The 60,180-nt window shown below is 40.3% G+C and overlaps 1 protein-coding gene across 1 annotated transcript; it reads left to right on the forward strand.

Annotated features, from left to right (window-relative positions):
- Nucleotides 1-14,736: 14,736 nt before the first annotated feature.
- Nucleotides 14,737-50,262, forward strand: CFH (complement factor H). Its single transcript, XM_065656067.1, has 24 exons — nucleotides 14,737-14,797; nucleotides 18,806-18,991; nucleotides 23,573-23,678; nucleotides 24,638-24,714; nucleotides 27,074-27,268; nucleotides 29,527-29,697; nucleotides 32,869-33,048; nucleotides 33,933-34,133; nucleotides 35,352-35,531; nucleotides 37,138-37,314; nucleotides 38,414-38,593; nucleotides 38,748-38,921; nucleotides 40,273-40,455; nucleotides 41,240-41,422; nucleotides 42,785-42,967; nucleotides 43,982-44,161; nucleotides 45,644-45,850; nucleotides 46,462-46,638; nucleotides 47,295-47,471; nucleotides 47,606-47,782; nucleotides 48,304-48,486; nucleotides 49,202-49,402; nucleotides 49,636-49,833; nucleotides 49,974-50,262. Exons 1-24 carry the CDS (start codon nucleotides 14,737-14,739, stop codon nucleotides 49,985-49,987), a joined length of 3,951 nt encoding a protein of 1,316 aa, XP_065512139.1. The 3' UTR covers nucleotides 49,988-50,262.
- Nucleotides 50,263-60,180: the final 9,918 nt, after the last annotated feature.

The following is a 60,180-nucleotide window of genomic DNA, read 5'->3' on the forward strand; positions in this document are numbered from 1 at the left end:
CCGTTATAGTTAGGTTAGGGTAAAGGTTTGGGGGTCAGTTAGGGTTAAGGCTCGGGTTAGTGTTAGGGTTTATGGCTAGGGTTAGGGGTAGGGTTCGGGTTAGCATTATTGCTACGGTCAGGGTTAGGTTTCGTTTACAGGTAGGGTTTGGTTAAGGTCAGGGTTAGGGTTAGGGCTAGGGTTAGGTTAGCGTTAGGGTAGGATTAGGGTAAGGGTTAGTGTTAGGGTTGGGCCTTTAGGGTTAGGGTGAGGGTTAAGGTTAGGCCCTTAGAGTTAATGTTAGGGATAGGGTTAGGGTTATGTTTAGGGTTAGGGTTAGGTTAGGGTTAGGCCATTAGCGTTAGGGTGAGGCTTAGAATTAGGATTAGGGTTAGGGTTAGGGTTAGGGTTAGGTTTAGGGTTTAGGGTTAGGCTTAGGGTTAGGGTTAGGGTTAGGGTTAAGCCATTAGGGTTAGTTTTAGAGTTTCGTATTAGGTTTAGGTTTAGAGTTTGGTTAAGGTTACGGTTAGGGTTAGGTTAAGGGTTAGGTTTATGCCATTAGGATTAGGATTAGGTTTAGGTTTAGGGTTAGGTTTATGCCATTAGGATTAGGGTTAGGGTTAGGGTTAGGGTTAGGCTTAGGCTTAGGCTTAGGCTTAGGGTTAGGGTTAGGTTTAGGGTTAGGGTTAGGGTAAGGGTTAGGGTTATGGTTAGGGTTATAGTTTAGTGTTAGGGTTAGGTTTAGGGTTAGGGTTAGGGTTATGGTTAGGGTTAGGGATAGGTTTAGGTTTATGTTTAGGGTTAGGGTTAGGGTTAGGGTTAGGGTTAGGGTTAGGGATAGTTTTAGCTTTAGGGTTCGGGTTAGGGTTAGGGTTAGGGTTTCTTATTAGGTTTAGGTTTAGGGTTTGGTTAAGGTAATGGTTAGGGTTAGGGTTAGGGTTAGGGTTAGGGTTAGGGTTAGGGTTAGGGTTAGGGATAGGTTTGGGTTTAGGTTTAGGTTTAGGGTTAGGGTTAGGGTTAGGGTTAGGGTTAGGGTTAGGCTTTCGTATTAGGTTTAGGTTTAGGGTTTGGTTAAGGTAATGGTTAGGGTTAGGGTTAGGGTAAGGGTTAGGGTTAGGGTTAGGTTTAGGGTTACCGTTACAGTTAGGTTAGGGTAAAGGGTTGGGGTTCAGTTATGCTTAAGGCCAGGGTTAGGGTTAGGGTTTAGGGCTAGGGTTAGGGGTAGGGTTCGGGTTAGCATTATGGTTACGGTTAGGGTTAGGTTTGGGTTACAGTTAGGGTTTGATAATGTTAGGGTTAGGGTTAGGGCTTGGGCTGGGATTAGGGCTAGGGTTAGGTTAGCATTAGGGTAGGATTAGGGTTATGGTTAGGGTTAGGTTTAGGATTAGGGTTAGGGATAGGGATAGGGTTACGTTTAGGGTTGGGTTTAGGGTTAGGCCAGTAGTGTTAGGGTTAGGGTTTCGTATTAGGTTTAGGTTTAGGGTGTGTTTAAGGTTACGGTTAGGGTTAGGGTTAGGTTAGGGTTAGGGTTAGGATTAGGGTTATGGATAGGTTTAGCATTACTTTTAGGGTTGGGGTTAGGGAAGGCCAGTAGTGTTAGGGTTAGGGTTTCGTATTAGGTTTAGGTTTAGGGTGTGTTTAAGGTTACGGTTAGGGTTAGGGTTAAGGTTAGGCCATTAGGGTTAGGGTTAGGGTTTCATATTAGGTTTAGGTTTAGATTTTGGTTAAGGTTACGGTTAGGATTAGTGTTAGATTTAGGGTAAGGTTTATGCCATTAGGATTAGGGTTAGGGTTAGGGTTAGGGTTAAGGTTAGGGTTAGGATTTAGAGTTAGGGTTTTTAGGGTTAGGGTTAGGGTTAGGGTTAGGGTTAGGGTTAGGATTAGGGTTAGGGTTAGGGTTAGGTTTAGCGTTAGGGTTAGAGTTATGGTTACGGTTAGGGTTAGGTTAAGGGTTAGGTTTATGCCATTAGGATTAAGGTTAGGTTTGGGTTTAGGGTTAGGTTTATGCCATTAGGATTAGGGTTTTGTTAGGGTTAGGGTTCGGGTTAGGGTTAGGCGTAGGCTTAGGCTTAGTCTTAGGGTTAGGTTTAGGGTTAGGGTTAGGGTTAGGGTAAGGGTTAGGGTTAGGTTTAAGGTTCTAGTTTAGTGTTAGGTTTAGGTTTAGGGTTAGGGTTAGGGTTATGGTTAGGGTTACGGATAGGTTTAGGTTTATGTTTAGGGTTAGGGTTAGGGTTAGGGTTAGGGTTAGGGTTAGGGATAGGTTTAGCTTTAGGGTTAGGGTTAGGGTTAGGGTTAGGGTTAGGGTTAGGGTTAGGGTTAGGGTTAGGGTTAGGGTTAGGGTTAGGGTTAGGTTAGGGTTAGGGTTAGGGTTAGGGTTAGGGTTAGGGTTAGGGTTAGGGTTAGGGTTAGGGTTAGGGTTACGTTAGGGTTAGGGTTAGGGTTAGGGTTAGGGTTAGGGTTAGGGTTAGGGTTAGGGTTAGGCCAGTAGTTAGGGTTAGGGTTAGGGTTAGGGTTAGGGATAGGGATAGGTTTACGTTTAGGGTTGGGGTTAGGGTTAGGCCAGTAGTGTTAGGGTTAGGGTTTCGTATTAGGTTTAGGTTTAGGGTGTGTTTAAGGTTACGGTTAGGGTTAGGGTTAGGGTTAGGGTTAGGGTTAGGATTAGGGTTATGGATAGGGTTAGGGTTACGTTTAGGGTTGAGGTTAGGGTAAGGCCAGTAGTGTTAGGGTTAGGGTTTCGTATTAGGTTTAGGTTTAGGGTGTGTTTAACGTTACGGTTAGGGTTAAGGTTAGGGTTAGGGTTAGGCCATTAGGGTTAGGGTTAGGGTTTCGTATTAGGTTTAGGTTTAGAGTTTGGTTAAGGTTACGGTTAGGATTAGTGTTAGATTTAGGGTAAGGTTTATGCCATTAGGATTAGGGTTAGGGTTAGGGTTAGGGTTAAGGTTAGGGTTAGGATTTAGAGTTAGGGTTTTTAGGGTTAGGGTTAGGGTTAGGGTTAGGGTTAGGGTTAGGATTAGGGTTAGGGTTAGTGTTAGGTTTAGCGTTAGGGTTAGAGTTATGGTTAGGGTTAGGGTTAGGGTTAGGTTTAGGGTTAGGGTTAGGGTTAGGGTTAGGGTTAGGTTTAGGATTAGGGTTAGGGATAGGGTCAGGGTTAGGGAAATGGTTAGGTTTAGTTTTAGGGTTAGGATTAGGGTTAGGGTTAGGGTTAGGGTTAGGTTATAGGGTTAGGGTTAGGATTACGGTTAGGGTTAGGGTTAGGGTTAGGTTTAGGATTAGGGTTACGGATAGGGTTAGTGTTACGGTTAGGGTTGGTGTTAGGGTTAGGCCATTAGGGTTAGGGTTAGGGTTTTGTATTAGATTTAGGTTTAGGGTTTGGTTAAGGTTACTGTTAGGGTTAGGGTTAGGGTTAGGGTTAGTGTTAACGTTATTGTTTAGGGTTAAGTTTAGGGTTACGATTAGGGTAGGGTTAGGGTTAGGATTAGGGTTAGGGTTAGGGTTAGGGCTAGGATTAGGCTTATAAGGGTACGCTTTAGGGTTAGGGTTTGAGCTGGGACATTAGGGTTAGGATTAGGGTTGGCTTTAGGGTTAGGATTAGGGTTAGGGTTAGGGTTAAGATTTAGGTTTAGGGTTAAGATTTAGGGTTGGGGTTATAAGATGTAGGGTTAGGGTTAGGGTTAAGATTTAGGGTTAGGGTTATTAGATTTAGGGTTAGGGTTAGGGTTAAGTTAGGATTAGGTTTAGCGTTACGATTTAGGGTTACGGTTATTTGGGTTAGGGTTAGGGTTAAGGTTAGGGGTAGGGCTCAGGTTAGCATTATGGTTACGGTTAGGGTTAGGGTTAAGGTTATAGTTTAGGGTTAGGGTTAGGTTTAGGGTTAAGGTTAGGGTTAGGGTTAGGGCTACGGTTAAGGTTAGGGTTCGGCTTAGGCTTAGGCTTAGGTTTAGGCTTAGGGTTAGGGTTAGAGTTAGGGTTAGGGTAAGGGTTAGGGTTAGGGTTAAGATTATACTTTAGGGTTAGGGTTAGGTTTAGGGTTAGGGATATGGTTAGGGTTTAGGGTTAGGGTTAGGGTTAGGGTTAGGGTTAGGGTTAGGGTTAGGGTTAGGGTTAGGTTTAGGATTACCGTTACAGTTAGGTTAGTGTAAGGGTTAGGTTTAGGTTTAGGGTTAGGGTTAGGGTTAGGGTTACCTTTACAGTTAGGTTAGGGTAAATCGATGGGGTTCAGTTAGGGTTAAGGCTAGGGTTAGGGTTAGGGTTTAGGGCTAGGGTTAGGGGTAGGGCTCGGGTTAGCATTATGGTTACGTTTAGGGTTAGGTTTGGGTTACAGTCAGGGTTTGATAATGTTAGGGTTAGGGTTAGGGCTTGGGCTAGGATTAGGGCTAGGGTTAGGTTAGCATTAGGGTAGGATTAGGTTTAGGGTTAGGGTTAGGGTTAGGGTTAGGGTTATGGATAGGGTTAGGTTTACGTTTAGGGTTGGGGTTAGGGTTAGGCCAGTAGTGTTAGGGTTACGGTTTCGTATTAGGTTTAGGTTTATGGTGTGTTTAAGGTTAGGGTTATGGTTAGGGTTAGGGTTAGTGTTAGGGTTAGGGTTAGGGTTAGGATTTCGTATTAGGTTTAGGTTTAGAGTTTGGTTAAGGTTACGGTTAGGGTTAGTGTTAGATTTAGCGTAAGGTTTATGCCATTAGGATTAGGGTTAGGGTTACCATTAGAGTAAGGTTAGGGTTAGGGTTAAGGTTAGGGTTAGGATTTAGGGTTAGGGTTTTTAGGGTTAGGGTTAGGTTTAGGGTTAGGGTTAAGGTTAGGGTTAGGATTAGGGTTAGGGTTAGGTTTAAAATTTAGGGTTAGGGTTATTAGAGTTAGGGTTAGGGTTACGGTTATGTTATGGTTAGGGTTAGCGTTACGATTTAGGGTTACGTTTATTTGGGTTAGGGTTAGGGTTAGGGTTAGGATTTAGGTTTAGGGTTATTAGGGTTAGGGTTAGGGTTAGGGTTAGGGTTACGATTAGGGTAGGGTTAGGGTTAGGGTTAGGGTTAGGTTTAGGATTTAGGGTTAGGGTTATTAGGGTTAGAGTTAGAGTTAGGGTTAGGTTTAGGGTTAGGGTTAGGGTTAGGGTTAGCATGACGATTTAGGGTTAAGGTTATTAGGGTTAGCGTTATTGTTAGGGTTAGGGTTAGGATTAGCTTTAGGGGTTAGAGTTAGAGTTAGGGTTAGGGTTAGGCCGTTATCGTTAGAGTGTGGTTTAGGATTATGGTTAGGGTTTAGGGTTTGGTTTGTTCAATTAGGGTTAGGGTGAGGGTTAGGGCTGGGCCTTTAGTGTTATGGTGAGGGTTAGGCCATTCGGGTTATGGCATTAGTTTTAGGGTTACATTTTAGCGTTACGATTGGGGATAGGTTTAGGGTTATGGTTAGGGTTACGGTTAGGGTTGGGATTAGGGTTAGGGTTAGGTTTGGGCTTAGGGTAAGGGTTGTGTCATACTTGTTATGGTTAGGATTATTATGGTTAGGGTTAGTGTTATTATGGTTAGGTTTAGGGTTAGGGTTATTAGCATTAGGAATAGGGTTAGGGTTAGGCTTAGGCTTAGTGCTAGATTTAGGCTTAGCCTTAGGATTGAGCTGTTAGGGTTGGGATATTACGGTTCTGGTTAGAGTTAGGTTTAGGATTAGGGTTAGGGTAAGGGTTAGGGTTAGGATTAGAGTTACGGTTAGGGTTCGGCCATTTGCTGTATAGTTAAGCTTAGGGTTAGGTTTAGGGTTAGGCTTATGGTTAGGGTTAGGGCTAGGGTTAGGGTTAGGGCTAGGGTTAGGGTTAGGTTTGGTCCATTAGGGTTAGTGTTTGGGTTGGGCCTTTATGGTTAGGTCGAGGGTTAGGGTTAGGCCCTTAGAGTTAAGTTTAGTTTTAGAGTTAAGACATTAGGATTTAGGTTAGAGTTAGGGTTAGGGTTAGGGTTAGGGTTAGGGTTAGATTTAGGGTTAGAGCCAGGATTATGGTTAGGTTTAGGGTTTAGGTATAGGGTTTTTAGTGTTAGGGTTAAGGTTAGGCTAGGGTTAGGGTTTGGTTTTGGTTAGGGTTAGGATATTAGGTTTAGGGTTAGGGTGTGGGTCACGTTTTTGGTTGGGGTTTAGGGTTAGTGTTAGGGTTTGGTTAGGATTAGGGTTTTGTTTAGATTTAGGATTAGGTTTAATGTTTCATTTTAAGGGTTAGGGTTTAGGTTAGGGTTAGGCTTAGGCCATTAGGGTTATGGTTAGTGTTAGGGACAGGGGTAGGGGTAGGGTTAGGGTAGGGTTAGGTTTTGGTTAGGGTTAGGGTTACGCCATTATTGTTAGGCTTAGTTTTAGTATTAGTGTTAGGGTTAGGGTTAGCGTTAAGTTTTGGTTAGGGCTAGGGTTAGGCGATTGTTTTTAGGCTTAGTGTTAGTATTAATGTTAGGGTTAGGGTTAGGGTTATGCTCAAGTGTTAGGGTGAGGACTATGGTTAGGGTTAGGCCATTTGGGTTAGGGTTAGGCTTAGGGTTAGTCTTAGGTTTAGAGTTAGGGTTTGGGTAGGGTTACGGTTAGGGTTAGGATTTGATTTGGTTTAGGGTTAGCTCTAGTTTTAGGGTTAGGGTTAGGAGTTAGGGGTACTGTTAGACTTTTGGTTATGTTTACAGTTAGGGTTTGGTTAGGAATAGGTTTAGGGTTAGGGTTAGAGTTAGGTTTAGGTTTTAGGTTTAGAGTTAGGGTTAGGGTTAGGGTTAAGTTTAGGGTTAGTGTTAGGGTTATGGTTATGGTTAGGATTAGTGTTAGGTTTAGGGTTAATGTTAGGTTTAGCATTAGGGTTGGTCCATTTGGGTTAGGTTTAGGGAGCCCTGACCACACAGAATGAGGAAGAGTGTCGGTTAAGCAAGAGGAGAATGGGGAATTGAGATGGTTTGTGGTGAGACGGGAGTGGTGAAGGGTGCCTAAGATGGAGACCAATCAAGTATTAGGTACACGTAATGTAAACCGTAAGTAATTTACTAAAATTAGTAAAGTATAAATGTAACCACATAATTAGCACTTTAAGGCTATATAACCTGATCCAATTTTGCATTAAACAGCTTCTGTTTATAACTCTCATGGAGTTGTTGAAGTCCATTCTTCTCTTGCAAACAGTGACCCCGACATGATACTTAGAAGCAATGCAATTCTCTGAAGAGAGAGCAGCACCAGGAAGACTCGCCAAGAGGAGAAAACAGAGACGCTGTGGGAGAGGAGCCCAGCTGGAGTACTGCTGACGGCAGGTCTGAAGCAGGGGGAGTGATGCAACTGAAATCGCTGCAGCGTGAGAAGACATCCAGAGAGGTGAGCAAGCCGGGGCGGCATGGGGCAGAACACATCCCACGAGGAGGGCATGATAGTCAGACTCCTGCTGCATATACTCTCTAGGAGAGGCATAAAATGTGATGAAACCACAGTCCGGTGGTTGTTAAGGTGGTGTAGGGCCAAAGGTTACTCCCCTGATGCTACCGCAGCATGTCAGACAGACACTTGGGAAGGCATAGGGGAAAAGTTGTGGGAGGCAACTGCACAAGGTGACGGGCACGCTACAGGGCTTGCAACTACTTGGAAATTAATTATAACCACGCTACAGGAGTTTAAAGCAGAGCGGAAAGCTGCTCAGGAGGTAGAAGCCACAACAACTCGCTTGACTCCAGAATCCACAAAGCCGCTTCCCTCTGACACACCAGCAACAGACCCACAAGCAAAGCCCATAATCAAGACAGAACGTCCAAATGAATGCCCTCAGTGTACTCCTAAATGCCCATGTACTTCATGCCGGGAAACTGAAAAGTGTGACTGTGGCAAACCTGTGCCTCCTCTGAAACCTCCACGGTTCAGGGAACCGAGACCTATAACACCACCGCCACCTCTCGCTCTGACACCTGCCTTGCCCCTGTATCCACCCCAGTTTGATAGCGATAGTGATGATGAGTGGCCAGAACCTCCGCAAGCCATGGTGGGAGTCAAACCGATAGCTAAAAGACAAGCTCGGAGAGGAACCTTTGATCCGAGAGCTAGATGGGAAAATGTTTACAGAGGTGCCCCAAAGGATGGGACTTTCCTCCCTAGTGCATTTGCTGTAAATGTTTCTTCACAACTGAACCAACCTAATCAGTAGATGCCGTTTCAGTGGGACTTAATTAAAGAGCTTCGCAAGGCAGTTCATGATTATGGGTTGCAAGTGCCTTATATGCAAGGGCTTTTAAGAAATGTTTTTTCAATAGATGTGTTAGTGCCATATGATTGTCAGCAAATAGCTGAACTCATACTAACACCAACTCAAAAGCTTTTGTGGCAAGATCGGAGGCACCGACAATGCTCGGAAGAATCTTGGAAAAACCGAGAGTGGGTGGAGGGAGATCCATTGCAACACATCACCTTTGATCAAATGACTGGCCAGGGAGACTCTCAGTGAGTGCAGCTGCAGGCACGACTGCCTGTAGAAGCTTTACAGCTTAGCGCCAGCCTAGCATTAAATGCCTTTTGCTCAGTCCCTGAGGAAGGCAAAGTGCCAGCGTCTTACGACCCAAGTAAAGCAGGGAAACGGTGAGCCATGCATGCAATTCATAGATCGGCTGTGTGACGCTATAGAAAGGCAGTTGATCCGTCAAGGTGCAAAAGAAGCAATACTACTAACTCTTGCCGTTGAAAATACTAATACCGACTGCAAGAAAGTATTGCTGGCTTTACCATGAGGGTCTAGCCTAGTCGACATGATTGAAGCTTGTAACCGAGTGGGCTCCACCACATTCCAAATGGGTGCACTAGCAGAAGCTTTTGCAGCAGCCCTGCATCCAGCATTAAGAGCCAAAGATAAAATCTGCTTGGGCTGCAGGAAACCAGGTCACTTCAAAGCACAGTGCCATGGTATAAAAAGAATTCCGGCACCCCAAAATCGATCTCAAGAGAAACTGCTATGCAGCCGTTGCCAAAAGCCTGGCCACCACACTAGTGAACGCTGTTCCAAGTATCACCACAACGGAATCTATTTGGGAAACAGCCAGCAGAGCGTGGCACCACCTCACGTGTCGACACAAAGGAGAGCGAGCAATCTGAACCAGCACAGTCAGGCAGTTTGGCAAGGCTCTGCACCCACACCTCAGGGAGCGCCGGAGTGGACCTGGAAACAGCGCTAGAAACAACGCTTTGGGATACTCAAGTTCAATGCGTGCCTACAAATGTACATGGACCCCTAGGAAATTGACTGGCTGCCCTTCTACTAGGACGATCTTCAACAATGAAAAAAGGACTGTTTGTTCTACCAGGAGTTATTGATGCAGACTTCACAGGACAGATAAAGATCATGGTGTGGACTCCGTCTCCTCCAGTTAACATTCCAGCTGCCAGCCGAATAGCTCAACTGGTACCATTTAAAGCACAAGTTCCACATGCCTTGAGCCAAGAGAGAGGAGAAGGCAACTTCAGTTCTACTGGACAACCTGAAGAGTTTTTAACATTGGACATTACAAAACGAAAGCCAACAACTAGGCTAACTTTCGAGCATCCACACTGCCACCACCCTAGAGATTGCACACTAGAGGTTTTGATAGACACCGGTGCAGATGTAACCATTATTAGCCAGCAAAGTTGGCCATCATCCTGGCCTGTTGTTTCTCCATCCCATGAGATAATGGGGGTGGGGGGTGTTGCCACCAATCAGCAAAGTGCAGTGACTATCACTTGTACAGATGAAGATGGGGGTTTTTGTCACGTGAAACCATAAATAGCACCCATACCTATTAGCTTACTCAGAGACATGTGCTCAGACAAATGAATTGTGTTCTTAAAACCGATCCTCAAGGTTTTCAGGGTTTTATACAGTGGACATTGAAGAGCGACTAATACTCAAATTGAAGTGGAAAATGGACACTCCAGTATGGGTTGATCAATGGCCGCTGACCACAGAAAAGGTCGCTAAATTACAAGAATTGGTTACAGAACAATTGGAAAAAGGACATATTGTCCCCATACCAGTCCTTGGAACACTCCTGTGTTTGTTATACCAAAGAAAAGTGGTAAACGGCGACTGCTACATGATCTAAGAAAAATCAGTCAGGTAATGGAGGACATGGGAGCCCTGCAACCGGGACTGCCATCTCCTGCCATGATTCCTCACAATTGGGAATTATTGATTATAGACCTTAAGGACTGCTTTTTTACAAGACCACTTGATAGTTGAGATGCACCACGATTTGAAGTTTCTGTTCCCAGTGCTAACAAAGCTAGTCCAATGCAGAGATATCATTGGGTAGTTTTACCACAAGGAATGAAGAATTCACCCACAATGTGCCAAATCTATGTAGACTGGTGTCATGGAGGCATCCCAAATATAAATTTAGGCGGACTAGCACTCCGATAACATAAGATAAAGGTTCGGATATTAGGTTAGGAAATTATTTGGGGTGCAGCGAAATAAGAATGAGGATCCACAGCGTGCATATACGCACTCACAAGAAAACAAACCAGACCCCTCTCTGCCCCGTTTTGCCTATAAAAGATAAACACTAGCCTACTGTGGCCAGGACTTTACACTCATCTGCCTCAGACAAGGAATTTACACTTGCCTACCAGGCAAGGACTTATTAAAGCATATATCCAGTAATTTATCACTCACCCACGTGCGGAGGTGAGGCGCTCGCCATCCCGGGAGGTTACCTTAGATGGCTTCTCCGTCTAAGGGGAGGGACTCCGGCAGCATGGCAGACCCGCGGCTCCAAGGAGACCACACAAAGGGCAGTCGCCGGCAGGAACCCCATTTATAGTCTGATCAGGTCTGGCTGTGGGCATTCCAGAAGCTTCTCGGCTTCTCTACGCCCCACCCCCCGAGTGTGGGCCTTCGAGAAGCTTCTCAGCTTCTCTGGGCTGTGGGCACTCTGGGCCCCTTCTCTGCTAACTGAGCATTGAAACCTGTGAGAAAACGATAGCCTCATCTGTCATTACGTGGATGACATATTGATTGCCGGACAACAGCTTGATAAGGAATCGATTCAAGAGCTCACTGCAATTTTTCAAAACAGTGGCTTACAAATTTCTCCAGAAAAAGTCCAAACAGAAGCACCGTGGAAGTACCTGGGGTGGGAAATTACAAAAACTACAATCACTACACAAAAGTTACAGATAAGGACAGAAATTGCTACATTAAATGATGTGCAGAAATTAGTAGGAGACTTGAACTGGGTACGCAACATTTGTGGTATCACTAATGAAGACCTGAGTCCCTTAGTTGAGCTGCTAAGAGGTGATGGGGATTTGAATTCTCCTAGATATCTTACAGCAGAAGCACAATACGCCCTAGACCATATATCATAAAAAATTTTACAAACCTATGGAGACAGGAGAGCTGTAGATGAAGACATAATTCTGGCTATTATTAATCATGATCAGTATCCATGTGCTATTATAATGCAATGGTTAAACGAAACAGAAACTTTAAAGATTTTAGAATGGGTATTTTACCTTTTTAGCCAAAAAAGACAATCAGCACCAGAATTGAAAGTTTTGCTACACTAATCATGAAAGGTAGAGAAAGAATAAATGACATTGCAGGAATAGAGCCAGCCACCATACTACTGCCTTTACAACAAAATTACATTGAGTGGGCCTTACAGCACTCGACACCGTTACAAGTAGCCCTAGAAGGGTATGGAGGTATCATTAAAATACATTACCTTTCACATGAAATGTTCATGTTCTTAAGCAATGTAGGATTAGAAAAATTCCCTTTGTACAGTCAAAAGCCAGTAAAAGGACTCATAGTGTTCATTGATGGAGGGAGTAAGTCTGGAAAAGCTGCAGTAGTTTGGCGAGAAGGAATTCAATGGTGTTCACATAAAGTACAGGCCAATGGGTCAGCACAGTGAGTTGAACTGCAAGCTGTTATAGAAGTATTTAAACTTTGGAAAGACAGATCACTAAACATAATTTCTGACTTATTATATGTTGCAGGAGTAGTCCAGAGAATGGAAAGAGCTATCCTAAAACACTGCAAACAAGAAGACTTGTACTTGCCATTCCAAGCACTGTGGTATTTGTTACAAGAAAGGCAGCATCCATATTACATTTCACACATACACAGTCATATAGGATTACCCGGGGAATTAGCAGCCAGTAATGCTGAAGCAGACTAACTTGTAACCCCAGCCTGGGTAGGACCCGTTCCTGACAAATTAAGTCAGGCAAAAAAGTCCCACGAATTTTTCGCTCTATCTGCTAAAGTATTAATGTGGCAATTTCACCTAAATTTATCAGATGCAAGGTCTATAGTTCAAACTTGCCCACATTGTCAAGGTCTAACCACAGTTTCTCCCAGTGCAGTGAATCCTAGAGGTCTATACTCGTTACAGCTATGGCAAATGAATGTAACGCATGTCCCCAAATTCGGAAAGCTAAAATAGTACGTGTCTCAGTAGACTGCTTCTCGGTGGCCATTTGGGCCACAGCTCAGTCAGGTGAGACAAGTAAACATGTTCAAAAACATCTACAATCAGCATTTGCAGTACTAGATATTCCCCAAACAACCAAAACAGAAAATGGACCTGGATATATAGCTAAGTCCACACATGAGTTTTTGCAGACATGGGGGGTTTCCCATGTCACAGGTATCCCTCATTCACCCACAGAACAAGCTATTGTAGAGTGCATGAATCAAACCTTAAAACATCAATTGCAAAAACAAAAAGGGAGAGACCCCAAGGCTCCACCACATGAGAAATTACAAAAGGCAGCATACTTCTTAAATTTTTTGTGTTTGCCCAATGGGGAAACAGTTCCTCCTATTGTAAAACATGTGCAGGGTCTAGAAAGTGATTTAATTGACCTAAACAAAGAAATATTATTACAAGTCAAAAATATTGATACCGTTCGATGGGAAGGACCTTTTCAACTCATTACTTGGGGACGAGGGTATGCTTGTATCATTTCAGGAACAGGAACACAATGGATTCTGGTGAAATGGGTAAAGCCTTGGCTAAAATCCTCATGATGTGGCTGGCATGGAATGCGTGTCCGGCACAAGCAGGACCTTGGACTGTTAACTCGCAGCAGAACGTTTGGGTAACTTTTGCAAACATGACAGGGCAAGACTCTTTGTGTTTATCTATGGCAAAACCTAAAGATCCATTTAGAACGTGCTTGACAGGAATACCGATATATGAGTTCCAAGAGTTCAAAGGTTATGTGAACAACCAAACCTGGATAACGAGTGACTCCGCAGTTGAACAGGAATTCAATAGATACTTTCGCACTAAAAATGACGTTTCCAAAAGCGTACGAGAATTCAATGACCGCACATATAATTTTTATGTGCCTTACCTCCAACAGCAAACCCGAGCTCTTAGAGCTGAGATGATAATCAATGCTCTTAATACCACTGGTTTAAAGTAACAAGAAATAGATTTGCTAGGGTCAGTACCATCCAACCAAAGTTGTGTTGCTTTTGGAGGTCAGATGACAAGACTCGCCTACATAGAAATGAAGTATGGAGACCCAACCATACCATGCCCATGGTTAACAAAAATTACAATGGGAAAAAATCGTGTAGAGCCAGTATCAGCCTGGTACAAAAGCCCTGTAACTCAGTGTCACGGTTTTATAAATTATAATATTAATGTAAGTGCCTCAGCCAAAAGGTTACCTCCAGGAATCTTTCTTAGTTGTGGTAACCAAGCCTGACCAGGTATAGATTCTCATGCCGGGGGAGGGCCGTGTTATCTAGGCAAAATCTCTATGTTTGATCCACAGTATCGAGAGCTGATGAAGGGTTAGGATTAGGGTTAGGGTTCGTGTTTAGTGTTACGGTTAGGGTCAGGTGTAGGGTTTGGTTAGGGTTAAGGTTAGGGTTAGGCCATTAGGGTTAGGGTCATTAGGGTTAGGATTTAGTGTTACGGTTATTAAGGTTAGGGTTAGGGTTAGGGCTAGGGTTAGGGTTTAGGGTTAGGGTTAGGGGTTCAGGTTAAGTCTATTCAGGTTAGGGTTAGGGTTAGGGTTAGGGTTTAGGGTAATTAGGGTTAGGGTTAGGGTTAGGGTTAGTGTTAGGGTTAGTGTTTAGTGTTACGGTTAGGGTTAGGGTTAGGGTTAGGGTTAGGATTAGGATTTAGGGTTAGGGTTAGGGTTAGGCTGCACTGAAGCAAGTGTTTCAACATCATTTAGGTGTATTTGATCAAGTATATTTCCTTTGCTCTTGGTAGTGGATTATCTTATGCAAGAACCAGTGGGTTAGTAGATCAATTTGTATTTTTGTCCTATTTTCAACATAGATCTTGAATAATATGTATATAGTAGAGGAGTTCAGTTTTGCACACATTTAGTGTGAATTTCTGGTTTTTAGCTGAGCATATCAGACACAGGGAACCACAAAATAACTTGTTTTGAACACCCAAAAAAAAAAGCTTATCTGAGTATGGAAGGGGTTAGTATGAAAAAAATGAAGTATGATGTACAAACAAGCAGACTGCAGGGAAGGACTCTGCCAACCAAAACTGCCGGACATTTATTTATTTATTCATTCATTCAGCAAAGTTTGGAGAGGAAAAAAAGAGGGAAGGGAAAAAAAAAAAAAGCAAGAGCAACAAAACTTGTGTGTTGCAAGAGGATTAGGGGAAGTGACTGCTGAAATCAGGATATAAATGCTTTGCAAGGTCACTCCTGGAGCAGTCAGTGGGTAAAATAGAAGTGGAAATAACACAAAGTAATCAAAAAAGTAGGCTACGATCCTATATATGTTTGCTGAGTTTCTGAATCTCCAGGATGTCGTTCCTGGGTTATATATCTCTGCTCTTATGTTGGATGTACTGTACTGCAGAAAGAGGTAAGCTTTCATGTAGAAAAAAGAAAAAAAAGTTTCTTAAAATGTAAGTAAAGACGGTTACTAAAAAAAAATGTAAATAAAATGTTTGCATTGTGGCCTATTTTACTGAACTTATGACAACAATTATTGAGATTTCTTCTGGCAGTATTTATCACATTTAGTATTTAGTATCCTGTTATAGGTATTATTTCACCTATTTATTTGGATAACAACTGCTGTTATTTGTCTGTTGCACAAGTTTATTAATGGTTACTATTCTTATAAACTAGAGCCAAACAACTAATTTCTTATTAATTATGTTTGTTAATTATTCTAACATCTAAAACCTGTAAACAGGTGGTAGATTAAAATAGAAAATATTCGACAACTGTGCATTTCTTTCTGTCTGGAATAACATGTGAGATAATCTGAGAAAGAAGAATGATTACTAAAGTGACTGGAAAGCTTGCAAAATATCTGTTGAAGGACAGACTGGTTTTAATCCATTAAATGAGATAAATGTTTACAGTACGCTTTCGTACATGTTTAAAGAGGTAGGTAGTATTCTGGATATCTTTTCAGAAGCCTCTGGTATTTTCTGCTTCTCTGTTCAGTCTATTTTTCTTGATACTGTGTTTATATTGTTTAATGTATGTTTAGTAATTTAATTCTTTTGCTTTCTGTCTGGGTTTCTTTACATAGACTGTTGTGGAAAGGGTGCTGTGTGTTTTTGAGCTAGTCGGCCTTTTCTCAGTTCAGGTTGTTCTCAATTTCCAGTGAAGATTATGAAGATCTTATTAGTCAAAACAATCTGATGGATTTTACTTTGAAAAATCGAAAAATTTGGACATTAATGAAATGTATTATCATTTTTATTTGTACTTCTAGTAAATACTGCTCCAAAGCAACGAATAAAGTCTAATTTGTTTGCAAAGTAGTCTAGAAAAGTCCTGGGGTTTGAAAAGAAAGTTTGCCTGAATTTGCAGTTCCTTTTCAAAATGCTTGGTTTAGATCAGAGAGATTGCAAAGGAATGTGAATGTAGCAATATTTGATTTATCCGGGACAACTATTACCATGGGTCATGCAGGGTTCTTAGTTCAGGCTTCATCTTGAAAGCCTATGTGAATTGCTAAAGAGCTGGGTTTTTTGCACAAGGGCTGAAAAATACTTCTAACCTGAATTCATAGTTTGTGCTTGACTTTGTGGAAGTTGATACCAGCATAATGATGGCAAGAAAGCAGCTTCAGCTATTTCTAACTGAGGCCAAGTCACGTATAATTAGTAAATGATTAATTTCAGCTCTCCTGGTCTCTTGCTAAAGGATTTGAAGGTATGCATTTAGTGGATGCTTTCTAATATAAAAATAACCCCCTCCCAATTTTCCTAAGTACACATGGTGAGTGCATGATGTAATTTATATAGTTTTGAAGTACATCTTGTCAGCAGATTTATTCTTCTGAAGCTACTGTATTAACTGCATTAAAAACAAACAAACAAGCAAAAGAATAATTAGCTGTAGTCAGAAATACAGATGCATACTGTGACTCTTGATGGGAACACATAGTTCAACGTCAGGGAAGGGGTGGTAAAGAGCAACCAGAGAGAGCTGAAATAAAACCCAGGAAGAAGCATGTCTTAGTAATGATGAAGAGACTGTCAGGAGATTATCTTTTGTGCTTTTTTTTTAAATGTAAACAAGGAGGAGATGAGGCCTCATTCTGCACACAGACAATAAAAATATAACACAACTCAGAAGTAAGGAGTAAGGGAGTATAGAGCAGAGTAGATAGTAAGGAGAACAGAGCAGAGTAGTTCTCCCTGTACTAAATAGTCTATTTTTTAAAAATCATATAATTCAGAGCCCAGTTTTTCATCTTGCAAACTGAAAGCACTAATTTTAAGAAGCTCTAATTAAAAATGTGTAGAATTATAAAAATGCGTTTTCTCACCATAAAAAAGAACTTTTGGGGGGATAAACTAAATATTTTTAGCATGTTTGAAAGACAGAACTAGCTAGAGGAGCCTTGTTCATTTCACTTACTCCTGCATGTTGTAAATATTTTGTTAAAAAGTGAATGTGTCTTAGCCTTACTAAGTCAAGTCCCTACTACTTTTTTGATAGCAGGGTAATACCCTCTAGTGGACAGAAACGATAATTTTTACTTAGATATACTAATTTGTAGGAGGAAACATACTTACTAGAGCAGTTGGAAAAAAACTTGAACATGTGGGCGTACTCTTCCTTTAGCACCTCAGCAGTATCGTCAAAGCTTGTCTGCTTCTTCTGGCTGCTTAAGACAGCCAAAATAAAGTTTTTAGATCTCACAGCTAACGTTCTTTTCTTTATCTTTTCAAAATGCCATAGCTACAGAACACTTACAATTACACAGGATTTGTTTTGGTTTGGTTTTTCTTGTAACAACTATTTTTCATGATTTTTAAACATTTTTCTGAACTTATTTCTCTAATTTGGTAGATATTTCACTGACTGAAATAAAAACAGTGAGTGTTCAAGGGTATGTCTTTGTACAACCAAAGTACAATTCACTTTCTACACCTTGATGTGCAATAATGAATATATAATCTGCTCACTTTGTACTAGCAATCACAGCTACTTCATCTGTGTTTGTGATTTCTGCAGTTTAGTTCAGCAAACCATGACTCCACATCCTTCTCATAATGAAAGATCTTAAATATTTTTCTCATAGTCCCACTTTCAGGCAGCACCTGGACAACTCATAGGAAAGCCCTGGTGAGAGTATTGCTGCCTTCTCAAACCCGTGACCTTACAACTAAACTGGTGAGAGGCCTTTTGTGCCAGCTCTCTACTGAGTAATGAATCTACTCACCAAGTGATTTCCTTCCTTTGTGGACATTTCTTCTCCCATTTATCTTCTGTACAGAGGTTTCATTTCTTTTCCAAGACTTTATTTCTCAGAGGTTGTTTTATTTATTCTAGATGAATTCTCACTTTTCATGTTCAGGCGTAAAACAGACTTAATTGCATCTAATTACATGACTGTCCAGACTCTGTTACTCTGGGTAAAGCTTCAACCTTTAAAATAAGTACAGTCACCCAAGCACAGAGACTTAGTCACTGAAATTAGATAAACCAAAAGTTTCTTAAGAAAGCTAATTTAGTCTTTCATTAACAGCTACCCAACACTTGTTTCCTTCCCCTTTAATCTGTGTTTTCTTGTTCTCAAACTGTTGAGGAACTTCTTAATAAAATTAATTCAGGCTCATTTCTTGTAATTCATATGGACTTGGCTGTACATTTCATGGACACTGAAGAAGGCCCAGGGAGGAGCTTTTCGGGGAGAACTGTATAATATTGAGCTAATGAGAAATATCAGACAACACCATCCACCCCCCAAATTGAGTCAAAATGCTTTGAAGCTAGCAAAAGTCAAAGTGAATACCCAAAATTAATTACATTGTGTAATAAGTAACTTGCCATTAGAAGTAATGGCAAGGACAGGAGTAAATAAATTTTGGAATATCAGGTGATCTCAGCCTAGAGAGAAAGTTTAGGCAGTGTAAAGGTGAGGGGAGATTTGACAGAACTTGGTCAAGTGACACATAAACTTAATGTCAGTAAGGATGACAGTGGCTACAGAAGAAAATAGTTTGAAAGGAAAGTCCGCAGAGTGCACAGTGTTGTTCTCTATGGTAATGGAAGGACAGGCATGGAGGAGCTCTGCAGATGGAAGTGTAAGAGATGTCTGTGGCTAGAACCAGGGCAGTAATCTCCTCTCAGCCTTTCTAACTAAAATCTACTTCATGAACTACAGGTGTCCAGTGTGGCTTCTTGGCACTTGCTTGACTATTGTTATGTCCTTCTAAATGCCTATTCATATTCCTACAAAATGTGGCTTCTTGGCAGTTCCCTATTTTGTGATGACTAAGTAGAAAACGTGCTTGTTTGCAAATGTCCCCAGTATTTCTTGCTACATGTTCTACTGTAAAATTATTTTGGTGTTTGTAGTGTGTGCTTCAGTTACCAATATTTTTTTTACAATTTTTAGCTTGTAAAGAACCTCCTCCTAGGAGGGCTAAAGAAGAGCCTACTGAAAGATGGGACAAACCTCCCTATCCACATGGTACTCAGGTAACATACAGATGTCGGCCTGGATATATGAAACTTGGACGAATTGTGTTTGAGTGTGCTGATGGAGTATGGAAGCAACAGCTCCAAGGGGCAGAATGCAGAAGTAAGTACTAAGGCAAAATTCGTGTAGGGATTTGACCTGGCAGATCACATTCCTTGTCAGTCGTGTCAGTGTGAAATTGTCATTGTATCTTTACATAACCCTTACTTATTTCAGCTTCCTTTAAACTATCATGCTAAAAAGTATGCATGCATAAGGAAAAATTTTTGGAAGTTCCTTTTCTCCGGATCAAAGTGTCATTGTTTTTTTTCTTTAGAGGAGACTATCTTACTCTAGGCCGGCCTTATTAACCTGAATTATGTTACATTATGAAGTTATTAGGAGCTTGCTTCCAAAATTTTAGAAAAAGTCTAATGCAGATGAAATTTGCAGTCTAAACAGAATAAAACACTAACCTAGCTTCTGAATGCTAGTCAAGAGACAGTATTTTCTTCCTTTCAGGTTATTCAACTAGTTCTATGAAAGATATAATTTCTTGGAAGTGGGAAACTCTTCTTCCCTGACTTCTCTTTTAATCTGTGAAGGAAAATTCATGGTTAGGATGAGGCTTGCTATTTATTAGCTCTAGTAAACTGTGTTAAGAGTTTAGAAGTATCTCACACTCTCAGATAGAATTCATTAGTGAAGAAACTGAATTTTATTCTTTTTAGTCAGCAGATACTTCTTTTCTGTAATAAATGAGTTTTAAACACAAAGAAACTTTAGACACACACAAGCTTTTTAAATTACATATATGTCATGGAGGCACCCCAAAATAAGTTTAGGCAGACAACAAGGTCCAAAACAAACTTTATTCTGGCCGGAAAAGTACCGCAAATAAACCGATTAGAAACTGGGTTTATACAATTTGTTAGCACTCCGATAACATAAGATACAGATTCGGATATTAAGTTAGGAGACTATTTGGGGTGCAGTGAAATAAGAATAATGAGGATCCACGGCGTGCATACATGTACTCACAAGAGAACAAAGCCAGAGCCCTCTCTGCCCTGTTTGCCCACAAGAGGTAGATACTTCCTTGTTCCAGCAAGGATTTATGCCTACCTGTCTCAGGCAAGGCATTTACACTCACCTGCCTCGGCGAGGACATTTACAATTGCCTGTCTCGGCAAGGACTTATTAAAGCATATATTCAGCAATTTATCATTCACCCACACATGGAGGTGAGGCTTTCCCTGGACTGCAGGCATTCTAGAAGCTTCTCGGCTTCTCTGGGCTGTGGCGCTCTTGGCCCCTCCTCTGCTAACGACCCTGCCCACCGACTCTGGGTCTCCACAAAGAGAGCCGTTAGCTGCCCCATTGAAGGCCCCAGTTCTGAGAGGGGGATGTGCAACTGCCACACCAGTTCTCGAGGAGGGAGGCAAGTGCAACTGCCACACAATCCACCCCGTGACCACAGCCATGATCTGATAGACCACTTTGGAGTGGTGGTGCAGTCACCTCTTGCCTCCAAAGTCAAAACGGGGCATTCTGTTGGTGAGTTTTAATGCCCACTGTGGATCACCATACCTTATGTGTCATCTCCTTGTTATCATCACAAATCAACCTGCTAATAAACAATACAACAGTGCAAATTACAACAGTTACAGTTATTAACAAATATTAGAGGAGGCTGGTTAGCCATCCTGATAAGGAAAACAAATACAGTAAAAGTTCTTATCGGTTGGTCCCCAGTATAGCAACAATTGCCCTGAGTCAAGAAACAAACCCAGTTGGTCCCCAGTACAGCAACAATTGCCCCTGAGTCCTCTGTTATTTGTCCTTGTAGTGGTTCTTGTGATGGCACCCACATGCTCAGGATGTAGACACAGCTTCCTGTATACACCTTTTCCTTCAATAGGATAAAGTGTAATATGGCCTGGCTTTGGACAGTCATTCTGTTTTAGGGAGCCTATGCGATGTCATGCATAGAGTTCATTAGTGTTACCAGCTGCAGGCTTGTCTCCTGAACGGCTTGTTGGTGTCACCTTGGTGTCATTCCAGAGACTGACTCTAACCACCACCCAGTTTCAGCTGGAGCTTTTCCACCCCGTCATCCTGCAGGCATGGTCGGGACTGTCCATCTTCCTTTTGTCCTGCAAGAGAACACAAAGAGAGACCTCAGTCCCTTTGGAACCGGGCTTTCTAGTTGTTAGAAGTCTGTGACTATCCACTGGACGCCAATGCAGTGGGTTTTCCCATTTTACTGTTGCTTTCTGTGCCATCCCCTCGGGCGGGGAGTGGGGGTTGACCCTTTGTCTGTTAGCAGCCTCTCAGGATACGATGCCCTGATTTTGGAGAAAAGCAAATTGTGCTTTGTCTTCCTCCCTTGGAGGGGAATCATGAAAAGCCTGTCTTTGTTAAGCACCACTGCTCATTAGACACAGGAAGAATGGGTGTGGCTGATTATCTTTTTTCTCTAGATCATTAATGACCTCCGTAATGCCCCGTTTGGCTGCATTTAGCAGTGGATATTGAGGAGTGGAGGTTATTTTAGATAGCGGCAAAGCAGGAGGAATTTGCAAAACCTTAATATCAGCAGCTCCCTTAAGCTGCAGCAGTGCAGAGGTAAACTGCAAGATCGTAATGCGAGCTGTCTCTGCCTCATGGCTCTCAAAGCTTTGAATCTCACCATTAGGTAAGCACCGTTTATTTGTCAAAAATATCAAATCCTCAACTTGCTGCTTGTAAAGGCTCAGACCTACAACCATCATCCGCTCCTCCCCAGGCAGCCAAAACCGAGGTCGGGCTAAAGGACACCTTTCTGCTACACTCGTTACCCCCACTATATAGATCACCGTCCTTGATGGTTTAATCCTGAGTTCATCAGCTTGTTGTTTGTTCAAAACACTAATTTGGGCACCTGGATCAATTAGAAAATTTAAACTTAGCGGCTCTGAAGCAACGGGGATGTAGCTTATCAGCGGACCATTCACAGGAAAACTCTAGGTGGGTTGGGCGGTCCAGGTCCCAAGCCACGGCTTCAATTTTTTTTCCCTTAAGCTGCAGTGCGGGTAGGGTGGTTGCCAGTGCTCCCTTTGTAATTTTGCCTGGCACCACAGGCGGTGCATGAGCAAGGCGCTTCGCTCCAAGCTTGCCATGGCCCGGCATGGCCCTTATTAAAGCATATTTTCGATAATTTATCATTCACCCACATGCGGAGGTGAGGCGCTCCCCATCCCGGGATGTTTCCTTAGACGGCTTCTCCGTCTAAGGGGAAGGCTCCGGAGGGGTCTGCAGACCTGCAGCTCCAAGAAGACCACATGAAGAGGGGTCTTCAGCAGGAACCCCATTTATAGTCTGATCGGATCTGGCTGGGGGCACTCGAGAATTTTCTCGGCTTCTCTGTGTGCCCCCGTCCCCCCCGACTTTGGGCATTCTAGATGCTTCTCGGCTTCTCTGGGCTGTGGGCGCTCTTGGCTCCCTTTCTGCTAACGACCCTGCCCACCGACTCTGAGTCTCCATTGAAGGCCCCAGTTCTGAGAGGGGGACGTGCAACTGCCACACCAGTTCTTGGGGTGTGGGAGAGAGAAGTGCAACTGCCACAAGATATAACATGCAAAATTTTTACTAGTAGAATATAAATGTTTCGTTTGATAATATAAAATTAAGTCCCAGGTGTCAGTTGAACAGAGATGAATACAAATCATGAATAAAAATAAATTAATAAAATTGTAACTAGTTTCTTTTACATTTTTTATTTAGTCACCTTTTCAGTTTTCATATGTATCTGTATAACTACTCAGTGAACACAGATCTTTCAACATATACAATATTTTGTGTTGCTTTTTAGTAACATTTTAGTAAATACTGCCACTCAATGAATGGATACTGAGACTGGCAACGTGTAGGTGAAGGAGAAAAGGGATGCTCTGCCACAGGTTAACTTATCATGTTCCCATTGCAGGACAGGCCACAGTAGAGAGGAAAATTGATCATGAGATTCTCCATTTTCTCTGAATTGCACTGGAGAAGGTTTAGGGCCTACTCAAACACCTCTTCCTTGGAAAAAACAAGGATGTTGATACACTCCAAGACATGAAATTGCCTAGGTCAACTGGGACAAGGAAAGATTTCTTCTGCAGAGGACTAATAGGTTTTATCTATGCATTTTATTTTGCAGTCCATACTATGATATAAAAAACGGATGAATGAGAGGGATGGTGTGTTCATCTTTACAGTTCTATTGGGAATCCAGGGCAAATAGCTAGGGCCAGACCACAAGAAATGTCCTGTGGGGAACTTGTGCAGAAAGGACTGAGGACCAAAAGACTCCTGGAACCTTACTTCATTCCTCTTTACTCATCAGAATCCCCATCAGATTGAAGAAATTTGATTTTCAATCATAAATAGATTCTGCAGGGGAAGCTTTGGACAATTTTACATCACAAGTGATACGAAAAGCTGAAGTTACATTCTGCCATTACATTTGTTATTAAAATTTAAGATGAGCTTAGCCTTTTTAAAGGGAGCAGGAAGATGAATCAAGCTAACGCTGACCATTTTTGAATTTTTGAAAAGCCCATACTTTATGCTAATTACTAGAAAAGTGCTATCTTTTACACTTTCACATTTGTATGTATAGTGTAAGTAATGTTTTTTCTTCTTCTTCTCTCTCTCTATTTTTTTTTTTTTTTTAACCAGATAGGCCCTGTGGACATCCTGGAGATACTGAGTTTGGTTCCTTTGAACTTACCAGTGGAACTGCATTTGTATTTGGTGCCAGAGTTGAGTACAGATGTAATGATGGGTAATACTTATTTAATTCAATATATGAGGATTAACATAAGGTGTTAATGTTAAAATAAATGTCAGTTACAGATTTATTTTCTGTAATGCAGCTGCAACTCACTAATATTTAATGCTTGGTTATTGTTTAATTTAAATTTCTATAATTACAGTAATACTAAACATAACTCTTTCTCATGGCTGGTGCTATTGGAATTACTGAACTCATGCTCTTGGAGCTGTCATCTGAAGTGTCTAAAATACATAAGGCTGTAGCTAACCTGAAATCGTGGTGGTCCAAGTGGAAAACAAAAATAGTGATCTGTTTGTAAAGCTGCCTCATTAATCCACTGAGCTGTTGCAATGGAGATATAGCTTGGTATACTGGAATCAGTGCTTTCAATAGGCAGCCGTGATGCAGTTAGTTTAGCGAAGTCATTAGGTGATACAATAGTCTCCTATTCAGAACCACAACTCACCAATCCTGCTTTATTTTTTTTTTTGCATTATGAAGTAAAGTGTGTTGTAAAAAATGTTTGAAGGAAGATATTTCTGGTAGAATCACTAACATGTTCTCACTGAGCACTTGGAAAAAATTCTTCCTCCTCTATTCATCTTCTCCAATGAAAACTGCAGCAAGGCAAATACATAGTATTGTGCTTAGTTAAGTATGCCTATGGATTCCTTCCTCTTGAAATGCAAATCAGCTATAAACATGGAATGATGATTTAGGTATGCATTTGCAGTCTTACAGATTTCTTCCTACTTTCTGATTTTTTTTAGTATTTTTTGCCATATACAATTAAAATAAACAAAATAGGAAAGAAGCAAGCAAAAAAACCCACTTGTTTTTGTCACGTTTTGGTTAGTCTGTGCTAGAACATATGAAACCTACTTCCTTTGCTTCAAAAACAGCAGCACTGCTGTTTCTGTCACATAATGAGACTGTATTCTAGGATTATTTACTTTTTATTCCGTAAGATACCGGATGGTCAGCCAAAGAAATTACCGTGAGTGTCAGGCTGATGGATGGAGCAATGACATCCCTCACTGTGAAGGTAAATGGAGATGGACATTTAATTCTTTTTCAAACTGTCTTTTTATCTGTCTGATACTATCTAGAACTAGTCTGTGATCTCTCTAATAGTAGTAATTCACAATTATAAATTCATCAATTCAAATTATGTAGCTGTGAAACTCTTACAGCTACTGCTCAGCCTTTTTAGTCCAAGGAGCACTCAAGCATTTGTTAAACAGCATTCACAAATTGGACTCTTGTCACCCCAGACTGGCTTAAAGCTCTGCCTCACCTGAAGGCCCTGATAGAGTAGCTGTCTGCGAAACACGGTTACAGAACACAGCTGGGGTGAGGCATTTTGAATGTTTGTGAAAGCGTGTGTGCATTTAGCTGATTGCCTCCTCCACTCTTGTGAATATCCTAGCCATTAAAATTTCATTCTAAGTTCTTCTCTCTATTAGCATACTCTGGAAAAACTTCAGTAAGAAAGAATGAGAACAAGAGAGACCCAGACCTCCAGAGTTAGTAGACTGGATGGCTTAGATGATACTTCCCTTCCCTTCCCTTTTCACCACTTTTAAACATGTCTGATTATGAAAATAAGTTCCCTTTCTTCTCAAAGATAATTTTTAATTGGTTTGTTCTAACATATCTGTTCAATGGTGAAATTTCTCTTTAGGTGAAGCATCTACTGTCGGGAAAAAGTACTCAAATCACAAATTAAAGTAGATGTCTGTTTCTTTTCTAGAGCTTTTTGTCTGTGTTTTGACATTCCCTTGGTCTTGGATATTTCACATTTAGCTTAGTGCATTCTAAGTGTCCTCAGTTTTAGGCATACAGGCCTTTGCACAGTATAGAGCAGTGGTTCCCAACATTTTTTGTCACATGTCACCAAGACACAGTGATTTCAAAGTACTCATAAGACCTTTCATGATTGAGGAGTTTTCATTAGGCTGAAATGTGATTGCCTATGAAAGAAGGTATTTATATAATGTCCTAATTGCGAGGAAACTAGAAGATAGAATGTGAGCTCATAGAAAAGGTAGATGGCTTATAAAATGGAGAATCTTGTCAGAGAGAAGTGGGAGCTATGGCAGGCGAAACACCAGCCACTTTCATATATGCTCAGTGATATCTATGTGAATATTTAAGAATGAGCTTTGATAGTCAATTACCTCCGAACAAAAAATATCAGATACATACATTAATTCTTCCTTTTTCAGCAGTTACAAAGTTAGGAGATACGAGAGATCTACATTCCTGGCTGACATTGTGTTTGTTTGCTTTAGTAATATAATTGTTCTGATATCCTTAACTAGGATTTTTAGTTAGTAACTGAACTGTGGTAGTCAGTTTATAACTCAGCACTTTTCCAGATATTTATCTATAGCAAATTCAGTTTGGTATAGCTCTACAGTAAATTAACCTATTTTGACGAAGTTTAATGGCCCTATGTGTCAGTCTAGGCTCATCTAACCATCCATAGAACTCATAGGATCATAGAATAATTTAAGTTGGGTGAGGCTCAGGAGGTCATCTGGTTCAACTGGGTGCTCTGCCTTTAACCTTCAAGGGCAGAGAAGAGGAAGCTTCCTCCTATGTCAGTCTGTCTGTTTGCTTAGGGTTTTGCATTGAATCACAGAATCACAGAATGTTAGGGATTGGAAGGGACCTCAAAAGCTCATCCAGTCCAATCACCCTGCCAAAGCAGGAACACCCAGATGAGGTTTCACAGGAAGGTGTCCAGGCGGGTTTGAATGTCTGCAGAGGAGACTCTGCAACCTCCCTGGGCAGCCTGTTCCAGTGTTCTGTCACCCTTACTGAGAAGAAGTTTCTTTTCATATTTAAGTGGAATCTCCTGTGTTCCAGTTTGTATCCATTGCCCCTTGTCCTATCATTGGTTGTCACTGAGAAGAGCCTGGCTCCATCCTCATGACACTCACCCTTTACATATTTATAAACATTAATGAGGTCATTGTGTCTGTTGCAAGTGGTATACAAATACATAAAAAGAGTGTATACTTTTAAAATGTGTAAGGAAATTACAGTGAGTTTTCTGTATTTTTAACTTTTTTGTGTGCCAATTTATGTTACAGAATAGACCTAAAAAATGGCTGGTTTTTCCTTGCCTTGCCTTGCCTTGCCTTGCCTTGCCTTGCCTTGCCTTTCCTTTCCTTTCCTTTCCTTTCCTTTCCTTTCCTTTCCTTTCCTTTCCTTTCCCTTCCTTTCCCTTCCTTTCCCTTCCTTTCCTTTCCTTTCCTTTCCTTTCCTTTCCTTTCCTTTCCTTTCCTTTCCTTTCCTTTCCTTTCCTTTCCTTTCCTTTCCTTTCCTTTCCTTTCCTTTCCTTTCCTTTCCTTTCCTTTCCTTTTGTGATGTTTTGTTTTTATCTTATATTTCAGTGGCAAAGTGTTTACCTGTACAAGCACCAGAAAATGGAAGGATAATTATGACTGGTGCATTTGAGCTAGGCCGAGAATATTCCTTTGGCCAAGTTGTGAATTTTGAATGTAATGCAAAATACAGGCTTGTTGGATCTAAAGAAATAATTTGCTCTTCTAATGGAAAATGGAATAGTGATGTCCCTCAGTGCCAAGGTAAAAAGGACACTATTTATTATCTGTAATTTCAAGTTTTATTCTCACAGATGCCTAAGGACTGGTTACCATATGGGAAACTGCAAAGCTTTCACTTTAATCCACAGCAATTAAGCATAGTTTGTCTGTAAACAATCTCCATTGCATATATGCAGAAAAAGTAGGATAAGAAGGAGAAATCGGAGACTATTGGGTGCTAATATAGTCATAATGGACCATCTGTTTGTTCCACATTTTCTCTATAAGCTGTATGTTTTGCCAGGCTGCAGTCAATTTCTTTGAAACTAGCTTCAGTATGTCAGCGTAAAATTCACTTCAGTGTTGATTTAACCAACGTAACTACAATTTTGAATCTATGCGAACCAAGTTTAAAAAACAAGTATGATTTTAAATCACTCATATTCTTCAGGTGTATAAAGTACAAAGAAATTATGATGGGTTTTTCTTTCTTCAGACTAATGTGTTTTGACAAGTTAGAAGGTTAATTCATGTTTAGTTTTTACAGAACCACAGAATCACAGAATAGATGAGGTTGGAAGGGACCTCTGAAGGTCCATCAAAGCAGTCAGCTAAGGCAAGTTGCTTAAGACCATGTCCAGTTGTTTTTTTTTTAAATATCTCCAAGGATGGAGACTTCACAGCCTCTCTGGGTAACCAATTCCAATGTTTGACCACTCCGAAGCAAAATCGTTCTTACGTTTAAGTGATATTTCGTGTATTTCAGTTTGTGCCCATTGCTTCTCATCTTGTCACTGGGTGCTGATGAGAAGGGTCCGGCTCCATCATCTTCTGCCTGCCTCAGCAAAGTCAGGAATTTATACCTATAAATAAGACTCTCTCTTCCCCCCAAACCTTCTTTTCTCTAGAGTCACTAAACCTCTTTTTATCTGTCAGTTTTTCCAATTCCTTAATTATCTTCATGTCCCTTCACTGGACCTGCTCCAGCATGTCCATATCTTTCCTGTATTAGGGAGCTCAGACCTGGACTCAGCACTCCAGATGTGGTCTGACCAGCGCTGAGGGGAAGGATCACCTCTTTTTGACCTGCCAGCAACACCCTTCCCAGTGGAGCCCAGGATACATGTTTTCTTCATTTGTTTCAAAGGCACATTGCTAGCCCCTCTTCAGCTTCTCCATCAGGACTGTCGAGTTTGTTTCTGCAAAACCATTCACCAGTCAGTCAACCCTACCCTGCCCCACCTGCAGCTTCTACTGGTGGATGGGGTCATTCCTCCCATTTTGCAAACAGAGATTGTATGGGATTGGATTGTCAGTATGTAAGCGTGAATCCTGGGAAGTTATGGTAACAATCACGGTTAAATATTCAGTCCATCAAGTTTCTTAGATTATTAATATGTTATCTGATTGGAAAGTTAGAAGAGCTTTTAGAAGAGCAGTACGTTTGTCAGGATGTCAGGTGCATGTATGGATTTTTCAGAATTTCAGCACTGTATTTTGCTGCTTTGAAACCACCCTTTATTATAATTTGAACAGCATAAAGTGGGATTAAACACATGTTCTTGTAGCATTTGCAGGATATAGTGAATTTTATTAAACAATGACAGTTCCACTGAGTTATATTTCATCCTAAATATAAAGTAAATCCAGCAAAGGAATCCAAGAGAACTCTTTGGTGTCCTGCGCTGTGGCCTAGAAAGCAAAGCCTTTAATATTTTCTGGCTTAATGAATGCAGTTTTTGGAAACTGCAAGATCTTAGTGGCTTTATTGGATTTGGCAGGGAGCTGGAGATTCTGAGAAGAGTCTAGCCTCAGTTTTCCAGGTAGTTTAATTTTTTTTTTCCTGTTGATGCTATGATTTAACTAATCGTCTACTGGCTATGAGAGCGCTATAGGTTTGCTGGGAATTACAAGGAATGAAATTATCTGAAAAATGGAAAATTTTAAATTTCGACTAGCCTAGCTGCTTATTTTAGATTGTCTCCTGCCTTATATACTGATCCTGAGATCCATCAAAATCCAAAGCAGAGACTTCAAATCGTTTCATGAACCAATTTGCTATGGATGCTGTGCTACACCGTACTCTACCTGGCATCCACAATCAGGTCATTGAAGAATTATCAAAAAGCTTTCAAACAGTTTCTAAATTAAAATGTTTTCATGAAGTCATATTAAAAAGAAACTAACATAAACCAACAAATAAACAAAACCAAACAACTTAAATTTTATTCCCATAGGCTTTTATTCTCAGCAAGTAAAACCAAACAAAAATAGGTGGATTTTGTCTTTCTCAATTTCAGAGACTATCTGTGATGCACCAGAAATTCCGCATGGGTATGTACATTCTCCAAAGGAGACTTACAAGGAATCTGAACAACTACAGTTTGCCTGTGATGAAGGATACAGATATGGTGAAAGAGCAGATGTACGATGTACTGAATCAGGATGGAATCCAACCCCCTATTGCACAGGTTAGCCTTGCCTAAGGTTATTTTGCACATTTTTTGTGTTTGGAAGTAATTTCAGAGATTAGTAGTGACAAAAGTTAGTTTATTCACAACAAAAGAAATCCATCCACATCTGACTAATGTTTCGTGAAGATCTGGAAGGATCACATGTTACAGGGACCAGACAACTGCATAAGAATTTTCCATGGAGACCAGCAGCAAAAGCAATTAATTCAGTCCTTTGTTACTTCAGTGTAGTTAAATAGGTCTACGAAGCAACAATTGCTCCGTTATACTTCATAAATGAGACTGGCACTAAAATACTTCGTGCAACATTAGTAGATGTTTTTAATTTCTTTTTTTATATGATTCTGACTGAGTGGGCAGAATATAGAACATTCAGACAAATAGGAAGGAAAAAGCTGGATCTCTTTACCTTCAACAAAATACTAGGAAAATATTTTAGCTAAGAAATGGAAAAATCAGATGCTAAAGAGAATATTTAAGCATGCAGGAAAAGCAACAACAACAACAACAACAACTAAAGTATGAATACTAGAGAAATTAAAACTACAGAAGGAATCTGAAGCTTTTAATGGCATGGGAAAATTAACATTTGAAACCAACTTCTTAGAGAAGTGGTATGGTTTTTTGAGTCCTATTGTCTTCACATCAAGTCTCGATACCTTTTTAAGAACGTTTAACGTGGGCATAACTGGTCATTGGCTGTGCTGTATGTTGGAAGACTGGGTAAAGAAATATTTGTTTGATACCATAAGAATTGCAGCATTATTAATAAAACTGGGAAAATAGTCTTAGCTTGATGACCTACTTATGAATCACAAGCAGTTGTTTGAGGGGAGGGATAAGTTAATGCATCTTCAGGTCTTCCGTGTTCAGTAGATATGATGTGTCACCATAGCCAAGACTCTGCTGCTTGTAATCATAGGACTAACCATTCAGTAAAATAACACTCAGCAACTCACACTGTATGAACATTTCAGTCAAAGTCCGCTTGACCTACTGAACTGACCTCTGCGTTTTGTCTGAATGTGCTGATGAGTCTTACTGTAGTTTGAGCAGACTGAGCACCTGCTAGCTTACCATTATATCCATTATTGAAATTTCCAGACTACCAGTTCTGATCAACCAGTTCCAACCAAAGAGGAACAATTCAAAAATGATCCCTTTTTCATTGATGGAACTTCAGTAAGATATTTTTAATGTACTGCACGCCCTTTCAGAAATGACTGGAAATTACAAAAATATCTTTCAAAGTATCTTTCAAATTAAAATCCTGACTTTAGTTTGTAAGCTGCCTTTCAATATTTCTTCTGAAATAGTAAGACAGTGTTGTAGGAAAAACAATCTGAAGTTGACATGGCCATTTCCAAAGGAGTCCAAGCAAATGTGGAGTAGTTGAAATTCAGGATAAGTAGTCCATAGATGACCATAAGTGTCTAAACTGAAAATGGCGATGGAATTGTAGTGCTGGATTATTACATAAAGCTGAAAACAATAGTACTTTCTATACAGTCGTTGTGTCAAGAATTGTGTACAACATAGATTTGAAGTTCACTAACCCTAAGAACCATGGACATGAAGTAATGTGTAGACAGGCCAAAGTGACACAGTATGTGTGAATCCTGCAACTGTTCGTGACCCTTAGTCTAGGACGAAGACAGCAAGTTTTTAATGTCATTAGAACTGTAATTGCTCAACTGCATGGTGTTCAAACTTCCCGTCAGAAATTGTCTGATAATCTCTACAAATTAATATGTTTACCATGGTGAAACTCCACCTTGCTTTCTGACTTCCAAATGCCTTCTGAGCAGTTAAGGTGACAAATCCATAGTTTCTGAGACTAGTCATGTTTGACATCAGCTCTCTGGGTCATGGATTTTACTTTAGTTTTATTCAACTACAGCACTTAAAGACTATAATTAAAGCTTGAAATCCTGCAGACAGTAGTATGCATGTTATGATCCAGTTGCAATAGTTGGATGCAAATTTGGGGGAAATCATTGGTGCCTTGTATTGAATTAAAGAAATTGCCAACCAGTTGAAACTGGAAAAAATTCTTGGCAATATGGCAACATTATAGGATGTTTTGTATCATCCACCTTCCTGGTACCTCTTCCAGAACAATTCCTTTAGAACAAGAGAGTAGTCGTTCTTAGTGCCCATGCAGTTCTTGACCTTTCTGCTTCAAGATTAGGGATGATACTAGTCAATATGCATTGTCTACAGTTTAGCAGCATATGGTTTTTGATAAGTGCCAACCAAAACATTCTTGCAGACACTGACCTACTGGGCATTTTCAGATGGTGATTCTGGATCCTACTTGACTTACCACTGAACGTAGGTGACTCAGCAGTACATGCAGACAGCTGATTCACCCCCCTTCACTCCACAGCGGGACAAACCCACAGTTACCTTATAGTCATCCCCTCCCAGCCCTGAGTGTGATGGTGGTATTTTCTAAACTGGAAGTAGAATACAAAAAAAAAAAAAAAAAAAAAAAAACAAAAAACCAAACAAACACAACAACAAAAAAAACCCCAAAAACCAAAAAACCAAAAAACCAAACAAACCAAAAGATAGGCTCTGGTTTGGAAATAATGTTTGCCTCATTTCTCTGAGCATTAAGAGATCATGAGCTTTCTAGAATAGCATTGTCATTCTTTCCCAGTTGTTGAAATATTTCCAGTGTCAGTGCAAGACTCTAATCTTAATCATAGAGCCTTTGAATGATCAGTTCCTAGTTTAGTAATTTTTTTCATTTAGGACCGGCCAGTGAAACTGCTTTCCTTTGGGGCAATGTCCATAAACCAGCCCAGGAGAGCTGTGAGTGAGCCCAACATAGGTCATTTTGAGCTCAAGCTGTGGAATGACCAACTGGAAAAGATTAGTCAAATTCAGTTTGATCACCTCTAGTTCTTGCCCCAACCATTCTCTTTGCAATTCAGTTTTAATCTTCTATTTAGCGTGACATCAGTAACAGCAGACACTATCCTCTTACAGAACCATAGGTTTCTAAGAGTGGGAGAGCAATGTAACCTTTTCTTTGCCCTAAGAAACATCTTTTTAACAATTTTATGCCGTTACGGTCAATATACCATGTAAATGAGAACTTACGCATTAAATATAAATGTATTCTTCAAATTCACATCCAATTTTTCTCTTTTTATTTAGAAATTGTATGCTCTCCTCCAAGAATTCCGTATGGGAACTTTAGACCTCAAGGAGACAACTATGTAGTAGGTGATATAATCACAGTAGAGTGTAATCCTGGATATTATTTTAAAACAACGACTGGCAAAACCACAGCTGAATGCACCAAGAATGGCTGGGTGCCTGATCCAGGTTGTGTCGGTAAGTATCTCTCATGAATGAAGACACAACATGTAGGGTTGTTGGAAATATCTTAGTGAAAAAGAAGTCAAGAGATAAACTTAAAAATCATGAGACTCGAGAGTTGCTTATTCATTGTGTTTCTTCGTAATGTAAAGCTTAATTTGATGGTTTAGAAAAATCATCTGTAAAAATAACAAATAAATCTCAATTTGCATTATGTTTATAAACATAAGTATTATCTATTACTGTATTTGCAAAAGTATGTGTTAAAAAGAGCTATAGTCAGCTCCCTGTCAGGAAGATTTGTGGTCCACCTGAGGAGTAGCATGCCAGTCAAGATAAGAGGGCATAGTGAGTGTTAAAATTTTCCAAACAAGGCAAAATGTAGGTAATGGTTGGAAAGTATTTTTCATCATCATTATCACAGCTTCAGATTTTTACTTGCAGTTGTGTATTGGTATATGGTGGACAATCAGTTTTATTCTACCTATTTGAGCCTGTCAAATAACAAACCAAGATATTCTTGATTGTTTATGAATCCTTTATTGGCTTAAACTTTCCATAACTACAAAAATTGTTTTGCCCAGTAGTCACAGTATTAACAAAGAAATAAATACATACATTTGGTCTCATGATTCAGCCTTTGGATTCCAGTGAGAATACTGACTGGATTTCTGTTGGTTGCAATGGAAATGGAGGGAACCGTAGGAACTATAGGTAATGACCGAGACACCAGAAGCAGAGTGCAATTGTCCCTGCACTCCTTAGGATCAGCCAAGTGTGTGGTCCTGATTCTGTCAGGTTCAGAAAGCACTCAGGTGATGAAACAATCTGAATTAATTGTGTCCTGAACTTTTTGTCAAGCGTGTGTTGATACTGTTGGTGTTGAATTCTATTTCAAGAGAAACCATGTGACTACCCAGTTATTGAAAATGGCAGATTAAGTGACTCATTGGAGTACTACAGAAACTACTACTTTCCAATGAGGTTTGGGCAGCATGCTGATTACCGCTGCAACGATGGTTATTCAACCCCAAGCGGACGATCCTGGGTTCAAGTAGTCTGTTCTGAAAGGGGCTGGTCTCCAGAGCCAAAATGCCTCAGTAAGTACATGTCCACTATACTTGCAATTCTGTTATAATTATCAAAGTTCTGTGCAAGAGAAATTGTGCTGATGGAGCATGAGATGGAACAAAGAACAGCTTGTTAAAGTAGACCTGCTTTAGTTGACCCCTGGAACTGCACTCAGACTGTCATAATATCAGCAGAGCTTGAACTGTCAGCTGGTAAGTGACACTCTGGAGTGTGTAAGGCTGAAATGGTGCTTTTGGATTTTGGAGTTTGTATATGCCTAAAACTATCCATGATATTAAGAAACACATAGGAAATGTTTATTTTCTCTAGCTTCTGGGTCATGTGCATACATCTACTTTCATCTGCACACACAGCCGCACACACACACAGAGAGTTTCCACTCTGTGTAAATACGTTCTTCCTTCCTTGGCTTGGGCACTTCATCTAGAGGTTCCCCTCTGAGATCCATCGCCTGGTCCCTTCGGATAACCTTTGGAGCTGAGAAGCTGGCACACACTCTTGCAATAGGTCAGATATACTGACTTCAGGTTTAAAGTAGAAAACAGATTTAAAGCAGTGAGCTGAGGCCTCCTCTCCTAACACACATGTTCATCCACAGTGAAGTTCCTACCTACTGGTAGGGCTTGGCAAGTTCAAACAAGAGGTTGATCTTTCCCTGCTGCGCTCAGTGGAGTGATGCTCAGTGCAGGAAACGAGTGGAGTCTGGCTCAGAGGAGTTCCTTCTGGCATCTTCCTTGTGTCTGGACTCCTGGGATGCTGGAGAGCCAGCACACTTGGCTGCTGCTAAAATCTCAAGAGCTGGTTTGAGAGGCTGTACATTTGCACAGAGATATTAACATCTCCTGGAGGCAAATGCTGAAAATCACTCAGGGCAGACATCAACATTCTAGAGACAGAGCAGACGAACCAGAGCTGGTGTGACGCTAGATGCACTGAAGTTAGCCAGCCTTGCTTATGCACTCTAGGTAAGTGATATTGTTTACTAGACCACTTCTTAGCACTTTATGTAGTGACTTGCACTCCTGTTCATGCGATTCGTTAATCTAAGGGCAGTGAAACAAAACATGCTTTCATTCAGGTTTGAACACCAAGGTCTTTTTGGATGAGAAGGATACAGAAAGGTGCTAGGAGGCCCTTTTTTAGTAACTGTCTTTCTAAGAATTAATTTTCCTCAGTTCTTGCTGTACTTATTACTTTAGTTAAATGTACTTACCTTCCTTCTTTAGAAAACTGTCGTATCGGACACCTGGAAAATGGTTACTTCTCACATAACATGAAGAACGTTTACAAGGAAGGTGAAAGAGTTAAATATGTCTGCAATGGTGAATATTATACTGAACATGAAAATGGGGAAGTCACATGCACAAAGGATGACTGGTCATCTCCTCCAAGATGTATCCGTAAAAGTGAGTGTGCTTGTATTTTGTTGAGATTTATAGCTAAAAGCAGTACATCCATCATCACATCACCGACATGCATCACCACTGCTTAGTAACTCTAAGTCTGGGTGCTCTACAGCTGAAACACAAAGCTGTGATTCTCTCACCTGGCTGATGCAGCTCTCATGTCCCTGTGTGCTGCTGAGGTCAGTCGCTACACAAACGTGCAGAATGTAACTCTGTAAAACGTGCACACGTGGCTCATTGGGATCTCCTAGAATGTAAGCTCTGGTCTTCAGTAGTGAAATCTTCTTGTAGCATAGGTGTAATATAATAAATAGGGATCATTCCCCTGGTACAGCCTATCTGTTATTTCTTGTCTTCTTTCATCCTCTCTCTGTACCATGTGATCCCTGTTTCTCTTGCTTCCTTTCCAATTGGCGTCATACTGGACGAGGGGAGGAATGGGAAGGTTACCTCCTCTGTTTTCAGCTTTTGTTCCTGACTTGCATCAAGCCTGACATTGCTAGAATGTCTCACAGGAACTTGAAATACTTTAGGTAATGATTTCATGTGGACAAAATAAATCATTCAACCTAACTTTTCTCAGACTGTAAAAATATTTTTTTAGGAAACAATCCCACTCTGACACAGACACCGACCACAGAATGCTTTGGACTGCCACCCACTGAAATTTTGATGTAGGAATGAGCAGGCAAAATAGAATTTTATGATTCGTAGTATTAGGCAATCGTGAACATTTCTGGTATAAACACACAAAAAATAATGTGAAATTTAAACTTTTGAAGCCGTTGCACAAATGTATCATTAACTCTGCTCCCAGTATTCCAACTACATCCTCTAGTGTTCCTCAAAGTCTTTTTTTGGTTGTATCTTTATTTACTTGACCCTCTAATGTGCAAATATTGCTATTTGTTGTAGTGTTAGTTTCTTAAATGAAGAAACTCCTTCACAGAATAGTTTATTAGGAAATAATTTAGCATACTATAGAAGTTTTCTTTCAGAATACAAGACCAGAACATCCAACCAATAAGACTGATTCCCATCTATTTAGGCTGGCTTAAACAACGTATTCCAAGTGATGTGAAATCAGTTACAGCATTGGTTCTGTCTGCATAACTGTTTCAGTGTGCAAGAAAGGGTCCTTTGATACGCACCTGCTTTAGTCCTGCACTGTGTGCGCTCTGAACGGTTTATCTTTGGTAGAACAGAGGTGGTACTTGCACACTGTGGTGATCTCTAGCATGCTCCTCCTTGCCAGACGGACAGAGGATCCTCTTTATGCATGCACCATGCAGTGCATGCCCAACATGAATTTCATTTCTAGTGAAGACCAGGTGTGGACACGCAGTTTTGGAAGCTTGCAGGATTGCTGCATATCAAACCTTTGTCCATCCCTGTTTGTGCTGCATGAGTTTGTAACTGTGAAATTTGGCTTTTCATGTCCCACTTGTCCCCCAGGCAAAGAGCTCAATGCGGAAACAAAAATTCATGTGCTCGTAAAAGCATTCTAAGTCCTACGGCTGTTTCTTTTGTCCCCTTTCTTCTGTGTATTATAAGCATGTAGTTTAGCAGTGTTTTACTTGGAAAAAATTCTGTCTGTCTCTTTCAGAACAGTGCCAGAGTATCTATTTTGACAATGGTTATTTCACCTTGCAAAAGGAAACATTTCATTTACAGGAGAAGGTGACCTACAGTTGTCTTCCTGGCTTTGTAACTCCAGAAGGACAAGAAAGAGGAGTGATACAGTGTCAAGAGAATGGTTGGACTCCACCTCCAAAGTGCATCAGTGAGTAGCATAAAGGTTTCAGAGCTCCCTACCGTTGCTGGCGCAGACGTGATGTCCCGTGTACTCAGATTTTTGTCATCTAGATTGGTAGCTTTCTTATTAGGCAAAGGAAGACTAAAATAGAGGACTGATCCTCCAGAGATTAACCTTTCCGAGGCTCCAGGAAATAAAGTGAGAAAACAGAAAGGAAGTTAGTAAGGTGGGAAAATATCTACTGTCTTCTAGGTGAGTTTTGGTTTTGGAGCTCTAGCACAAAGTAGATGATAATCACTGACCTCTCCAGTGATTCCTACCTGATACAAGGTACATATTGGCCAAATATACTCCCCATTCTTCCTCCTTTCACACTTGTGAGGGAAGATTTATGAAAAAATACCTGTGAACCAAGGGATTCTGCCAAGAACTTTCTTTAAATGTGAACAAATTAGAGAAAATTGGGATTAATTGTTTGGAAAGATAGTATCGCTATGCATAAAAAGCACTATGCGTATGTCTGCCCTGGTGTTAAAAAGTACATTTGTGAAAAACACCAGAGCGCTTTTTCCTGAAAATGCCTCAATGTTGTTGTTGCCTTTTTCTTCTTAAACATTCCTTCCTCTCCTGAACAGGGGTATAGGATAGTAAAAGAAGAGACTTAATCTTCCATTGTTATGATACTGAGGCTCATAATAGCGACCAGCTTCAGCAGATATATATATATGTCTTGTCCTTTTGTTTCAGACTGCCTTTACCAAGGATTTTGCACTTTTTTTCTCTGACCTCCTTACAAATTACCATGGGAAACAGGAGTACAAACTGTTTGCTGTGACACTAATAATAATAATATGTAGTATAAGGAAAGGAATTAAATCTAAGGAAGAAATATTTATGCTAGATATTAGTTCTATACATGTTGCTGAAGAATAATGCAATAGATATAATATGAATATGCTACATATGATGTTCTACATTCATATTCTGGCAATGCAGAATTTTTAATGTTTCAAATATACTGAGTAGTTCAATAGACTAGCACACACTAAAGTGCCTACAGAAATGATGGTTCCAAAGGAAAATAGTTCTGGATCACAAAATGCTCTAACTTTGTTTTTTTCCACAGAATCATGTAAAACACCCCATTTGGACATTTTGAATTACCACGCAAATAGAACTATGTTCATACCTGAAGACACAATTGAGTATGCATGTTTGGAGGGATATCAAACTGCAAATAAGATGCCAATTGGTACCTCGAGGTGTGGCATAAATGGCGAGTGGAGTCCAACACCCCAGTGCTTTGGTGAATATTGTTGTGTTTGCTAATCAGCATAACTCGGTATACACTTTGTGAAGCTTTTTTCTTTAAGACTTTCTTCAGTTTTCTTCTGATCATTAGAATTTCATGTACTTTTTGAAGGATGTACACTTTATGTTAAAATATCTTCTCTTTGTAGCAATAGAATGTGACATGCTGACATTGCCCAATGGAGATTTTTCTCCCAAGAAGGGTAAATACCACAATGGAGATGTTGTGAAATTTACCTGTGCAAACAGTTATGTGAGAGTGGGACCCGCCTCTACTCAGTGCTATTACTTTGGATGGTTTCCATCCCCGCCAGTATGTAAAGGTAATTCTTCCTTTAACTTTATTGTAGTAAAAACATATGAAAATGCCTCAGTCCTGAAGACTTCTGTGGGCACCTTCTATAAGCCAGTCTTGCTCCCAAGAAAAATTATCCCATCTTCATCTATAAAAGGGCAGAAACTGGTCCTCTTTGGATCGTTCCGTAGTGTTTTGCTATTTTATGTGAAAGATTCTGAACAGTTGAACTTACAGTATTGAACTTTTTGTTAGCTTTAATTATGCCCACTGGAGTTCTGCAATAACTGAAGGTGAGCTGCTAAATGGCTTGTGCAAAATTTCACTCAGGTTATTGACTATAACATATGAAAAGTATTTATTATTCAAAAAGGCATAAATAATGTTCAATATGACAGCCAGGAGAGATTAATGTAATTCCTCTCTTACTGTATTGTAAATGTCCTAAGTTTTGCTGCTGCCTAATGTTGACACGCAGCAAATATTGTACTCTATGTTCCTTTTTATGATTACTTGATATTGGGGGTGGGGGGAATAAATAAAGTTGGAGATGACACAGAGCTGAACTCAAGCAAAGAAATTCAGTGAAAGGTTTTCCCTATGACATTCCTCAGCTTCATCTGGTAGGATGAACAAACTCATGCAGAAGAGAAGCTACGTGCCTCTCTTCTCACCTTTTTAAGAACAGAGCACAACTTAGAGGCATCTGAAGAGAGCTTATTTTACTGGTGCTATGCCCTTTCATGACACAGCTCAAGAGGATGAAGGCATCTCGTATTCCTTACCTCACCTCCCCACAGTTTTCTTGTTGTCTTCTGTGATCTTATCCTTCTTTTTGCTCACTCTCTTTTACATTTAAAACTAGGTATATTTCATATAGTTGGCTCTTTAGCTCAGGAACATTTTTAAGCTCCCTTAGCAGGAGTTTCATTCACTACATCAGAAGTTAATTCCTCTAATATACAGTACATATCACTTGCTGGGTGATTTTTATAACACAAGTAATTATTACTTGCAGAATTTTCACCTTCAAAAAAGAAAAAAAAAAAGAAAGAATATTGAAGTTGTCATCCGTGTAACATTTTTTTCCTCTTAAAACTGGGTTGGTTTTATAACACACTTGTTTTATCATAGCAGGAAATTAACAGTGCATGGAAGTAAGAGATTAGAGTGAACCAGCGTCATGCATATCTGTTTGTGACTTCCAGCCCAACATGAATCCAGATATTCAAAGGCAATAAGTCAATGACCTGTATAACCTGTTCTACTGATATTTCTTACCTTTAAACAACAAATTCAATTTCTTTTGTGTTGCACTTAACAAATAACTGTGCTAAAAGGGCAGAGTTCAGAGTATAAATGTGATCTCTTGATTTCAGTGAACGCCAGAGGCTGTGGACCTCCACCTGAGATTGTCAATGGAAGTATTGCTGGTGGCTCTGTAGAACAGTATCGGCATGGGGACAGAAAGCAATATGAATGCAATGTCGACTTTAAATTGGTTGGATCAAAGGAAATAGAATGTGTTGATGGACAATGGTCATCTCCTCCCTCTTGCATTGGTAATCTATATAACTCTTACTTGTGAGAAGTCTATAATTCACTGCAGGCTAATACTTCACAGCTGTTTTCACGATTTCGTATTTGCAAGTAGAACACATTATGTTCAAGATCATTCTACAGATTAAAAGTAACCAGGCACTATTTGTAAAGCCCAAACATTATTAGTAGTATAACTGAAATCTCAAAAATCCAGCTACAGTTTTTATGAGTCCAGATCAAATTATTATAGAAAGAGAAAGAAAACAAATATGTAATATATAAATAATAATTATAAGTACATAAATGCACAGAATATCTGAATAATACAAATAATTTATAATATATAATTACAATTGTTATGCACACACTTTATCTTACTTACCGCTTTTTCTGGTGTTATTCTCACCCTTCCACTGTCTCTTTGGGTCCTAAAGTCAATGGCTTCAGTCTCTGGTGTTTTGGAGGGAAGCTGCTGCACCTTATCAATATCTCAAGTCATTGACTGGGAGGAATAAGATATTGATTTCCTCTTCTCCTTACAGGATCTGCTTTGGGCAATTTTTAGGTTTGCCCTTTTTACACCAGTCTACAAGTTTTGAATTAGATATGTTAAGTGTGTTTAAAATATGTTAGATACTTGTTTTTTGACTTTGTGTTACCCCTAAAACCACTTGTGATCAGATCCAGGTCTAAGCTGGTCTTCCGACTCACCAAATGCATATATAGTTACTTTTATTTAAGTTCTTTCAGCTATTCATATATGACTCCAATATTATTGTGGAATACTTCTGCTCTTTTCAACAGAAGACAAAATGCCATGTGGATCACCCTCCTCTATTCCAAATGTTGTTCTTCGGCAGCAAGACCAGACCCAGTTTTCACATGGTGATGAAGTAATTTGTGGATGTAAACAGAGGTCTGGCCGTTCCAAGGATATGAGAATAAAATGTCGTAATGGAGAATGGAAGCCTTTACCTCTTTGTGCTGGTAATCTATTTCCATAATACTTCAAATAAGAGTGTAACATAGTTCTGCTCAAAATCTCAAGGACTTCAGCAATCAAACCAGGACAATATGTAGGCAGAGATACTAAGTTTCATGCATCTTAACTAAGTGGTTTTTTACTTATTCCTCTTTTAAATGTGAACACGTCCTTCATCCTGGACAGACTCTACACCTACAACTTTGTAAGTTCTCTGAGTAGGCTTGGGGAAGGAAAAGGACACTTGCACAGTAGGTAGAATAAAGTATGGGGATACATCTTTGGTGTATGGTGAATTTTACCCATTTTCCAGTGTTCCTTGTCCCTTCAGAAGCCTTGGGACATACCTGCAATAAAGTAGTGTGTCTGTTGCTTTAATTACTTCTAGGTTTATGTCTCTGTATGCTATCTGGCTTTTTAAAAATCCTGCTGGGAATAAGCCTAGCACACTGTGGCTACTAATATTGGTTTTGTTAGTAGCCACAGTGTGCTAGGCTTATCCCATCCTCACTGTTTCACGTGGATTAGTCCTTCTCATTTCTCATCAATAGTTTTCTCCTTTTTCTCATCTTCCCATTTAGTTTTGCAATCCATAAATTGAATTAATGTCTTTTAAAAAGATCTACAACAAAGTCTTTTCCTAAGAAAAACGAAAAAAATTTACATTGAAGTCAGTAATTTAAGAAAAAAGTGATAGTGGACAAGAAGGAGTCTTGTCTGGAATAAATTATTCCAGAACTTCACTCAAAAGAACACAGGTTATGATATAGCTAATTCTTGGTTGCCCATTTCTTCAGAAGCATTTTTATATTCATCAGTGATTTGAGAGGCTGTACCTTCACTTACAATTATGTTGAGGATTGAGTCTGGCACAAACCACAGTCTGCTCAGCTTTCACAAGTGGCTTGTGTTCTGTCTCTCAGAATCACCAGTCAGGGACACATGACCTGGTTTTGGCTTGGATGTACTTCCACAGGAGAATGATACTTGGTACATATTTGGTGTGCAGTAGTACTTCCTTTATGCTCCTGTTTCTACAAGTTTCTTGCTCATCGTATTACCTTTTATACGTTTACAGAAGAAAGAAATGGTTTGTTTTTATAATATTTGCTGCATGCAGCAAAAGCGATCCTGTCGACTTAAAAATAATTGCTTTGTGAGTGCAAACAGTCTCTGCTTTAGATAGTGGGGAAAAAAATCATTCGGTTTCTGTGATCTAGAAATCTCAGGAGTAACTTCAAACTACAGTAAACAAAAAACCGACTTGGACGTACATTAGGAAATTTAAGACCTCTTCATCAGTGACTGTGTATGTACATATTACCTGACCTAAATCTATTTTTTATCTTTTTATTGATTTTTTTCAGATCCATCTCCTCAGTGTGAACTTCCAGCAGATGTTGACCTTGTGCACAATGGTTGTCTTGCCAAGCCAAAAAAGCAGAATAAATTCCATGGAGTTATATGCTATGTATGTAAATCAGCTGACAAAAGTATTAAACAGGCAACTTGTGTCTCTGGCAGATGGGCACCAGAGATTGAATGTACAGGTATGGTTTTGGATTTGCATACAATTTCTTCTTTTTATGTAGGAAATATAAGTGCTCATTATTAATGCTTCTTAGCATTGCTGTGTCACTAGTCTGAAATAGAAACGTTTACATGATTGTATGCTTACTTGATTCTATGCTAAAATATAGTCACGAATAATTATGGCAATCATTTGAACAGTTATGTAGGCTTAGAGACAAACTATTTTAGTGAGGCAGATTTAATAATCTCTTCTCTGACAACTGGAACAGTTATGACTGTCATTTCTGATGTGAGAAAAGATGCAATGACAAATTTAAGCTCAGTTCTTCAAAAGGGCTTTACCCTGGTGCAAATGAGTGTAGCACATAGCTCAAGCTCCAGCCAAAGTTTCTTTATTTCCTGTAAACATTCAAAGTTTTTCTATTCCCGATGTTTCTTTTTTTTTTTCCTTCTATTTTTTTTCCAATTACTTCCTTGTGAAACAACAGAGTTGGGCAACTCAAAAGCACAGACGTAGACAAGACTGCCCTTATCTAACAGACACCAGAGGTCAGATGCCTGCAGGACTGCCTTTCTGAATAGCAGAGCGGGATATTGCCTGTAGAAGGCATGACTGTAGAACAATTGTCACCTCATTGCCTGCTTTGAGTAGGCCAGGTTCGTGGGAAATGATGCATGGAAGTGGGAGAAGTGTACGGAGTGGCATCAGTCAAGGGAGCATTCCCTTTCAAAGCCTAGTGTCCCTACCTTCCCAGTTTTGTGGAACCACTAGAAGCAAGAAACCAAAATCCTGAGGTCTCCTTCTTCCTAGATCTACCTCCTTCCCTCACTTTTTCTTTCATCTGGCAGGAGCAGCCCTTTGTTGCTTTAGAAGGCAAATTTAAGTTTGTTTCTTTGATAATGATAATAATTAAAGCTTGAGATAGCTACTGAAAATTATCACCAGTATTGTCTTGGTTGTTATTGTTGTAATCTGTGAGGAACTGTTACATTTTGTTATGTTCTACTATAACATGACTATGTGTTCTTAGCTGAGGAGAACACATGCCCAGCTCCGCCTCAGGTGCCTGGTGCTCAACAGATAACAGCTGGAAGAAATTACAAGAACGGGACTAAAATGGCTTTTTCATGTCTGAAGAGTTTCCAGCTCCTTGGTGCAAATGAAATAACATGTATAGACGGCAAATGGCAGTCACCACCTCACTGTGTGGGTTGGTAGTAGATTTTTTATTCTATTTATTTTGTTATTCATTTCAGTGTTATGCATGTGCAGTCATCATTAGCAGGAGGATGATATTATTTATGTTAAGATTGTCATGAACAGGTAACTGCAGAAAATAAATAGAACGTAAGTTGCTAAAGAAAGTGCAGTTAACCAACTGCTGGACAGTAAGTCTTCTTATTTACACTGACTTATCTAAGACGGCATAGGAAACTTTCAGGTAGTCCCTCAACAACTGTGTGTTTATTTGTTTAGTATGTTGCAGAATGGAGTCTCAGTTTTGACTGAGGACATTTAATAGTATCCTGTTGAAAAAAAAAAGTCTCTGTTAATTTATTATTTAGTTGTGGTAGTAGCATTTTTTAATTTTTTTTTCTTCTTTTCTTTTTCCTTTTTTTTTTTTAATGGCTTCATCATGTGGTAGGAGTATAAATTATATGGCATAACTCAGGCCACCTATTCTGAGAAATGGTGAGGAAGCTGTAATCCAGTTGCTAAAATATTAGCAGTGCAGGCATTGAGAGATTAAGTGTTTTCAGAAATAAATAGGAGATAAATGAGCACAGGACAAATAAGTTGCCAGCTGGTGACTGGTGTGCACAACATGCCAACCATGTCTGTACTTTTAAGCTGCAAAATTCTGATGCCACGTCATTTCTCTTCTTTTGCATTGCCTGTGAATCTTCATTTCTGCTGATAAGTGCCAGACATAGAGAAGAATAACAAAAAAAAAAAAATCACTTGAGCTGTTCATTAAACAGCTTTACTGAAATAAAACTCCATGTCCCAGTTACTCAACAGGAACTTTGACTGTAACTAGATATTTTTCGTTGTGGAATTTAGTGCAAACATATGCTTCAACTTGAAAGTGTCAGCTAATAAAACCTCATTTACTAATTAACTAAAAATGCACATAAAATGTAATTTAAGTCCACCTACTCTACAGCACTGTGGGACAAGAAAGCATTGGACAGCCCTAACTCAGGAGGGCTTCATAGAGATTTATTCCATTGTATATATTGGGAAGTACATTATAATGCTTTCTAAGTTTTGTTCTCTTTTTTATCATCTCAGTACAAACCCCCTCAGGACATTGGTACAGCTTCATTACTGGTGAGAAAATGTAATAGCTAACATTCTAGAAACTCACTTTCAGTATCCCAGAGCAAGATAATAAATATCCCTTCTGTTTCTCTGCCTATGAAGTTTTCCCCATTCTTCATACTAAGCTGTAACTGTATCTCCTTGGTATGACCTGGAAACTGGCTTTAATTTGTTTCAAAGGAAAATGAAGCATCCCCATGTAGGAGAGAAAGGAGAGAGGAGTTTTGTTTTGTGTATCCTCATCTTCCTTTCAAGCTATTTAATTTAGGCTTGGATTATTGTGTTTCTCTTCAGTTTTAGACAACATTTGTCATTGGAATATGAATTGGTTTGCATTATGTTCATCTGCTTTTTCTGTATTTTATAGAAAGACCGTGTGCGCCACCACAACCCATAGACTGTACTGATGTTCCCAGAATGGAAAATCAAAACTTAAAAATTAAAAAACAAGGGAAAACCATTTATCTGGCTGGTGCTAAATTTAAGTACGTTTCTCGTTCTGGATATGTGTTAGAAGGACCGTCGGAGATTACCTGTTCTTTGGGAAACTGGACCACAGCTCCTACGTGCTTGGGTAATATCAAAACATACTTTTTTTGAAGTACATTTAGCAATTAAGTTGAAAGAATTTTAAACTGGAAGTTGACTAATAAGAGCCAGGAACTCCATATTTTGCTGTGGAATCTTATCATCCCTTGGGGATGTCTTCAGAGCAATCCTGATTGCATGCAAGGCGGACTTTTTGAATGCAGTTTAGTTTTTAAATATTCCTTTGTATTCTTGCAGTGTTTGTTCAGTTTATATCTCTGCCAGGTAAGTCCTGGGCACACCCTCATAATTCAAGGATCTGTGTTCTACAGAGTCCACTAGTGTCTAGAAGTTGCTTTGGTGCTTTAGTGGTGGAAACCACTTCAATGTAGTAAGGGACACAAGCCTTTATTAACATTTCCTGGCACAGTTAGAAGCAGGATCTAGGTATCTGAGTGACTGAAGTCCATGTCTGTTTAGGGGAATTACTTATTTCATCTTCTGTACGCTACCTTTTACATAAAATCCACAGTCAGTGGATGACTATTCTGATGATGTAATAGAAAAAGCTCTCCAAAGCATCTCTTTGGTGGAAACAGTACATTCATTTTATGTGTATCACATTAGCACAAGCATCGACTTTCTGTATCTTTTCAGAACTGCCATGTGGAGGTATTCCAAAAGTTGCCAATGCTCAAATTGAAGGCAGAAACAAGGCAACTTATGAGCCTGGTGAAACAATTCGCTACCAGTGTGATGAAGGGTTCCTTCTTGTTGGTCCACCGGAAATTATTTGCAGAGAAGGAAACTGGACAGCACCGCCGTTCTGTGAAGGTATAGGTTTTACTTCCAAGTAGTCCATAATCCTTTCTAGTCTTTAGTGCTGTGAATTAAAATAACATCAACACAGGCATGCAGATGAGTCAGGCCAATAGAGCCAACAGGTGATTTGTTTTGAACGGGCTCCTACAACACCTGTTTTTCTGGCTCCTGAGAAATAACAAGCAGGGAAGATGAACAAAGAAATAATTTCCCCTGTGGCCTGAAGTTGGTAGCTGAAACTTAGCTCACTGCTCAAATCAAGCAGAAACAGGTTTATGGGAATGGATGCTGGCTGCAAAGAAGGAGATAACTGGTAGGGTAACATATCTTATTTTCACATCACTAAGAATGTCAGTTGCTGAAAGTTACCTTCACATAGTAAAAAAAACCCTCCACTCCCCAGCCCTTTGGCACACAATGCTGTATAGCACCTGTCTGCAGCTTTGGCTGATCTCTGCGACTCCTTTTCTCTTTTTAGTCACTCTAGGCAAAAATAATAGTGACTGGTGAAGAGTTGCAGAATAAAGATCTTCCTTTTCTCCCTCTAGAAAACTATCTGCATCAGGCAAACAATTTCTGCTCATCAGGCGTAATGGTGCTCTGAAATGCAATATTTTGTGATTGATATATTGCTGCACTACTGTTCTTAAATGCACCTCTCTTTTCAGATGTTACCTGTGGAGCTGCACCGGAAATTCCCAATGCTTATATTGCAAGCTCTCAACAGGAGAGGTATCCGCCTGGTGCCAGAGTGCAGTATGAATGTGAAAGCAATTTTCAAATGATGGATATAAATTATGTCACTTGTAGAAATGGACAATGGTCTCAAGCACCAACCTGCAGAGGTAGGAATCTCTGCTTTCATCTTGCCTATTAGCGTAGAGGGGACTGTTTGCCTAAATACTCTAAAGACTTTACCTATTTTAATTCTCTTTTCTTCATGTACCTGCAAACATGACCGCACAGTGTCTCTTTTCAGATGTGACGTGTCAACCTCCTCCAGAAATTGCTGGTGGTAAAATTGAAGGTGTTAAAAAGTCAAGGTATTTGCCTGGAGAGAGTGCTCACTATCAGTGCTGGCGAGGCTTTCAGATGACGGGGTCTTCCAGGGTAACGTGTCAGAACGGGAACTGGACAGAGATGCCAAAATGCAAAGGTACAATTTCTAATTTCTCTTTCTCTTCATACAGTTGCCTGTCAGTGAGACTGTTGTGAAACTGAGTCGGTGGCATTTACTTCTCCAAATTTCAGTCTCATTACTGTGCACAAATACAAGGTATCTGGCACACTCAGGAAAAGGCATTTTCCCAGGTTTCTATTCAGATGCATTTACCAGCTGCATGACCCAGGTGGCTCCACTGGAGAGGGCCCCAGCTGGAAAACCACCCTGAGGCTGAGAACAGTTGCTGGGCTGGTGTAATTCTGAGACACAACCCTTGGACTTCTTAAAATCTGCTTTCTGTACCTTCCTGATGAGAAAGAGAGAGAAATGTTGCTGTCTGTATTGGACAATCAAGCCCACAGCTTCCCTGCTAGTTGACATCCAGTTGATGTAGATGATGCATTGCTATATCGTATGTCGTGGAGTCAAATCAACTACTAAATGAACTGAGGGCAGAATTTCAAGTGTGAGCCAATACCTGGTGGCTTTCTCTCTGATTGTGAATTTTCTTCCAGGTGAAGGTGGGAAGTGCGGCTCACCTCCAGTTATTGAAAATGGAGACCTTCTTTCTTTCCCCATGCAAGAATATCCCCAAGGTACAACTCTGGAATACAAATGCCCAAGTCTCTATGTCCTGGAAGGATCTCAGTATATCACATGCGCTGATGGGCAGTGGACAAGCCCCCCGGTTTGCCTAGGTAGGTTGAAGCTGTGTGGCCAAAGGCTGCGTGACTGCTCCTGTTTTCTGCTTCACAGATCCTGAGGGCATCGCTTGTGCAGCAGCATGTGTGCTGGGGCTGCGATGGTGGCCAGAAGGAATTTTGTCTTGAGGTTAGCTTGTGTAGTCCCTTCTGCTGCCTGCTGTCTCTCACCACCACGCTGGGTTCAAGAGGAGAGGAGCTTGGCGGAACCCGCCTGTGCGAGGCAATCACCACCACTGTGAAGGCTGCCGACTGCTCCCGAGCTGGGGACGCTGCTCCAGCCAGCAGGCTGTGAGCAGGGAGGGGGGTGTGAGTGCGTGGTGGTGCTGGGAAATCCTGGCGTGCATCTGTGACATGGCCAGGAGGAAACACGTTTAGAGAAGTGCTGGGCAGAGGCAAAGAAAGGATCCAAAAAAAGACATGGGGAAGTTCATTGGTGCCTGGTGATTTCCCCTACCCATGCTTTGAACTTGCCCTGTGTGACTGTCAGAATGAAAAGGCTTCTCCGTAGCTCTGCTAGGGGTCTCAGCTGTGGTCTTTTCTCCTTTTAGCTTGGGTGTGAATGTCTTTCCTGTTGTGGGTAACAGAGGCACAGAGCAAATAGCTGGAACCGTTTTGTGATGCAAAGAACTCGTGTAGGCTCTAGGGGAAAAAAAGTTACCTGTGGTGCATCTGTATGAAGTGGTGACACTCTTCTCTTGCCTTTTCCAAGTGGCCTGTACAGCATCTGAAGAAGACATGAGCAGCAACAATATTGAGCTGAAATGGGTCAGAGGAAGAAAGCTGTATTCCACATCGGGGGACTTTATTGAATTTAAGTGTAGAAGAGGATACGTGAAGGACCCAGCATCTTCTCCCTTCAGAGTACAGTGCGTGGAGGGGACGTTAGAATATCCACGGTGCAAGCCAGGAAGTAAGTGCACTGCACTCCAGCCACAACTCAGCTGCTGTATTGTTGGTGAAGCCCAGGGGAAAGTCTTTAGCTTTCCTGGGGAAGGACCTGGGGAGGAGCCGGGTGCGGGAGCCTGAACTGGACATGCTGCTGGGAAGAGGGCTCTCAGGAGCTCTCAGCCGGTGCCAGCAGTTTCAGGGCATCTGCTGTCCCATGGGAGGTCAACAGGCAAATAATGACAGTTCTTTTTCCAGGGAACTGTGTATTGGATAAGAGGACTATGGAAGGGAACAATATTCAGCTACGGTCATCAAGGTCGTCGAGCACGTCCACCTATCGCTCTGGGGATTATATTGACTTTGAATGCAAACGGTGGTACCAGAAAGTTTCACGTGCTGAGTCATTACGAGCAGAGTGCCTGGATGGAGTGATTCAGTATCCCACATGTGAAGGTAAGCGCTCAGTGCTGAGGACACGAGGAGCTGTAAGAGGCAGCTTTGCTGAAACTGCCTGTCCTCTGCTCTGAGGAAGCACTGTGGTGTGCCAGGCTTAGTCTTCACACCTTTCTCCCTTTTTTCTCTTTATGCTGCAGCGATGTTTGGATAAATGGAAATGGCATGAAGGAGCTGAGCTGTGGAAATGGATGATCCCTCACACGACCTAGTGATCTGAGCTCAATTTTTGCTGGCATTTCCTGTTTCGCTGTGCTTTGTTTGCAGCTTAGCCAGTGCTCTGTCTTGGAATTGGGTATTTTTTTCTTTTCATGATTCAATGATTGTGTTTACATTTTATCCATCCAAATGGTTGTGCTTACATTTTATCCATTCTCTATTGATCTCAATGTTATTTTTATTAACAATTGTGTCCTGAAATAGGCTGGCCTCACTGACATTCTGAGATAAGAATTAAAGCCTGCAGGCAATTTGATCATCAGAAAGTAGAATGTGTTTGGTCTTGTCTGCTCCTAGCTTCATTTCCATGTGTTTGCCTGGAAACTCCCCTGGAGTCATGGCAGAGGTGAGTGTCCTGACTGCCTGATCAGGATGAGCGAGTGGCATCTCCTTTAAAGATATGGCTAGAGCAATCTCTAGATAGCTCTAGACATGATCTAGAGAAATCTCTAGATCATAGACCCAGTTCCTATGCGGGACTTGAGCTTCCCTGCCATTTGCTGCAAGGGCAAGATGTTGGGATGCAAGTAACTGGGATTTCTGGGTGGAGGCAGGGGTGACTTCTTGGTCCTGGAATGGGACCTGCCATCCTTATATTTTCCAGGAGAGTTTGTGATGGTGTCTTGATGGGGCCTGGCTCTTATTGATTTTTTGGTAATTCATCCGATGATAACATATTGCAGCTGATTATGGGAACAGCTAACACATTTGTGTATCATTGGTGTCTTGCTGGGCAGGGGAAGGTTGAGTGGTTTTGCTGCCTCTTGCCTAGTGGGCTTTGTAAATGATTATCAGTTTCTTTTATTGCTCTTCACCTTTCTAAGAGTTCTTTAATAGCCAGTGTGGGCGACACACTTGGCACTGCAGCAAGGGGTAATTTTGCATTGGCCTTTGGCTCCTTCATCCTGGAGAGTTTTTTTTAATTTAACCTCATCTAATTCTGCTACGGTTATGAAAGTCAACTAAACCAGAAAGCTTTATTTGTATATAGTTAAAGGAGCCTATCTCAATATTCATGTGTTGATTTTTCTCTAAGCAAATGAGGCAAGAAATACTTATTCTGTTTTCACTTTTGCTGGATGATAAGGAAGATTTCAGAACAGCTAACCATTGCTTTGGCAGCCTCATAACCAAATAACTGGACATATTTTTCTTAGAATAAGATGTGAAAAAAACAAATGCAAGCTGGCTCATTGAGCACAGACAGGTCTTTTGTTACAGGCACCTGGAGAAGAGTCCAGTTCAGCTCAAGACCAGATAAATCAACACTGAATGACCTCTAGATCAGCGGCTGCAAAGTGGGGTGCATGCACTCCAAGGAGTTTGGAAGATAATCCATTGGGGTGTGTGAAGAAAATATTAGAAATTCTATTTCTATTTATTTTTTGTCAAGAAAAAAAAAGGATACTAAGTTTTACTGGTATTTAATATTCAGATTTGACGGTGGCGATTTTACTTGGCCTGTATGTCAGAGGGTTCCATGTCACATATGGTACCAACGTGTCCCAGGGGAGAGTGGGTGCTCCACAGTGCAGAGGTGTTCACAGTAGCACCCTCACTCCTTCGTTCGCTTTCAGCTTATTGCAACGCATTGCAGTTTTTGTGTGCGCAGTTAAGGGCATTTGTGGATTATATTAAGTTTTTACTAAAGTAAACCTCACAAAATGGACAAGTGACTAAAATAGATTCCTTGCAAAGAAACTGCAGACAGAAGATAGCACACAAAAGAGCAACACCAAAATGGGAGGGCTGACACTTCTACTCCTGTTAATAATTATAATTATTATAATAATATGAGCTCCTCATCAGCGACATTATGAGGTAAAAATGGTGTCTCTCTAATTGCACTTGACAGGAAGTGGATTAAAAAAATTGAAATTGTGAGGAAGCCTATTTGAAATATGTATTTAAATCTGCTATTGTTAACAATGAACCTTGCCCTTAGTATATTGTGCCTTAAGATATTAGCTAGTGCTAGCAAGACATTTATAAAATAAGCATCTAGAACATGAAGACAAACCTCTACAATTTTTTTCAGTGATGCTTTAAGTCATGTCATACTCAATCCAGTATTTTACAAAATTTCACTAAACTTACTGATAAATGCTTAAAAGTCTCTTTCAAGGCTTCTCTCTTGATAGCAAAAGACAAAAAGCCACATACCATCAGGGAAGCACTTGTTCTTCCTGCCACATTAAAAATGATTGAAATAATACCTGGAAGCCAGTGCAAAGTAAAATACATTCTCTTGTCAGCAAATACTGTTGGAAGATGCATAGAAAACACTGCTGAAGATCTGAAGAAACAGGTATTATAACAAATTATGCAACAACAGAGAGAGTGGGTATGGTTTTAAAGGTCCACTTAAACTGAGTTTAACAGTGTCACACTGCTTTTCCACCTGTGACTTAAGGTGGAGAGCCAGGTAAGTAAAGGCAAACACGCTGCCTAACATCACTTTCTGTTGACAGTGGTCATGTTATTCTGTAACCTGCAGTATTCGAAAATCATGGATCATGTTCATGTAGGCTGACACACGGCAGACCACATAGCCCACCTTCGATCTGCCTTCTTGGAGCCTGAATCAAGGAGCAAATAGGCCTTTGAGTGCAAGATGGTTTCTGTGTCTAGGAATTCATTGCATTTGCTCCCCTTGGCATTTTGTCAGAGGGGCAGTCATTCCCTTTAGCTAACCGAACTGTGGAAGTGGGAGAGAGATAGTGTATTTAATGTTAATTTTGAAAATAAAAGAAAATGTAAGGTTTTTTTTCAAAACCCTTGTTGCTAAGTCTGGTTCATATGATGGGAAAATAGTGCCAGTACTTTTGATGCGACACAATTAGCTACTGTAGTGCATTTATTTTTTGGACTCATTTTAGCAGTCTCATATCATCTGCCATCTACTGTTGCCAGCAGAGACAGCCTCCCTGGCCATAGCCAGAGCCCAGAATTGGAGGTCTGGTGGAAATACAAGTGTAGCAAACTGTATGCAATGTCAGTAATAGGATGAGAAGAAATCTTGACAATGTATGAACACAAACAATATTAACCAATATGATGAACACCGTGCTAGTGATAATAAAGGGATAAACTGAATACAGTGGTCAACTAAATCACCTATACTGTAAACTTCAAGTGAAAAAATCCAAGTGACATGAATGCAAAGATTCCTTTTAGCATTTCCTGTACAGCTGCACTGAAGGCACCTTGATGGGAATACCCACACTTTTAAACTGAGTCTTGCTGTCCTGGTTGGAGCGCAGAGCACTGCCCCACTGCCACCTTGCTGCAGCACAAGTTCATTGTGAGACATTTCAGGGATCCAACTGCTACTCTGTGTTCTTGAAAATACCTGTGACAGCACATCAGAAAATACAGGTTAGTGCAAAAGTAATTGCGGTTTTTGCATTGTTTAAATTTGCCATTTGATATTAGAATACATTCTGAAATAAATGTGCTTATATTAGACATCATTTTAAAGCACTTTTCTCACTTTATTTTTTTTGCTACTGACTTATTACTTGCTGCTTATTTTATTTTAGACTATGGAAATGATGTTAGAGAAAAAGCAAATTCAAGTGATTTTCTTATTCAAGTTGAAAATGGGTCATAAAGCAGTGGACACAACTTGCAACAACAACAACACTTTTGGCCCAGGAACTGCTAATGAACTTACAGTGCAGTGTACATTTCAAGAAGTTTCACAAAAGAGATGACAGCCTTGAAGATGAGGAGGGTAGGGACCGGCCATCGGAAGCTGACAATGACCAATGGGAACAATCATCGAAGCTGATGCTCTTACAACTACACGGAAAACTGCCGAAGAACTCAACGTCGACCATTCTATGGTCATTCAGCATTTGAAGGAAATTGGAACAGTGAAAAAGCTCAATAAGTTAGTGCCTCATGATCTGACTAAAAATTAAAAAAAAAAAGTCTTATTCTACATGACAACAACAAACCGTTTCTCAATCGTATAGTGATGTGTGATGAAAAGTGGATTTTATAAGACAACTGGCAATGACCAGCTCAATGGTTTGACTGAGAAGAACCTCCAAAGCACTTCCCAAAGCCAAACTTGCACCAAAAAAGTGTCACGGTCACTGTTTGGTGGTCTGCTGCCAGTCTGATCCACTGCAGCTTTCTGAATCCCAGTGAAATCATTACACCTGAGAAGGATGCTCAGCAAATAGATGAGATGCACAGAAAACTGCAATGCCTGCAGCCAAAATTGGTCAACAGAAAGGGCCCAATTCATGTGTGTGGCAACGCCTGGCTGCATGTTGTACAACCAACACTTCATATGTGGAACACATTGGGCTACAAATCTTTGCATCATCCACTGTATTCACCTGACCTCTCGCCAACCGACTATCAGTTCTTCAGGCATCTTGACAAATTTTTGCAGGGAAAAACACCTTCACAACCAGAAGGATGCAGAAAATACTTTCCAAGAGTTCATTGAATCACGAAACATGGATTTTTATGCTACAGGAATAAACAAACTTATTTCTCCTTTGCAAAAATGTGTTGATGGTAATGGTTCCTGTTTTGGTTGATAGAGATGTGTTTGAGCCTAGTTAGAATGATTTAAAATTCATGGTCCAAAACCACATTTACTTTTACACCAACCTAATAATATCCCTGCTAACACTATGTTAAAGAAAAATAAATGTAAAAGTCAAAGACGGTCAGTACTGTCTTTTCTTTCCCTCCCTTCCTCCTTGCCTGTAGCTAAATGATACAATGGAATTACTTTATTTGTTTCTGACCTTAACCTTTCTGGCAAATAAGAATGCATTGTTTTTCGTTTTGTTGTTGTTTTTTTTCTTCTCACTGAGAGAACAGTGTTGCGGTGAGCAGTTGCCCTATCACAAGTGAATTGAAAGTTGAGTCACTGACTTTATTCAGTGGCACAGTTCAGTATTTATTTTGTGTGTGTGTGAGAAATGAACAAGGAAGTCAATACTTTTGTATGAAAAGTAAAATTAAGCAAAATGGTAATTTTACGGCTTTGTTCAGATTACTGAGAAATATCAGTTATAGGATGCAGGATTTCAGGAATAGTTTGTTTTCCAAAAGAAATTAATTTTTTCTAAATACCCAATGAGGACAGGGTGCTGGCGACAGTGGCACTCGTGTAGTTCTTGGCTTGGCTGCAGACAATGTGACCTTTGCAAAATATTTTGGATCTGTGCTTTCATTTCCAGTCTATAAGATGCGTAAAATGTATTTGTGCCCTAGAGAGGTTGTCTGTTATTAGTAAATGACAGTAAATGACAGTAAATGACAGCTTTATGTTAATCTCATAGAAATGAGAAAGAGTGCTTTGTGACAGTTGTGCAAGCAGAAGTCGAGGAGAAACTCGCTGCTACTGCTGGTAATCTGAGTCAGTCTAAATTACAGCAGCAAGCGGGCTCATGTATTACACAGATCTTTGATTAACATATTTGCAATCAATTAACTGATATGAGCAGCCAAAGTGTTACAAATGGCTCAGTCACATAAACAAAGGCTATGGTAATTCACATATGCTTTCTGCTCATTTTCAGAAATGTCATGTGAAAGGTTCCCAGGATCCTCATGTGTCACTAGGAGAAAATGCAGGAACAGTCATGAACCTAGATATTGGTGGAACCCATGTTTTGTTGTTACCAGGTGACTAGTGACCTGTGAAGTAGGGAAGAAGTGGACACCACCACCTAAATTGAGAACTGGGATTGATAATTGATATTTCAATGAAGTTCAAGGAAGATTTTCTTTTTTTTTCAGCCATAGGTCAAAATATGAGACTGTATTTTTTTAGGTTATAATATGTAGAGCAGCTATCTCAGACATTATTACAGTAGAAAGCAAAGGTACTTATCTCTGAAAAAAACAGGATTTTATCAATTATAGCAAGATCTGAGCCTTACTAAGTCACGGAGAATAATTTGTAGGCATGGGAACTGGGCACAAGCACTAGAACGCAAAGATAATATAGCTTCCAGTTTTATAAATGGCCTATGTGCTGTCATCACTTAAAAGAACGAATCCTGTCTGCAATTGCTAACCTAAAGATATGTAAATCCTTTCAGTTTTAGGTCAGTCTGCTCACATAACGAAGATAAGAGAGACTTGCAGCTTTAGGCCTTTTGAAGCCTGCACAATTAGTTGAGTCTTGCTTTAACACATATCTTAAGACTGTTGGATAAAGTGTCCTTTAGCTGAATGTTGCTCATTTTAAGCTAAAAGGATTGTGTAATGCAACATGCAAATGTGTAACCAATTGGCTCTTTAGGACTGCCCTGAGTAGTGATAAGATTTTATATATAACGCCTTTTCTTGCTGGCATGCTGGCTTTATTCCAGCACGCAGACTTGCACAACTCTGTAATAAAATGGTATCTCATCTCTGGGTGCTAAATTCAGCTTATTTGTATGCACACTGGGTAAAGAACCCTGTTTTTGGGACAACTGTTGTGGCACCCCAGATGGGATACTGATAAGAGCCTTGCTTGCTCCAGCTTGCTGACCCAACTGGGAGCAGAACTGGCTGGTCTCCAGCACTCACTGACTTGCTGACCAGGGACTGCAGCGGTTCCTCACCCTGGCTGAGCAGTAAGTGGCTCAAAGATGCAAAGTTAAAATCGAGATATTGTCTTGAATAAGTGTAATTGTGGTCAGTCTGCATAAGAATTTGGTATTTGGTTTGCATATTTGAATTTAGTTGCATGCACTTGGTATTTGGAATAAGTCTTCATGTAAGTCAGCTCCGTTGAGGACCGTGTTCAGAAAGATCTGCGACATGTAGATGCAAAGGAGTTAACTATCTCGAGGTGAGTGCATGCAGGCTTGGTATTTGTTTGCATATTTGTATTTGGTACCAAAAGAAATTCATTTGGTGAATGGGAACTGGTTCCTCTACTAAAATACCATCTTGCCCCCCATTAGGATGCATCCTTACACACCAGAGTAAATTTGTGGAAGGATCCTCCTCTGATAAAGGAAAGTTTGAAACGATATCATACTAAATTTTGGTCTTTGTATAAATTGGATAATGAGGAAAAATGGCCTGAATATGGGATTCTAAGTTATAGTACTATATTGAAATTGATGTTGTTCTTCAGAAGTTTGGAAAAATGGGATGAAGTAAAGTACTGTATGTTAATTTGTTCTTATTGTTATGCAATAATTTTGAGATCAGAAAAAAAAAATCTAAGTTATTAAACTCTGACTCACATGGAATTTATGCACTAGCTGGAGGTAAGAAAAGAAAACTAAATGCTGTGGTGGATGTGAAATTGGGAGAAGTTGTATTTAAAAGCTGCTAGAACATGGACTGATTTGGATCCAGAAAAAGAAAATAATATATTGATGTTTAATATGTTATTTATCGACATCTGTAAGAAATTGCAAAAATCAGATTGGGCTGAAGGAATGATTATTGCTCAATTAATTCTATTTGCATGTAAAGTGCAGGAATGAAAAAAAAAAAAAAGTTAAAAAAAAGCCCAGGCCTGTGCTGTACAGTTTGAACTTAAACTTCAGGCCTGTGTTGTGCTGCACAAATTCCGCAGGATAAACTCGACCAGCTTATTGTAACAGAGGAGCCTGCCAGACAGCTCCCACTTGGTCCTATTGATTATGCCACCAGGGTGGTCTTGCCTTTATCTAAACTGCACTGTTTTCTTGTAAAAGAACAAAACAAAATGGAAAGCTGACTGCCTGCTGCAGTCAGGAAAGGGGGAAGCCTTCCCCCCTGCAGCAGAGCAACTGTGGCTAGAGAGCTGAAATACTGAATGAAAGGGACTGGGGGTGAATTTAGAAGCATCCCCAGCAGATCCCTGGTTCCAATAAAGCTGGGAAATTAAATGAGAGATTTTTTTTTTTAATAGGCACAGGAGCAACTTATTCTGTAGTAACTAGTTGTAAAGGACCTCATAGTATATTCACCATGCCAGTTGTTTGTTGCGAAGGATCTATGGACTTCACGCCATGATCAATGTGATCAACATGAGCCTATTTATTGCTGGTTACACTGATGTATTTATACTTTCTCTGTTCTGTTACACACTACATCTATGTTACAAATTGAACAATTACTATCTGTCACACAGAGAAAGAAGGACATTGAATAGCTAATATTCATCACGCGAAAGCAATCTTATCCATCTGGCAGGAACAAGCAAGGACATTGAACAGCTACTTTTTAGCAATCTTATCCATTTGGCAGGAACAAGCGGTTCACAAAGCAACTTGCGCATCCCTCGTCTGCATACCGCTGGGCACATCCCTTGTCTGCATCTGGGAGTTATTTTATCTCCTCTTGCTGTTTCTAATATCTTTCTATTTTACTTGAAATGCTGGGTTGTTCACATTCATATGTCCATAGTCCTGTAAAAACTCATCAACAGTTGTTGGGTCATGGGAAAGAAAGACTTAAAGCTGTTTTTGAAACTAATTGAATGCCAAAATGGGAACCAAACTTTAACAGATGAATTCTTGTATATGCCAGAATGCCCTGTACCTCTCTTAGGTTGAGATTTGTTAAGTAAATTGCAAGCTCAAATAACGTTTTCTGGCAACTCTGTTCAGCTGCACATGCCACAAGAAAATGCTTGGAAGCCGCAGACCTACTTGCTGCAATCAGAACAGCAAAGTGAGCAAGAAATCTCCAAGGAAATTTTGGATACTGAATTTCTACTATTATGGGCAGCTGAAGTACCTGGGAAAGCTGATAAAGGTAGAACTGAAACAGAACTTTGAGCCAGTAAGGAAAAAAAAAAACCAGTATCCAATAAACATGGAAGCTAAAATGCGGTTAGAGAATTTGATAAACCAGTTTGTGCACTATGAACTTTTGTGGGAATGCTATTCAGAACATAATACTCCCATTTTGTCAGTAAAGAAGCCACATTCTATGGAATACCAGTTGGTACAACATTAGAGAGTCATTAATCAGATGGGGATGAATGTGCACTTGGCAGTGCCATACCCCATGCACTATTTTGACTAATATAGCAAGAAATAATGTTTATTTTATTGTTTTAGACTTGAAAGAAGCCTTTTTCTGTATACCATCAGATTCAAAGAGCCAGAAGCTTTTTGCCTTTGGATGGGGAAAAACCTACCATTGGAAGAAAGATGCAGCTTGCTGGACCGTTTTGCCACAAGGATTTAAGAAGAGTCCTACTACGTTCGGTAATGTACTGACAAAAGAATTAGAAGCTTGGCAAGTAGCTGTGACTCTGTTATTGATTCAAGAGGCAAGGAAACCTACTTTGGGACAGCAGATTACTGTATTTGTACCATATGCGGTGGCCTCAGTGCTGGAACAATGAGGACACTGTTGGCCGTCACCTAGGAAAGTGGTACAGTACTGAGCAGCGTTACTGGAACAGGATGAGGTAGATTTAAAACTATCTTTGAATCCTGCTACTTTATTGCCTGTATCTAATGATGAAAATTTGGAACACGATTGTCTACTATTGAACAAGTCTTTTCTAGCAGACCAGACTGAAAGGACACTCCACTAGAAGATCTGGAGTGGGCTCTCTATACAGATGGGAGCAGTTTTACTCTGGGTGGGGAACACCAATCTGGATATGCTGTGGTAACTTTAGAGAATGTAATTGAATCACAACCATTGCTATAAAATACCTCAGAACAGAAAGCTGAGCTGATTGATAAGTAAGTTAATATATATACAGACTATAAATATGCTTTTGGAATTATACATGCACATGGGGCAATATGGAAGGACAGAAAGAGGACTTCTGACTTCACAAGGGTCACCTATCAAACATGGGCAAGAAATATTGAAGCTATTAGAAGCTGTTCTAAAACCTGAAGAGGTGTCAGTAATGCACTGTAAGGCTCAGCAATTTGAACAATCTAAAATTATATGAGGTAATTGTAAAGCTGATGAAACTGCAAAGAAAGTGGCCAATGGAGCAATAATGTGTATCCTGATACCACAACACCCATATGAGAGCAGGTGCTATGACAGCAAATGTTAAAGTATCTGCAATTGGACCTAAAATGCAAAATTATGTTAATCAGATAGTGAAAAAAGTGTGATATGTTGTAAAATTAATTGTAAAATAGGGTTAAAGCCTCCACCTGGAGAGGTAAAAGAGGGATTTTT

The sequence above is a fragment of the Caloenas nicobarica genome, chromosome Z (genome assembly GCF_036013445.1).
Source record: "Caloenas nicobarica isolate bCalNic1 chromosome Z, bCalNic1.hap1, whole genome shotgun sequence".
Taxonomy (NCBI): Eukaryota; Metazoa; Chordata; class Aves; order Columbiformes; family Columbidae; genus Caloenas; species Caloenas nicobarica.

What these genes read in the sequence shown, in the direction of transcription:
- CFH (XM_065656067.1), top strand. Translation starts at nt 14,737, where the DNA reads ATGTCGTTCCTGGGTTATATATCTCTGCTCTTATGTTGGATGTACTGT. An exon ending in GTACTGTACTGCAGAAAGAG is followed by an intron (nt 14,798 to 18,805) that starts GTAAGCTTTCAT and finishes TACAATTTTTAG; the next exon opens with CTTGTAAAGAACCTCCTCCT. An exon ending in AGAGATGCCAAAATGCAAAG is followed by an intron (nt 47,783 to 48,303) that starts GTACAATTTCTA and finishes ATTTTCTTCCAG; the next exon opens with GTGAAGGTGGGAAGTGCGGC.